The sequence below is a fragment of the Sarcophilus harrisii genome, chromosome 3 (genome assembly GCF_902635505.1).
Source record: "Sarcophilus harrisii chromosome 3, mSarHar1.11, whole genome shotgun sequence".
In the NCBI taxonomy this organism is placed as follows: domain Eukaryota; kingdom Metazoa; phylum Chordata; class Mammalia; order Dasyuromorphia; family Dasyuridae; genus Sarcophilus; species Sarcophilus harrisii.
In genome coordinates this window covers 597,885,105-597,944,398 of record NC_045428.1, presented here as the reverse complement: position 1 = coordinate 597,944,398, position 59,294 = coordinate 597,885,105, and the positions used below count along the sequence as shown (strand labels likewise).

The window sequence follows — 59,294 nt, the reverse complement described above, 5'->3', positions numbered from 1 at the left end:
CAAACAGGGCCTTTCACATGCAGGTTCCATGGAGAAAATTCCCAAGGCTGATAACTAATATTTTGTCTTCTTATTTTAGCTTGAGAAATATGAAATCTGTCCACTAAATAATGACTTAGTGCTATTAGAATGGGCATGGGATCTGACATGATCTAAAAATAGATGATGAAATAGCATTATTTATTTGTTTAGCTGTTTGGAAATACTACTGCCACTATTTAGTCCTGGGTACATTAAATGAGTTCCAACAACCATCAACTGAATTCTTAAACCAGATGCCAATGCTGCAAATATCAAACAACAATTCTTCCTAGGGAATTCAATAGAAGAATCATTAATGGTGGTATGTTTAAAGGTCCTTTTCTTACAGAATAATCTATAATACAATGAGTAGAAATATTTAGTCTAGAGCCTAACAGGTGGTTAGAAATAGTAATCTTATCTTTAAGAAAAACATAAATGGCTTAAAGCAGAACCACCTTATGTAAGGAGAAGTAGATGAGTAATTTATAAAAGGATGTTATCATTGGTTATTGGGTATAGGAACCAATTAGGGAGAAGTAGTAGTTATGTTATATTCTAAGCAATTGAAAGCCGTACAGAAGTTATAGTTTTACCCCAATACACTCTTTTTTTTTTTTTTTTTTTTGCTGAGGCAAAAGAGACTTACCCAGGGTCACACAGTTAGGAAATGTTAACCAGATTCGAACTCAGGTCCTCCTGACTTCAGGGCTGGTGGCCCAGTCCACTCTTAAAAAAGTATTTTATTTTTACCAATTATATGTTATGGCTGAAGAAGGGGTAAGGAAGCAAGTGATTATCAAGAAATCATGAAATAATTTCTCTGATTGAAAGATGGATTGAATGTGGGAAAAGAGACAGAACTATGAGAGAGAACATCATCAAATCCAAGAAGTTGAGGACCTAATGAAAATGATGTCCCATCAGGTTTTGAAACAGTGTAGAAAAAAACAAGAATCTTTTGTTTAGTGAATGTACAGTTCATATGGGATTTACTGAGACACTTGGAATCAATATTTTTTTTTGTGTAATTATTTAAAAATCTTATAAGATCAGTGGAAGTCATGTGGAACATATCAGAATGAGTCCTCACTCAAGATTTGACATTATTCTTTAAAGTTTTCCTGGTGTTCTTGTGAGGCTGCAGAAGGATCACATAGCATTTGGGGATAAAGATGCAGGCCAGCAAGCCAGTACTGGAGCTTAAGATGGAGAAGATCTCCACGGCCGCCATCATCTTCCCCTTGGTGCTCTGGTAGGTGGGGAGGAAGGAGACCCAGACACTGCAGAACACCAGCATGCTGAAGGTGATGAACTTGGCTTCATTGAATGTGTCAGGGAGATTTCTGGCTAGAAAAGCCATAGTGAAGCTCGCCAGGGCCAAGATTCCCATATAACCAAGGACAAAATAAAAGCCAATGAGGGAGCCCTCATTGCACCCCAGGATGATGTGCTCATGGTCAGAGTGTGTGTCTGCTTCTGGGAATGGGTGAGAGAGCAGCAGCCAGATTGTACAGAGCATGACTTGTATCAGGGTGCAGAAGAGAACAACAGAAATGGGGGCTCTGCTTCCCACCCATTTCCTGCTCCTGCTGCCTGGTCTGGTGGCTCTGAAGGCCAGAACCACAGTGATTGTTTTGGCCAAGACAGAAGAGACAGCCGCTGTGAACATGACTCCAAAGGTTGTTTGTCGGAAAAGGCAATTGGCAGCACTTGGGCAACCGATGAAGAGCAGAGAGCAGAGGAAGCAGAAGAAAAGGGAGATGAGGAGGATGTAGCTGAGATCCCGGTTATTGGCTCTGACTATGGGGGTGTTTTTGTACTTCACAAAGACCCAGAGAACCAGAGCTGTGAGGAAAGACAAGCAAACAGCTATAGAAGCCAAAGCCATCCCCAAGGGCTCTTCATAGGCCAGGAAGGTCACCATTTTGGGGAGGCACTGATTCCTCTCCTGATTGGGATATTGATCTTCAGGGCATTGCACACACTGGTCTGTGTCTGAAGAGAACAATCAGAGTCTCAATATTTCAGCCTCAGCAAACCTTCCCTATCAGAAGGCCAATTATATTTGTGAAAATTTCTCTAGCTGGTTCCATGGGGATCAGAATTTGGTGGCTCTGAATAGAACACAAGACTTGGAAGAGATGAATTTGAATTCTGCTTCAGAAACTCTGTGACTTTGTGATGCTGGGTTAATCCATTACCTTCTTTCTACTTCACTACCATCATCTATAAAATGGGGATAATCATTGTGCCTACCTCACATAAATGCAAAGGGTTTGGAAAATCTGAAAGTATAATAGAAAGTTCAGGAATTTTGAATTGCATCTGACTTTTTGTGACTGCCTTTGAGGTTTTGCTTGATAAAGAAACTGATTTTTTTTTTTAGCATTCTTCTTTTAGCCTAATTTTTTTTATGGTGAGGAAGCTGAAGTTAACAAAGTAATGTGACTTCCCCTTTTGGGCTTTACCAGGAAAACACTTGAGTTCTTTTTAAAAGGCATCAACTTTGAATCATATAATGATAAAACCAAAGAAGCTCATCACATTTAAACAGGAAAAAGAAAAAGCTTCTGAAGGGTCATGACAGCTTTTGTGATGCATAGAAAGCTATTGTACCTGGAAGAAGGACTGCATGAGCTCTGTTGCTCAGCAAGAATACAAATCCCAAAGCATGCCTGGAACTGAAGAGAGACAATTTGGTTTCCATGTCAGGGAAAGCTCTTCAATATTGAACATGACTTGGAAATTCCCTGGGCTCCATTGAAGGAAGGGATATGATCTCATTGGGTATCTATAAGCAGTCACTTTTGAGGTGTGCGACTAGGGATCTTAATGATTATTAGAGTCCATTATCTTATAAGTGTTCAGCCACACTTGCCTTCATGGAAATGCCACATTCTAATGAGACTTTTTTTTCTAAAGGTACAATGGAGGAAGCACAGGGTATCTTCTAATTCTAGATTGAAAATGTTCTTCCTTCTGTGTCATGAGCTGGTTCCTGATCTATTCCTTCTATACTCAGTAAGACAAAAAGGTCAAGTATAGCTTTGAGACATGTTCAGCAGATACTTCTTCTGAGTTACCATTTTTAGTGATCTCCTGCTGAGGAGTGACCAACCTCCCAAATATTTTGCTTTACTGATCAAGGTTTATTGCAAAAACTTCTTTCACACTTGTTATGATGGAGGCACTGCTCTAGGTCAGATTATTTCAACATTATGCATTATTTTCCTTTTCCCTGTATCAGCAGCAATTCCCTAAATTTCTGCCTATGCATGTAATTTTGTCTCCTTAAAGTACCTTCAAAAATTATTTGCATTTCCCCCAAAATCATACTTTTACATTGAGCAATTAAAAGCCTGGGTTTAAAATAAGTCATTGTCTAGCAGAAAGGAAGGTGATTTTCTGAGTGACAAAAGGGTTTGTTCGGTAGCTAGATTGATCCCATCTTGGCAAGCATTGTGCACGGATATGAGTAAGCATCCAGGAAAAAAAATTGAGATGGACTGGAAAATGCAATGAATTGCAACTGGCAAAAGCTCCTAACTGGAGTCCTAGCTCTCTTTATTATTAATGATCACTTCATCTTTCTCTTTCCTAAAATTAGTATGAAAGTATATATTATTGTTTCATTGCTGTCTTGCCAGAATATACTTGCTGAGAACTCTTATGTCCTATGTAAATGTAGGAGATCTTTGAACATAAGTGCTCTTTCCATAATCTATCTCTGAACAATTGAACTAAAGAGAAACTGTGCAAGAAACTCCTAATCTGGTAGACCTCAAACCCACAAATTCTCCCTAATATTGATCACTATGGGCTTTCAATATCTTTGATCATTTTAACCATTTTTCTAGACTTTCCTTGGTCTCTGGATGCCATATTGCATAGGTAACAAGTTTCCATTGCCTCATTATAACATGGAAAAGTCAGTCAACTTGGTTTGGTCACCGTGGGTTCATGTTTGCTGAAGGAGAACAAAAGTATCTTCACAGACCTACCTGAATGGCTGGAAATGAGTCCCTCTAGGCAGGGGACACAGTCAAAACAGCACAAAGGCTTTCCCTCCTGAGCTTTCTTCTGGAATCCAGGACCACAGACTGTACTACATCTGGATTGAGGAGGCTACACAGAGAAATATCCAAAGGCTTTTGAGGCAGCAGTATTCATGACAGTACAGTTTGTAACTATTTTATGTGTATCAATATACAATCTGACTATTCTGCAGAACTTACCAATGCTATTTTCACATTGGTGTGATCATCATTCTGACAAAGTTTGTATCAGTTTCCTTTCAAAAGGGGCCCATATTGGAAATACCCTAGAAACTGTATTTCTTCCCACCTACAAAAGAGAGGATGCTGTTGGGGTAAGAACTAACTTGATGAGGTTATCATAAAGAAGGAATTTTTAAAAATAGAAACAAAGGAATAGAGTGGGAAAGAAAAGATTTCTTCAAGAAAATTAAAGCTAATCTATTTGTTTAGGTCCATACCAATCAAAGTCCCAAGAAATTATTTTACAGATCTCGAAAAAATAATAACAAAGTTCATCTGGAAAAACAAAAGGTCAAGAATTTCAAGGGAATTAATGAAAAAAATGCCAATGAAGGTGGCCTAGAGGGGCCAGACCTAAACTATATTATAAAGCAGCGGTCATTAAGACCTATAAGCTAAGAAATAGACCAGTCAATCAATAAAATAGGTTAGATTCACAGGACAAAATAGTCAATGACTATAGTAATCTAGAGTTTGACAAACCCTCAAACCCCAGATTTTTGGATAAAAACTCATTATTTGACAAAAACTGCTAGAAAAATTGGAAACTAGTATGGCAGAAACTAGGCATTGACCCACTTCTCACACAATATACCAAGATAAAATTGAAATGGGTTCATGATTTAGACATAAAGAATGATATATAAGCAAATGAGAAAAACATAGGATAGTTTATCTCTCAGATCTGTGGAGGAGGAAGGAATTTGTGACCAAAGAATTGGAGTTCATTATTAAACAAAAAAAAAAGAGATAATTTTGATTACATTAAGTTAAAAGATTCTTGTAAAAACAAAACTAGTGCAAACAAAATTAGAAAGGAAGAAATAACTGGGAAAACGTTTTTACATTCAAGTGTTCTGATAAAGGCCACGTTTCCAAAACATGTAGAGAATTCAAGCCAATTTCCAATTGACAAATGGTCAAAGGATATGAACAGACAATTTTCACATGAAGAAATTGAAACTATTCCTAGTCATAGGAAAAGGTGCTCTAAATCACTATTGATCAGAGAAATGCAAATTAAGACAACTTTGAGATATCACTACATACCTCTCAGATTGGCTAAAATGACAGGAAAAGATAATGAGAAATATTGGAGGGGATGTGGGAAAAATTGCTCTGGAGAGCAATTTGGAACTATGCTTAAAAAGCTATCAAACTGTGCATATCCTTTGATCTAACAGGGTTTCTACTGGGCTTATATCCCAAAGAGATCTTAAAGGAGAGAGAGGGATTCATGTGTGCAAAAATGTTTGTGGCAGCCCTTTTTGTAGTTGTAAGATACTGTAACTGAGTGTGGATCACAACTTAGCATTTTCACTTCTTTTGTTGTTGTTTGCCTGAATTTTATTTTCTTTCTCATTTTTTCCTTTTTGATCTGATTTTTCTCATGCAATAAGATAATTGCATAACTATGTATGCCTATATTGGATTTGCATATATTTTTACCATGTTTAACATATATTGGATTACTTGCCATCTGGGAAGGTGGTAGAGGGAAGAGAGGGGAAAATTGGAACACAAAGTTTTGCATGGATCAATGTTGAAAAATTATCCTTGCATATATTTTGAAAATAAAAAGCTTCAATTAAAAAAAAATCCAAATAGGGTCACACACAAAAAAAGAAAAAAGAAACAAAATTAAAGCTACCAAGTAAAAGCTTCCTGCAAATATGGAGATGAGAAAAGACAAAATGTTAAGGATTCTAACATTCTATCTAGGGATACAAAAACCTTTTAACTTAATGTAATCAAAATTATCTATTTTTTGTTCAATAAAAGCTCCAATTCTTTGGCCACAAATTCCTTCCTTCTTCAAAGATCTGAGATAAACTATCCTATATTCTTCTAATTTGCTTATAATATCACTCTTTCTAAATCTTGAAGCTATTTTGATCTTATCTTAGGGACAGAAGCAGAACATAATTTGAAGAGTTGGAAAGAAGACACAATAGAAGTATACAAATAAGGTCTAAATGTCACCAATAACCACAATGCTGTGTTAATTCTCTAGAACTAGATATTCTGGAGAATAAAATCAAATGTGTCTGAGGAAGCATTGAGAATAATAAAGCTAATAGAAGTAATAGAATTATAGCTAAGCTATTTAAAGCCTAAAAAGATGCTATGAATATGCTGCACAAAATATGCCAGCCAATTTAAAAAATGCAACAGTGGCCATAGCATTGGAAATATCGGTTTACAAGCCAGTTCTAAAGAATACCAAGGAATATTTAAATTACTGAGTAACTGCACTCATTTCTGCTGTCAGCATGGTTATATTTAAGATTTTCCAAGCAAAATTTCAACAGTAACTGTATCAAGAATTACCAGAAGCTCAGGCTGGTTTTGAAAGAAGCAAAGGTGTAAGAGATTAAATTGCTGACATTAGTGGAATTGCAGAGATTAAGGAAATTGAAGAATTCAGTACACATTGACCATATGACTCAAAAAAATGTGGCAAGTCTTCAAAGACATGGGAATACTAGATCATCCTGCTTGCCTCCCAAGAAACATGGATGTGGGCCAAGAGATAAAAGATCAAGCACAATATAAAACAACTGGCTCTTTTAAGATTAGAAAACAAGTAAACCGGGCTGTGTTTTGTCTCCTTATTTATTTAAATGATATGTAGAGTAAGTCATGAGAAATGGCTGACTGAATGAAACAGAAGCAAGAACTAAGTTTTGTGGGAGAAATATCAAAAATCTCAGATATGCAGACAATACTTTTTTGATGACAGAAAAAAAATGAAGAAGTCCTTTCATTAGAGTGAAAAGATGGTCTTAAAGTTTAAAAGAATAATAAACTAAAAAGAAAGGGTCTTCGTGACTAAACCCATTACTTCCTTGCAAATGGGGGAGCAAAAATTGAAGCAGTGAGATGTTTTATATTCTTTGACTCAAAGGTCATTGGAAATGGTGACTGCCACCATGACATTAAAAGATCCTTCCTTGGAAGGAAAAATATGGCAAATCTAGACAATATACTAAAAAGCAAGGATAACCTTATTAGCAAAAGTTAGTAGAGATAAAGTTGGGCTTTTTTCCCAGGAACAATGTGTGACTCTAAGAGTTATTAAAAAAAAAAAAGCTGAGCATGACAGAAAAGAATTGTGCTGCTAGAGAAGATTATTGAGAGTCTATGGAATAGCAAAAAGCTCAAATTGTTCAATACTTACAAAAAGTAATGGAGACTGTTGACTTGGAAGGTCAAATAATAAAGATGAAGCTACAAACTAAGAAATTCATTAGAAAAATCCTCGATATTATGAAAGATTAAATCAAAAGGAGGAAGGTATTACAGAGAATGGGATGGATAAAGAATGTCATGAAAAAAATAGTCCTACATGTATACTTATTTTGTATTTAATTTATACTCTAATATATTTAACATGTATTGGTCATCCTGCCATCTAGGGGAGGGGTGAGGATGAGGGGAAAAATGGGAGCAAAAGGTTTGGCAATCGTCAATGCTGTAAAATTACCCATGCATATCACTTGTAAATAAAAAGCTATTAAAAAAAAAAAGAAAGAAAAAACAGTCCTAGAATTGGTATAACTTTAAGAGATAGTGGAAGTTAGAAGGGCTCCCCATTCCATGGAATTACAAATATTTATATAATCCTGAGTGACTGAACAATGACAACAAAGTTTGGAGTTGTAGTTTTTTTTTTTTTTTTCACTATAAGATTTAACAATCGTCTGGGAAGAGAAAAGTGTTAGTTATCACAATTAATTATCAACAGATTTTTTTCTAAGACTATAGTAAACTGAATTTGAGAAGTATTAAAAAAAAAAGGATGATAATGACATTTCTTAATTCACTAAAGAATCTATCTGTGTTTTGAGACTATAGATTTTGCTGAATACACTCCAGTGAATTTCCTCAGGACAATAAATATAAATAGTCCTTCTGTGTGTATTTGTGTGCATGGAGAATGCAAAGGAAGTGCTTCATTGATTATTCCTTCCACTTAAAAGTGGTCATTTTAATTAAGAACATTATGCAATTGATTATGTCAGACCCAAGTATGAACAGTATTAATCCATTTCCTTGAATGATTTAAATCCATTATTTGAGCTACTTAGTAATCACCAAAGAAATTTAATTAAAACACAGTAGCTTCTTCAGAAATAAAGATTCTGAGGGTCACAGTGGTTCTCAAACTTTTGTTCTCAGTATCTTCATGTTGTTTAAAAAAAACTATAGAGGATCTGTTCAAAGTTTTTGTTCACATGGGTTATATTTATAGCTATTTACTATATTAGAAATAAAAAATAATTTTGAATTTGTAGACCCTCTGAGAGGGTTTCAAAGACCCCAACAATTCTTTGGACTATACTTTGAGGACCACTGGACTAGAAGGAAAGAGAGTGGAGCTGAAATTTCTGCATACATCTTAGGAGCAAAGTCAAGAATGAGCTATAGCAGAGAAAGGAGAAGCTAAGAAGATCATTGGTTCTATACACATTTTGGAGGAAAAGCCTACAGTAAGGGAAGTCCTGGCTCCAAGTTACCCTACCTTCCTGTGTAATAACAAAGAATATAAATGCTCTGGTTATCCAAATGTTTGTAGAAACCTGAATTTTGCTTCAACCCTGCAAAGGAAAGTTGATGGGGGCCCCAATGTAGTCTAAACTTGAAAGTTTCCTAATCATACATTCAGAGCAATTATATTTGAGCTCATAACTGTTTGCCTAAGGCTAAGAAAAAGGAATCAAATAAGAAGGATTTGGGGGGTCTCTTTGTATGTTCCAAAATATTCAAGCCAATCCTTAATAAATTCTTTTTGAATGGATACAAAAATAAGCAAATGACAGAAAAAGAGATTATGCTTTATAAAAAAATTAGTCTCTTCCCCCACCCCAACATATTTTCTAATTTTAGCAAATGTTATATTCCCTGAATTGTTTAACCTCTTTACAAGAAAACCTATAATTTACTAAACTGTTTATATTAACTTGATTGGGTATTTTGGTCTATTTCATGAAACTAAAATTTAGATTTGTCAAATTTCCTTTGTTGACTGTATATTTTGTCTTTTAATTGTATCATTGCTTGTCATAGGAAAGGAATTCAATTAGCAGAGGAAATTAATATATTTGTAAATGTATGATATGGTATTATTATGTTAAAAACTGGAATATATTTTTTCTTAATGGAGTCTAAAGCTAGAAATTAAATAATCTAGAATTTTGTTCCAGAGCTCCCAAGTCTTTAGAGCCCGGATGTTAATCTGCCGCTGCTGTTTCATAGATACTGGGTTTAAGAGCAAATGACTAAGAATCATTTATCCAATCTAATATAATTAATTAATTAATTAATTTAATAGGAAGTTTTAGAATGTTTCTGCTTCCTTCTCTCTTGGATGCCATGGAACAAGTGATTGTACTATTGTCCCAGCTATGCAATTGGGAAATCTCAAAATTTTATGGACTCTTCACCCAAAGGGGCATTTATCCTGGGATCTTTTTCTTTCCCACAGTTTAAACGAATTTATCACACACAAAAATCTGATTTGCACAAGCTGTTTCCTTCAAGAAGATTCTATGGCATTTGCCTCAGGTTTGAAAATACTTATGAGTTTCCTGGTTGGCTATATTATGTTTATATCTGTCACAAAATCAGCATTTTAATCATTGTTCACCTTTCCTTTCCCTGTGTGCCACACTATGGCCTTCTCTTGGATGGTGAAATCTTGGCCCAGTGGATTCTGAGCAATAAACTCTCCCACTTTCACCAGGACTTCGGTATCGTTACCAAAGGTCACATAGTTGAGAATATCATAGTTTGCCACAGACTTCCTCTTTGTATCCAAGACCACCTGGTCCCCAGCACTATTGTTAAAGTGGACTTTCTTCAGAAAGGAATGGAGCTAAAAGAGAAAAAAATGAGTTGAAAGTTCCCCAGAAGAATATCTCAGCGATGTTTGTTAGACTCTCTGCTTTTTAGCATTTTTCTCAATGCTTTGGAATAAGTAGGGACAGCACAATCCTAAGATTTTTTCAAGTGTCACAGAATTTGGGATGGATTGCTAATAAATTGGATAACAGATAACACCAGGTTAGAAGATTGGGCCAAATCTCAAACTGGCAGTAAGAATTTTTCAACCTGCAGGAAAAGTCTATAAAGGTTTTTTCTCTCTTTGAGGAGTGGAATTTAGAATGAAGGAACAGAAAGAACATTTTTAGAACTGGCATAGAATGAGTGGGAAGCTAGAGAGCTCACCTTGTTAGTTAATGTGGCTGCTTCCAATGCAATAATATGCAATAATAAATAAACTTCCAATATAGTAATCCTTTATAACAATTTATTAAGGGCCCACTATTTCCAAGACACTAAGGCATAAAATGAAAATAATAGGTACTTGCCCTCGGGGGCTTTATATTCTTTTGAAGGATACATCATTGAATCAGAAGAATACTGAATGATTCCATGAGGAAGAAAATGTGATCCAATTGGAAGGGAAAGAATAAGTATTTATATTTCATGTATTATGTGTAACACATTGTGCTATATGCTTTAGATCAATATTACCTGATTTGATAAGATAATTGAGAAAGGATTTTTTTTATGTGACAGCATAGAATCTGAACATATAGGCAAGTTAGAGATTCTAGAAATCATATGTGAGGAAGTAATATATTTTAGGCTTAAATACTTATACAAAAGAATGAAATTGAATAATGTGACCTTAATTCAAAGTAATCCAGTAAGGTATTTCTGCTGAAATATATACTATATTAAGAGATATAGTATGAAATTATCTTGGAAAGCTGGAGTCACAAAGTGCAAGATTTTTAATTACAATCTGAATTTTTTTTCTCTTAGAGTTTATAGGGAGATGTTTATGATTCTCCAAAGAGGTTATCATCATATTAGGTCAGGAGAAATATATATTTAGATATTCTTCAGAAAGAGTGTTTAGTTGATATTTGTCTTCTTCCCTAGTGATCTTATATATGATTTAATGATCTCAAATATAAATTTACTGGTCTTTAAAATTTTATTATATATTTTGTATTTATTTTGTACACATACATAAATACTTTGTACCTATATCATATATTAACCCTTTATATTTATTTTGTAAATATATTCACAATTTGCACTTATATAATTATATAGAGAATTATATAAATTCTATAGAGGAATATATATATGTATATACCCACATACATTTATGTTGCCTCTTCCATTGTTAAGTTCTTGAGAGCAAGGATTACTTTTTTCATCTTTGTGTTTTTATCTCCATTGCCTATCGTATTACTATTCACTTAGCAGAACCATTCTAAATGTCTATTTGTTGATTGACTGGCAGCTCCATCAATGATGAATTGAAGGTAGGGGAAATAAGAATCTAAGAGGACAGTCAAGATGCTTTTCATACAAGAAGAGCCTATTATGTACCTCCCAAGTACTCTGGGCGTGACACTAGTGCTGGAGACTAAATGCAAAATAAGAGCAATCCCTGATCTGAGGGAGCATATATTATAGAAAAGCCAATATAGAAATCCCTGTTTTGAGGCTTAACATCCCATGTTAAAATTTACATTGAAAGGATCAACTAGGTGGTTCAGTGACTAGAGTACTGACCCGGGAGTCTGGAATACCTGAATTTAAATTGGCCTCAGAAATTTGACACTTATTAATTGTGTGATCCTGAGCAAGTCACTTAACTCTGATTGCCTTGCAAAAAAAGGGCGGAACGTTTAAAGTTAGAAGGAACCTTAGAGGCTATTTTATTCAACTTTATTTAGAGATGAAGCCTAGGAAAATCAAGTAATTTGTTCATCAGCACCTAGGGAATAAGCTTCAAAGGTAGGATTTGAACTCAGCTTGTCTGACTAGAACAAGAGCTCTCTCCATTGTACTGTGCTGCAAAGGAGTAAGTAAGGTTGCCAGGCTAAGGAGAGATGCTCAGTTCTGACATCCTCAGCCCCGGTGGAGGCATAGCATCTGTAGTGTTGATACTCCTACTCTTCCCTGACATCCTTTTTGTCAAAGACCCTGAAGAACCAGTTAATCTGGATTCTCACTCTTGTCATAATTTTCTGCAAATGGTTCTAATTCTGAAATGACTAGAAATAAGGTATACAATCCTATGTCTTCTGTGTAGGAGTTACTCACTGAAAAGAGGGGTGAGTTGAGTTACTAATCCCTTATCTCTTTTCTAAATACGGCAGTTCCTGAATCAGAGATTTGGGTACCAATGCTTAGGAAGGGAAGAACTTTACCTTCCAGGGGTGAACAATCCTCTTGTCTCCATCTATGTTGGATTCCATTTCTGATTTCACCAAGAACATTTCATGAAGGGCCCAGGCCACAGCATATACAGCAGTGTAGACAGTGTAACTCTGCTCAGACATAGTCATGTCTAAATAGCTCAAACTTAGTGTGTCTAAAGAGGCATTCGGAGAACAGACTGTTTCATGAAGTGCTCCATGGTGAGATGTACATCCAAAAGCAGAGTTCCAAAAGTTCTTAAGGAAAATATTTTCTGGGTATCTAGCAGGGTTAATGGTTTTCAGATAATGTTTGAACCCAGGAATCTTACTTGTCTGATCTGAAAATATCAGAGCCCCATAGAAATTATTAAAATAGATGTAACTGGGCTTTTTGGCAAGATCCCAGTGACTGCTAGTGATCCACACTCTTGTTACTATGACATGAGGATTCTTCATAAACATCATGCTCAGAAGTGAATTTGTATCTCCATAAAGGACAATCACCTTTGCTGCAGAAATGAATATGTCCTGTACAAAAACACGATATATTTTCTTTGTGAATGACTGACCAGGGATGATCTTTTTAAAAAAATTCACACAAATATCATTTCTGGCCATTTCTTTTTGAAGGTCCCTGAAGAATTTCTCACCTCTTGAATCATCTGAGACAACAAGACCCACCCAGGTCCATTTGAAATGCAGCATTAATCTGACCATGGCAAGGGGAAGAGAGGTGTCACTGGGGGCCATCTGATAAACAGAAGGAAACTGAAGTGGATCACTGAGGAGTGGATCAAAGTGACCATAGCTGATCTGAATAGGAAGCAAACATGAGCCTTTTTTCAGCTTAATGAGTTCATTACAGCAAAAAATTCCCCCATCCCATTATTCCATATCTGAATCTACTCTCTCCATACCCATCTGCTTAGGTCTCATTCCTCATATCTCCTTGGTAAAATACTTCTGTTCATTCAGGCTCGGGGTGGGGGACATCCCTTTCATCAAACCTTCCCAAGCTGAAGCAAATGTACTTTCTGTCTTTTTACTTCATTGTATCCTTAACATTAAATACAAGGACTTGAAAGTATTAAATGCTTAATAAATATTTTCAAGATTCGGTTTCATAATTTCAAGTCAAAATATGCTGCTTCCTCTAAGACATGATGAAGCAAATAAGTCTGATCTCAAACTCTGTATTTTCTTTTACTTTTCTGAGAGCCATGTGAAAGGTAAATTAAATACAAGAATTCCCAAAAGGTATTTGGAGTTTTTCTTTCAAGTGGCAAACTCTCAAAAGCTTGCCTCTGCCCTCCAAACATATAAGTTAATTGAGCCTTTAATTTCCTACCTGTGGGAAATTATAGAGCCCCAGTAGGGTTGCTGTGAAAAAGATCAGTTCAGAAGTGGCTCCTCCAATGACCACTACAGACTTGTCCCGCTTCTCACAGCTGTAATTTGGAATGGTCTGTCCCTGGCCTGACAGCCACATGAGGGAACTCTCCAAGGTCCTTTGATTACTGTGATAGACATTGTAGATGTGGAATCCCAGAGAAATATTGGGTAACAGATTGGGGTTCCTGTTGATCTCTTCTACAGCAAACATAAAGGCCAGTACTTGATAATCATGTTTGAGCAGCCACCTGCAGTAGAAGGGAGATTATCAGGGACAAGGAGTATGTATGATTCTACCTAACCCTGAAAAGGAATTGGAAATTTCAGGAGGATTTTCTCAGCCATACAAAGATCCAATTTTAGGTCAATAATGTGTAGCCAAAGTTACCTTTTTATTCTTTTGTAGCTACATTTGTTATCTTCTGAATATTTTACTCTTTTACTAGGAATGATCCAGTCACCAAGACATCAGTTTTCCTGTATCTGGCCTGAGGGCATTAGGGGCTGTACCAAAGTTTATCCAACATTTCAAATCAAATTTGTCCCCACATTTAAAACATCACAATAATTGTCTACCAGTTACCAGTTCATTTCTGAACATCACAAGCAGTTGTTTTAAGAACTACAAATTCCTTTAGAAAAATTAGGCAAAATTAAATAAACTTTTAAAAAGTGAGTAATAAAAAAAGAACAAAGAAGACAAAGGATATTGGAAAAACTGAACATCAATTTAGTAGGATATAAGTCCTTCACCTGAAAATCTCTTAATATCCAAATAGATATCAAATTAAGATAGCAAAAGAAACATCATAAAAAGTTGAGACCTAAGGAAGAAATTACCTTTGAGCATTATGAATTGGAGAAGACTTCATGACCAAAAACACATATAGAAATAGAAATTAATAATGAAATATTTGGTTACCTAAAATTTATAATAAATCTTCTTTTCCCCTCACACAAATGCACTGCAACTAAGATTAGAAACAAAACAGGTATGTGGAAAAATATTTCTTATTACATTTCTTTTTTTTTAAAACATCTATTTCCAAGATATGGAAGGAATTATTTCATATCTGTAAAAAGAAATCCCATTTATCATTTGATGCATTCCCCAATATTTAAATAGAAAGTTATCAAAGTAAGAAATCAAAACTCCCCTTAGAACTATGAAAAAATGCCCAAATGTCTAATAATAATTGTAATGAAAAAAATTCTCTACCTCACATCTATCAGATTGTCATAATTAATCAGAAAAGAGAGAAATTGATGGAAGGTAACAGTCACCTTATTGTACTGTTGATGGAACTATTAATTGTTTTTGCATTATGGAAAGCAATTTTTATCTGTGGCCACAAAGTTACTGAACTGCAGATACATTTTGACCAAGCAATTTCTGAAAGAGTAAAAAAAAGTAAAAAGGATTTATATGTAAATGAAAAAAAATGAAGCATTTCTTTTGATAGTGACAAAAAATCTGAGGATTTGCCTTTCATTAGGGCATAGCTGAACAAATTATGGTATACAAAGCTAATTTAATACTATTGTGCTGCTGAAAATAAAGCGACATGATTTTATAGAAATATCAGAAGGCTTGTAGAGAGCCATGTACTATGATGATAGAAAAACAAGGCAAGAAATTATAATTTAATAACAACATTGTAAAAAAAAAAAGAGCACTTACGAACTCTGATCAATGTAACAATCCACAATGTTTGCAAAGGATTGATTATGTATAAGGGACTGATATCATTATAGAAAGCTGATGGACTGATGTGCAAAATAAGACACTCATTTTTAATTTGGCCACTATGAGAATTTGTTTTATTTGATTATGCTTAATTGTTACATGCAATTTTCTTTTATCTTCCAATAAGATATTGAAGGGAATACAGAAAGATCCTAGATAACTGGAAAAATTATTTAAAAATAAAATAGAACAAATACTTACTGATAGTTTTTACTATTGTATTGAAGGCGAAACCAAAACATTTTCCAATATTTAAAAGTGCTTATTTTATCTGTGAGTAAAGGAAAAAATCCTCCAACAACAAGATCCCCATCTCTAAAGTATGTGGGACTGAAAGTATTTTCTAAATGGCATGGAGTCCCTTGCTTCTTGCTCACAGAAAATGGCAGATGCAGGAAAAGGAAGAAAAAAAACAGGGAGAACATCAAGGAGAGTGCTGTCCAGCTTCTACCCAAGGTCCACCTGTCTTCTAGTCAAGTTTGTGGTATGCTATGGAGGAAGCAGGGCAAAAACAACTGTAGCAGCTTCAGGGGTCTTGGAAAGGGAAAACTCTCCTGCAGGTGAAGAGTATCTTTCTTGAGCAACTGTTCAAGCTTTACTCAGGCTCTCACACTTCTGAAGACAGAATGTAATGACTCATGCCCAAGAAAAAGGCTCTCTTACTGGCTATGCCAGAGTGTATTTATGAGGATTTTCTTTGGGTGAAAGATCACTGAAGTGTCCTTGTTAATCTATATGGATAGATATAGGAGAGACCTTAGTCCAAGAAGGACTCTTGGGACCGTTGCTGCTTGCGGCTCTGCACCTGTTGCCCTGTATCTGAGTGAAAAACTTGTTTTTCTCAGTCCTCCTCATCATCTCTGCTCTCAGCACAGCCATTTGGTATCAAGTGAATAGGAACCCCAGTGACCTTTCAAGAGGCAGGGGAGTTTCATTACATGTGAGAACCTGCTAAGAACCTGGGTAACTGGTTCATGGCAGGTGACAAGGTCAGAAAGTGGTAGTGACTGAGTGGCCAAGTCTTAGATGATCTCAACCTCCTATCTCCCAAATCCTTAAATCAGGAAGTCCTGCAGGCTGGGGTTATTCTCAAAATAATGTTCTCTGACGTATCTCATATTGACAATATGGCATATTGTCATACAAGTATCTTTTCCCTAGTTCTTCTAGCAACATACAGAAATTTTTTTTGGCATTTATTGCCTCACAATGCCCTTGACCTGGTAACTGGAGGGTGATTTTTAACAAATTCTGCTACAGAAGAACTCATCTTTTATTCCAGTAGTCCCTTAATATTCAGCCCCTTACGTCAATGCCTGCCCAATTTTGAATCATCATAACATTTCTCAATTCTGTCCCTAAAACAAAAGCCCATATAATATCACTCAAGTGGTATAATAGCCATAAAATTATATACTCTGAAGAGCAATGATACAATGAAATGACTCTTTTAAAATTTTGGCAATTCAAAAAAATAAACATTCATTAACAATTTACTACTGCAATGACAGATGGAGTTTTTGCAATGAAGAGGACTTAATACAATGATATTATTGGTTTACTCTCTAATTCTAAATTGTATATACTAGGGAGGATCCAACAACTAAATTCCCAATAGAACCTGACCAAAAGAAGTTTTCATTCTATTCTGAACAAAATGTAAGAAGAAGCAGACGCTTGTCTGCTTGGATCTATGTTGATACTTGAACTTTGATGCCAATGTGGTAACAAGGCCATATTGAATTGTTTTATAGCTTTCCCCATCGCACTCCATTGGTCATTCTCTTCTATCAAAGTTGTGGTTGTGCTCATAATATATAGACTAGGGAATCATACCTCAGCAAATTTTGATGAAAAATCATGTGCTCCTCATAGCCAAAAATAAATGGCTTTTACAATGTCAGATGGGATAACTAGAATCAAGATCAATATGATGGTAAGAGAATAACCTATGCAAAGTGAAAAAATGGAGAAGCAAGGGGAAGAAAAAAGGAAAGAAATTTAAGTAGAGAGAAAAAGAGATGGAAGAGAAGAAAAACACAAAAAAAGCATAGGATAATGATGATTTTGATGATGACAATAATGTGGAATTTAATAAAGATGTAGGAGAAAGGGATAAAGGAGGAGCTTAACGAGGAAAAGGAAGAAAAAACTTTTAAGATGAAATGATGTACATTTCCACATGTTGGGATTATTTAATAACAATCCTGTAATTTATCTTGGGTATCATTACTCTCATTTTAAAGACAAAAGAAACTAAGGCACAGAAGGAAGGAAAAAAAACCTGTCCATCTTCCCATAGTAATTATTTTAGGATAGAATACAAATTTGTGTGTGCTCATTACAAGTAGAAGTACTTCTTCCATCATACCTCAATGCCTATCAATCAGATTTTTCATTTCATTAGAGTATTCTAAAAAGAGTTTAGCTTCGATCAATTTAAAGACTAAGCATGATTTCCCAATGCTTGGTTTTAATTAACATCTTTAGGATACTCACAAGAGACACTTTTGAGACAAGTCACTTTAGCTATCATTCTGTGGGGAACTATATGTCATTCCATGTGAAAGTTAAACTTAATTAAGTGTGATTTAATTGAGAACTTTCTGAGGAATATTCCTGAGGTAAATGAAGACTTTAATTTCTATCTTGAGAGAACTGAATTGTTGGGCTGTTATTCCATTGTTTTGGAAAGATCAACTGTGGACATTTTTAATGGGAGAATTTTAGTTGTTAACATGTTCATTTCTTACTTTTGAAAAGGATAGGATAGCTCTTTTTTATGAACAATGTCTTGTTGAAAAATTTATGTCTTTGTGTCGTTCTTTGACTGGATTCTGATGCTTAAATATCCTATTATTGACTTTCTCCAATTTATCAAATCTAATCTCAGTTGTGGCATTAAGAATGAACAGAATGCTACTAAATTTATTTATTATAGCATAATATGAGACTATCACCTTATTCCTCAGTAACACACCTGTTACTATGACCCAGAAAATGACATGGCTTGCCTTATCACCACCTTGACTCATTGACTATAGTCCTTTGGAATACTTAAAACTTTCATCCAGATGGCTGATCTGTTTCTTCCCAGTAGAAACGAGAGAACAAAACTTTTGTATCACATCTGTGTAGTGAAGCAAAACAAAGCAAAACTCTCTATATGTCATTTCCAAACATAATGTGTCTGTGTTTTGACTTGTGTTTCACACCTCCCTATCAGGAAGATGTGAAACATGTTTCATCACAAGGTTTTTGGAGTAATCTCTTGCTTTTTTTAGATATTCAAAACTAATTTTCTAATTATTCATTCCAGAATTTACCCCCAAAATATGAGCACATTTCACTGATTTCTATGTCCTGATCCAATGTTATATTTGTGATACTTCATTTTTGAACTTGTATGAAAGTTTATACAAGAATTGCCAACATTTTGTAGAAAATCAATAAATAAAATTTCAAAAAGTGGAGCAATTTAATACAATGATTCAAATATAAAAAGACAAATACTGTTTTGAAAACTGGCCATCAGAGGTGTGACTGGCCATATTTAAGAGCTAACCCACTGCTTTCCCCTGCCCAAAGATGGGGAGGAGCTGAGAATTCTTGGCCTACTTCCTCATTAAAAAGTCCATCAGTCACTATTACCAAGATATTGTCAGTTCAATCAGAAGGAAAGCATACTTGCAGAAAGGAAAGACTCTGCCAACTTTCACTCAGCATCTTTGGCATAAATGGAGGCAGGTCACTGACCAGTATTTTATTAATAGATCACATGCCTCAATTAATTAAGAGAAATGGTCACATATTATTTATTGCTTAAATTTTTATTATAAAACTAACATATCCTATAATGGAGGAAGAAATAATTTTCCAATATGCAGGAATTCTTGTTTTTTTAATTTTCTAATTTTAAAGCTTTTTATTTTCTAAACATATGAATAGGTTATTTTTAACATTCACCCTTACAAATCTTTGTATTTCAGATTTTTTTGTCCCTCCCTTTCCCCCCTCCCTTAGACAGCCATTAATCCAATATATTAAGCATGTGCAATTCTTCTATACATATTTCCACATTTATCATGCTGCACAAGAAAAATCAAATCAAAAAGAAAAAAATGAGAACGAAAACAAAAAGCAAGCAAACAACAAAAAAAGATAAAAATACTTGTTAAGGACCATGCCTAAGTATGAAGGAGTGGGTCAGTTCTCCGGAAAGCCCTCATAGCTATGAATCATAACACACTTGAAGGAGTTACAAATCAGCATTTACTGATGCAGATGTTGCTTATGAATTGAGAATGATATAAATTGGAGACAAGAGGGAAGAGGAGAGAAGTCAGAGAATACAACTGCCTCTCAGTCTCCTTGTATCATTATCCTCTCACATGAAAGGATCTATTCTGCTGGTCAGAACTAGATCCCTAGATCCCCACCAGCCATTAGCAAGTGGTTCCTGTAACACCTAGCAGCTACTAGTAGGTTGCTCCAATTACAAATACTATGTTGTGGTTCACACTTAGTCCCCATAGTTCTCTCTCTAGGTGTAGATGGCTCTCTCCATCACAAATCCATTGGAACTGGCCTGAATCAACTCACTGCTGAAAAGAGCCATGTCCCACAGAATTGATCATTGCATAATCTGGTTGTTGCTGTATACAATATTCTCTTAGTTCTACTCACTTCATTTAGCATCAGTTCACATAAGTCTCTCCAGATCTCTCTGAAATCATCCTGGTAATCATTTCTTATAGAACAGTAATATTCCGTAATATTTATAAATCAAAACTTATTCAGCCATTCTCCAGTTAATGGACATCTATTCAGTTTCCAATTTTTTGCCACTACAAAAAGGGCTGCCACAAACATTTTTTATATGTGAATTCTTTTCCCTTTGTGTGATCTTTGGTATACAAACTCAGTATAGGCACTTCTGGATCAAAGAGTATGCTCAGTTTTATAACCCTTTGGGTTTGGTTCCATTGCTCTCCAGAATGGTTGAATCAGTTCACAACTCCACCAACAATGTATTAGTGTCCCAGTCTTCCCAATTTGAGAGGTGTGTAGTAGTACCTCAGAGTTGTCTTAATTTGTATTTCTCTGATCAATAGGGATTTAGAGCATTTTTTCATATGACTAGAAATGCTTTTAGTTTCTCCATTTGAAAAGTGTCTGTTCTAATCCTTTGACCATTTATCAGTTGGAGAATGACTTTCATTCTTATAAATTTGAGTCAATTCTCTATATATTTTAGAAATGAGGTCTTTATCAGAACCCTTGTATGTAAAATTTTTTCCCAGTTGAGTGCTTCCCTTATAATCTTGTCTGAATTGGATTTGTTTGTATAAAATCTTTTAACTTGATATAACTAAAATTATCCATTTGGCTTTCCATAATTTATTCTAGTTCTTCTTTGACCACAAATTCTTTCCTTCTCTACAGATCTCAGAGGTAAAACTATCCTTTTTCTTCTAATTTATTTTTACTGTCGCTCTTTATGTCTAAATCATGAACCCATTTCAATCTTATCTTGGTATGGGGTGTTAGGTGTGAGTCAATGTCTAGTTTCAATATACAGGAATTCTAACAAAGATCTTCATTATTAATTTAATGATATAGGGATGTGCTGGTAAGTGTTTTTAACTCTGAAAAAATATATGCATGACATACTATTAAGCTCAATCTGTTGTAATGTGTGCCTATGAGCTAGGTTGTGTAGTAGATAAAGTGCTGAGCCTGTAGTCAGGAAGATTTAACTTCCCAAGATCAAATCTTCCCTCAGACACTTGCTAGCTATGTGACCCTGAGGAAATAATTTCAGTTTGCCTTAGTTTCCTCATCTTTACAATGAGTTGGAGAAGGAAATGGCAAATCACTTCAATATCTTTTTCAAAGTTATCAAACTGTGCATACCTTTTGATCCAACAGTGTTACTACTGGGCTTATATCCCAAAGAGATTATAAAGAAGGGAAAGGGACCTGTATGTGCACGAATGTTTGTGGCAGCCCTTTTTGTAGTGGCTAGAAAACTGGAAACTGAATGGATGCCCATCAGTTGGAGAATGGCTGAATAAATTGTGGTATATGAATATTATGGAATATTATTGTTCTATAAGAAATGACCAACAGGATGATTTCAGAAAGGCCTGGAGAGACTTACACGAACTGATGCTGAGTGAAATGAGCAGGACCAGGAGATCATTATATACTTCAACAACAATACTATATGATGACCAGTTCTGATGGACCTGGCCATCCTCAGCAACGAGATCAACCAAATCATTTCCAATGGAGCAGTAATGAACTGAACCAGCTATGCCCAGAGAAAGAACTCTGGGTGATGACTAAAAACCATTACATTAAATTCCCAGTCCCTCTATTTATGCCCACCTGCATTTTTTATTTCCTTCACAAGCTAATTGTACAATATTTCAGAGTCTGATTCTTTTTGTACAGCAAAATAATGGTTTGGTCATGTATATTTATTGCGTATCTAATTTATATTTTAATATATTTAACATCTACTGGTCATCCTGCCATCTGGGGGAGGGGGTGGAGGGTAAGAGGTGAAAAATTGGAACAAGAGGTTTGGCAATTGTTAATGCTGTAAAGTTACCCATGCACATAACCTGTAAATAAAAGGCTATTATATATATATATATATATATATATATCTTTCAAAAAAAAACCAAACCCAAATTGTGATGACAGAGTATTTTAAAATCAGCCTGAGTGAGGAATTCAGGTTAAGGGAAAATCTTCAATCTTTATTCTTTTTGAGGTGAAAGTGGAGTAGCAATGTAAGCAACTGAGACAAGACAGCCAGCAATTTCTTTCCACTTCTCTCTCCGCCTCTCTGCCTCCACCCACCAAAATCGTCATTTCCTATACAACACATCAGGACTCACACAGAGAATGGGTGGGGGCCATTCTTTCTCCAAGCATATATATTAATAGAGTATGGTCCAATTACTATTTAGCTTCACGTACTTGGGACCTCAGTGCATCAACTCAAGCTTCAGACCATTACACCAAATGGGATCACAATAAATTGAACACATACACAAAAAAATGAATGTCTTTGAGAAGTAGATTATAATAAAAGCTGAGTGCCACAAAATTTACAGTTTCAAATTGTAATGCTGGAGAAGACTTTTGAGAGTCCCTTGAATAGCAAGTAAATCAAATCAGCCAATACTTAAAGAAATTCATTCAGACAATCCCTTGAAGAACAAACAATGAAGCTGAAATTTAAATAATTTGACTACTGGAAAACCCCTGATTTTGGGAAAGTTTGAAAGCAAAAGGAGGAGTGGCAGAGGATGCAACATATAGTGTCATGAAAACAATGAACATGAGCTTGGCCAGATTTTGGAAGAGAGTGGAAAAAAGAAGAGCGCGGGATGCTATGGTCCATGAGGTCATAAACAGTGGACATGATTAAACAACACTAAAAATTAGCATTTTCCCCACCACTTCCAAAGGCTAAACCAACAATGACACATTAAGAAGAGGCCCATCTCTTGAGAAGTTCACATTCTATGGTGGAGGTAATGTAAATAACTATGTACATAGAAGATATATACAGAGTAGATAAAAATATTCTGACAGGACATTAGCAGGTGGGAGACGGAGGAAAAGTCCTCCTGAAGGAGGGATGATTGGGCTGACTTCTGAAGGAAACTAAGAAAGCTGGGAGATGAAAGTGATGAGAGAAAGGATTCCATCAGGATAGCCAATGCAAAGGGCATGGAGACAAGTAAATGGTGGTGCACCCTGTTCGATGCATAGCAAACAGATCAGGTAGTTGTTTTATAGATTGTGTGTAAGGGAGGAGCGTGTAAAGAGACTAAAACATAGGAAGGTGCCAGTCTGTAAAGGGTTTTAGATGCCAAACAGAGAAGTTCATATTTGTACTGGTTGTATATGGTAACTCATTGTACATGGTCAGTCCTGTGTTTTAAAAATCATCTTTGCAGCTGAGGAAAGGATGGACTGGATTGAGTAGAGGCTGCAGGCAGGGCAACCAGTTAGAGGGCTATTGCATGTAGAGTAGGCAAGAAGTAGTGAATGCCTACATAAATGGGGTGCTTGTGTGAGTGGAGAAGAAATCCAAGTCCCTGTACCCATTTTTCAAATACTCAAATGGGTCTCATTGGTGTGGATAATCCAGTGCAATGATACCTGCCCATCTTGTTCCATTCTTACCAATATAATCCCAGAAGTTTACTACAAAACGTTACTGAGTAGGACACAATGACTCCTCATTTTCCCCATGTAACCAGTCCATCTTTTTTTCATTTATACATTTCTCTAATGTCTTTTACCCAGATTCTTTTTCTAACACAAAGGCAGCTGGATGGTGCAGTGGATAATAGCACTACTCTTGGAGTCAGGAAAATCTGAGTTCCAATCTTGCTTCAGACACTTACTGTCTATGTAATCCTGGGTGAGTCATTTCACCTCTGCTTGCCTCAGTTTTCTCTCTGTAGAATGATGATAAAAGAGCATCTAAGATATAAACCTAGATTTTCTTATTGTTTGATCTTATCATCTATTTTGTTCCCCTATCCCATTATTTTTTTCAAGACCAAATGGAAACGACTCAATACTATTGGTAAATGGCATGATGAAATAGACATTATATGTGTGTGTATAAATAAAAGACATATAACTTGAAATTGAATTATCACTTGAAATTGAAATTATAGACATTACATCACTTGAGAATTATTGGGTCTCCTGTGTTTTGGATAGTCGTCATTTATAATGAGGAGGGGGGTTAGTTCATGAAACTTTTTTATACTTCAAAAAGTGCTAATAATGCATAAACATTCATTCATAGATATGTTTGTACATTCATAGATATGTATGAAGATACACTTCATTCTTAAACATACTTCATATTTGTTATGGGATTTTACCAAATAATTTGGGGAGAATAATCAATTGTGGCAATTAAAAAGGGTTGAGAGACATAGTTTCTAGGTAATTTAGTCAATTTATTAATAACGTGTTATTAATAAAAGGGTTATCAGCTGTTTGTATCTCTTAAGCCAAAGACAGTCATGATGGTGGGCTCAGATGACACAATAGAAAGTGCTTATATTAAAATGAGAGACCAAGAGTGACATCATGCCATCCTTGGATAAGGAAACTATATCTGTACTCAGACCATTCCCAGTCTTGGGCTTTCTAGATGGAAAGATCTGTCTCCATCCAAGCCTAGACGGAAAGAGAGAGAAAGCCTGACTACATGGAGTTCACCTGGGACTAGAGCATCCTTGTAGGGTTGGGTCAGATAGAGAAGTCAGTCCAATCTCATATCAGAAATGTGCTTCCAAGACATTAAACTTTTAAAATCAGGGCTTTAGAAAAGGGAGAGGAGGGCTCTGGATCCCCCAATTCACTGATTATTAATAGTCATTTCTCTCATAATTGCATAAGCACATCTGTAAATGAGTCTACTAACTACTTCTACTTGTTTCAGCTACCCAATTATTCAGGTAATTGGGAAGAGCTAGATGAGGACAGGCTATATTAATTAAAGCACAGAGTGGTTTGACATACCAATAATCCTTTGTAATGATCAAGAGCAAACTTTGATATACAGAAACAAGCAACTCTGAAGCCAGTTAATGTTGGAATCCTTACAAAGTGTTGTCATTAGAGTTGATAGAGAAATAATTATCTAATTTAGCATGGTTCAGTATGACTGATCTGATCTTACAAAGAGATATTATGGGCCAGAAGAAACAAGATACTAAGTGGAACTAATAGAAACAATGCTTGTGTTCACACCTTTAGAGAGCCCATATAAGCAAGAAGCTCTTAGGGCCAGAGAGCACTCTGGGAGGAAACCCATAATCCCACTCTCAGATCCCATAATCCCACTCTATCAGAGGATGAATTAACCTTTGGGAGATCATATATAAGAAGCAGACAAAGGCTCAGTCAGAAGTTCAGCTGAAAAGATTGAGAAGGGAGCGTCAGTTCAGTTGAGGAGACGCCTTCTCTTGGAGGCTCAACCAGATTCAGCACTCTGGGAGATTGAGAGTCAAAGCCCTCTCTTGAAGGAAAGAGAGATTTCATTCCAACTTTCACCTTGGTGCTGGCTGGAGACTGAAAAAGCAGAGGCAAAGGACAACTGCAAGAGCTCTTGGAACCAAGCAGAAAGATAGGCCTCTGAAAAAAACTAACCAGGCTATTTTGGAAGGAGAAAATAAACGTTTGAACTTTTATCACCTGGCTGCATTTGGGGTGATTATTACTTTTAACTGAAACTAAGGCTGCCTCCAGAAAACCTCCCCTGAGAAACCTGCTCCAAGAGAGAACCATTATATTTTAAAGAAGGAGAACACGACAAGTTAAGCTCATCAACTTAAAAAGGGAGAATGGAAACTGTGGCAGGCTTCCACACCTCTCTCCCCATTTAAATATTCAACTCCCTTAACGTCATTGGGCCTCTTCGAAAACAAAGGAAAAGAACATACTCCAACACTGGCTAAAAGTACTGGGGAAACACAAAACAAAAAAAACCCCTAACTCCCAACCCCACCCCAAAACTTCAAAAACAAAAAGAAATAACTACTGGAGATAATAATTCATAATTAGAAGGGCAGGCACTGAATAAAGCGGGTTGAAAACTCCTTAATTCCTCGCCCCAAATCTCCCCTCCACCAACTCTTAATTTAACACCTCCCAACTCCCCCATATCCAGGGCAGGGCAAACCTCAAAACCCCCCCTACTCAAAGGGGTAACAGTCCTCCTCCCTGTTAGGTTCCCTCCTCCTCCTCTCTCCCCCTCCCCCCCCCCAGAGGGGCCTTCCCAAAGCCCGCAGAACCCCCTGTGTGGGGTAAACGCTGGCGGCCTGGGCCTTGGCCGGGGACCCGGAGGAAAAAGGGCCCAGGTGGTGAAGTAGGCTGGGGCTGTGAAAAGTCCCAGGAAGGGGCAAAATTCTTCAGTCCCTTCTCCCCAAGGCCTGGCTCGCACACCTTTCCACCCCGGTGGCTCACCCGGCCGGGAAAACTGGGGGTGGCAAACCCTTTCCACCACTGGTCAAATCCGGAAAACCCACTCCCGGGCTCCCCCCGGGGCCTACCCCCGGGACTGGGGACTGACCCCCCCCCTGGGAAACCCTACTGAATTGGCCTGGCCTCTCCCTCCCTTCCTTGGGCGGAGGGGCGGGGCTTTGAGCTCCCAAAGGGGCGGGACCCTTCCCCTCCCCCAATGCCCCGGCCTGTGCCCGGGGACTGACTCCCAGACATCCAAACCCCTCCCCCTAAACAGGGGCCCAAACGGAGCCGGCGGGGTCCCAGGAGGACTGAAGGGAGCCCAAATCCCCAAGAACTACATTTAAATTTTTCCCCAAGCAATCATCCCTTTTTAACCCTTTCTCCCATTATAAAACTCATTCCGCCTATTAAACATTTACCACCTCCATCTTCCTCCCATCCCTTGGTCATTTGGAATTAACACACTTCTCACCCTTCCTTCTTTTATCGCTCTTTGAAATCCCCTTTTTTGGTATTTTTTCCCCAAAACTATTTTCCAATACATTAAAATCTTTCAACATTCATTTTATAAAATTTCATTTTCTCCTCCCTTTCCCCCCCCCAAACCAAACAATCCAGTATAAATAAAACCTTTTAATCTTTTAAACTTATTTTCATAATTGTCATATTTGTACAAAAAAATTAACCAGAAGGAAAAAAAAAAAAGGCAAAAATACTATCTTCAATCCATTCCATCTCCTAATTTCTGTCTCTAATTGGATGGCATTTTCCATCTAATCGTAAAATTCCTTGAATTATTGCATTATTTAAAATACCAAGGTCCCACAAATCCATCATTACATATTCTCTTGCCATTCCCTTGGTTCTTTCACTTCTTACCACCTTTAAATTCTCAGGCTTTTCAAAATTACCTATTCATCTTAATTACAGAACAAAATATTCTAACATTCATTTACCATAAAACAACCATTCCCACTTTTGGCATCCCTCAATTTCATTCCTTCCCGAAAGAAACTACTACAAACATTTTGCAAAAATCCTTTCCCTTATTCATCTCTTTGGGATACAGACCCAATGACTCTGAATCAAAAATTTACAATTTGATGGCATTTGGCATGGTTTAATTCTCTCCAGTGGATCATTTCACAACTCAAACAATGTTTGGTTATTCTCTTAACATTTCATTTCTTTTTCTTCTTAGCCAATCTGAGAAGGTATATGTTCCTCAATTGTATTAATTTTTCTCAATGTATTTAACATTTTCAAATGACTAGAAATAGCTTTAATTTCTTCTTCAGAAAATTGTCTGCTCATATATTCTAACCATGAAATCCCCCCCCCCCTTTTTTTTGAGATGACTCGAGAGCCACATTGTCATGAAGCTTTCCTTAATTCCCCAGTTTGTTCCTTCATCCTTCCTGCCTTTACTGGGAGTGATCTCTCCCTCCTCAAATTTCTGGATACTTTTCACTTGGTGGACATTTAATAGATGTTTCTTGAATTTTATTATCATTCCACTGGACTTCGGCCAAGAGGCAGCCGTTTTTAGGATTTTATTAGTTGTGTCTGAGGCTGGGTGACCCTATCTGAAGTTTTCTTGAAAAATGTTCTGGAAAGGTTTGCCATTTCCTTCTCCAGATTATTTTACAGATGACTAACTGAAGCAGACAGAGTTAAGTGGTTTGCCCAGAGTCACACAGCTAGTAAATTTCTGAAGCTGCGTTTGAATTCATGAAGATGAATCTTCCTGGTTCATGCACCAGATCTGAGATCAGTTCCCAGAAACTAGCTGTGTGACCCTGGGCAAATTACTTAATACCTATTGCCTTCCCAAAAAAGTGGGAGGAAAAGAAAGTTAATGGTCTTTAATTCATTAAGAAAATCATTGCTAATAAGCTGGCTCCATCTGGAAGCCATTGCTGATTCATATATTGCTATTTTTGATGTGCTTTTTGATAAACGTTTAATTCTCTCTGTCTTGAGTTTTACCTGAAAAATCAGGATGAAAGCCTGAAGGATTTTCTTTTCAACAGTTCTTTGCCCAGAATGTTCTCATTTGGAACTATCTCAGAAGTTGCAAGCTTAGTTTCCAAGACTTCCTATCTCTTGGGGTTTCTTTGGGGTTAGGGGGTTGCTGATTGGTTTTGCTGATTAGAGTTCTCAGATCCATGGAGACTTAAGTGTCCAGAAGCCACCAAGACACAAGTCAAGCAGCAGATGTGAATGAACAGCATATAGTATCTGTGGCACCAGAAGCTGTAGCATGTGCAGCTGCCACATCTCAGTGACCCACCTCAGCAGAGGGGCTAAAGCAGTTGAGGGTAACCAATGGGCTTCAAATCTGTTGATGAGTTGGGCAGTGCCCATCCCAAGCATGTGCATGAGAACGTTTCTGTTCCAACTACCTAAAGGCAGCCCAAGCAGGTGCTGTGAAGTGCTTCAGGCTTTTTCATATATTGAAGACACCAAAGTCCGCCACTGCATCCCAGGCCATCACGTCACCTTAACTTTTATCTTACCTCTGGACTTTGATAACTCTGAAGACTTTCCTTTTGGGACTTATCTCTGCAGTCCATGGTGCTTCTCTCTCCAGAAGGAAGATCTTGTTTGGCAACTTTAGCCCCAGGGAGATAAGGTCCCCAGATCACATCCCTGAAAGAGTTCTTCTGAGCAGGCTCCAGTGGATTCTACTCTCAGGTGAATTTCATGACCATATCCTTGAAGGTCATTGCTGAACTTAATTGTGAGGATGGCTGGAAACATACCCTTCAGAAGGATAGGCTGAGCCCCTCCACTAGTGTACCTTCCCTCTCAGTTCACCTACACTTTATTCCCCACTGCACTTTTCAGTCTGGCGACATTGGTCTTCATCCTGTTGATTTCAGAAGCCCTGGAGGTAGGTATTCATATTAGTAGTTTTGTTAATATTCTATTAAAGAAGTATTAACAACTATGTTGAAAATGTATTTGAAAAGTTACTGACAACCCTTTTCAACAGTGAGGTGATTCAGACCAATTCCAGTAGACTTATGGAGAAAGCCATCTACATCCGGAGAGAGGATTATGGAAACTGAATGTGAATCCTACATAGTATTTTCACCTTTTGTTGGTGTTTGCTTGCTTTTTTTTTTCTTTCTCAAGATTTTGCAAGGGTAAATGTTTAAAATTATCTTTGCATATATTTTGAAAATAAAAAGTTATTATTTAAAAAAAAAAAAGTTTCTGATCTTGAATCATCAGTGAAAACAACTGAAGTTTAAATCCTTATTTAATCCTTTTATTGTTCTTTGTTATACTGCAGATACAAATAAGGGAGGTACATAAATAAATAACAATATGGGCTAAGTATAAAGGACAAAACATCCAAAGTTCTCAGGAGAATTGGAAAGAACCTGCTTCCTTTAATGTTCTTATTCTTAGCCCTTGAAATTCTAAACTGGAGATTAAGACCTGGACTTGCATCAATGCAGACCAAGATTACCAAAAGTAACTTTCATCCTTTTTTATTTAAAATTTTCCTTGATAAAGTGTATGATATAGAAATGAATCAACAAAATTAGAGCCCACTTCCTAAACTCTGGAAAGTTGTTGTAAAAAATTTTAAAGTTCAGTATTGTGTAACTTGTTTCCATAGGAATTAAAGTATTTTTGACTTCAGCCACAACTCATTGAGAGCAATACATTCTTATAAGATAATTAAAAAAGTAAAAATATAGTTCTCTTTGGAGGCAGATCCAGGTAGGGACAATAACAAATTTATGACTGAAAGCAAATGTCATTTGTCTTCTTAGGAGTTCATTTTCTTCCTCTGTGAAATGAGGGTGGGCCTACCTGATCCTGAAGAGCTCTTTTCAGCACATTATTGTATTATCAAGATGACCTGTTGGGAGTCTTGGCCATGGTTGCTTTGTGATGGTCTTTTTTTTTTTCCCCAACTCAGCAAATATGTAGAGCTCCTACTGTGTTCAGGGACATTGTAGTAGTCTTTGGGTAAGATGTAAATAAATCCTGACATTAAGAGCACTTGTATACTAGTTGGAGCAAATAGGTGGTTCAGTGAAAAAAGTGCTGGCCTGGAGGCAGGAAAACTTAACTCAACTTTGAGTTCAAATTTGGCCTCTGACTTGCCAGCTGTGTGACCTTGAGTAGTAAATCACTTAATCCTTCTTGCCTTAGTTTCCTCATCTGGAAAATGAACTGGAGAAGGAGATGCCAATCCAGTATCTCTGCCAAGAAAACCAACCTCAAATGGAGTCAAAGAGATGGACTCTACAATCCTTGAAAATCATTTGTCATAAAATTTTTTGCAGATTCTTTTCAACCTTCCATGTATGAAGTTAGATCCTTATTATAATAGCTTTATTCTGCAGACATTTTACTCATCTCATCCATTATAACAATGCCCTAAGGTAGGAAAATTAGTTTTATACCCATTTTACAGATGAGGAAACTGAGACCCACTGAAGTTAAGTGCCTTGCCCAAACTCACCTAGGTTATATATCTGAAGTAGAATTAATACAATAATGTGCTGAAGAGAGCTCTTCAGGATCAGGTAGGCCCACCCTCATTTCACAGAGGAAGAAAATGAACTCCTAAGAAGACAAATGACTTTTGCTTTCAGTCATAAATTTGTTATTGTCCCTACCTGAATCTGTCTCCAAAGAGAACTATATTTTTACTTTTTCAATTATCTTATAAGAATATATTGCTCTCAATGAGTTGTGGCTGAAGTCAAAAATACTTTAATTCCTATGGAAACAAGTTAAATGATATGAGATTGGGAAATCCACTTAACTTTTTAAAGCCACTTTTACTCATCTATAAAATGGGGATAATACTTGTACCATCTATCTCACAAGATCACTGGGAAAATCAAACAAAGGCCAAGGCAGTTAGATGGCACAGTTGATAGAGCACCTTCCCTGGAGTCAAGGAGATCTAGTAAGCTAGATACTTAACTAGCTATATAACTGAGCAAATCACTTAACTCCAATTGCCTTGCAAAGAAAAAATAATCAAATGAAGGAACAGATGAAAAGTATTTTGTAAGCCACTAAGACATTTTGTATTTTTAAAAAAATCATTGATGGAGACTTTAAAAAGAGTATCATAGTTATAGCTATCAATCATAATGATGGCTGGAGTTAAGTGCCAAAATTTGAGATATTAAATGACTATTGGGATCCTATTCAGAATTTTCCTTGTAACTCAAAATTGCTAACTTGGTTGCATGTGGCTGAAGACCAAAATTCACTTGTATCCCTGTAGCATTTTCCCATGATATTGAGTAAACAGCGTGCTATAAAAATATTTAAAGAAAATTCTCTCTCTTCTCCAATTCAGACTTGTGTTCTAGTGCAGAAACATACTGGCTATGTGATCAAAGCCAAATCATCTGGCAAGTCAGTGTTATTAAAGCATAATTCTTCCATTCTATTGTGGTCTTTCTCAGAGAATACTCAAAAGATTCATTTACAATATTGCTGTTACTATGAACAATGTTCTCCTGTTCACTTTGCATCAATTCATATATCTTTCCAGAGTCTTCTGATACCATCCTCGTTATTTTTAACATCACATTAATATTCTAGCATAATCGTGTACCAAAATTTTTCAGCCATTCCCCAATCGGTGGACATTTTCTAAGTGTCCAATTTTTCACAACCACAGGAAGCTGCCTATTTTTTGTATTTATGGGTCTGTTTCCTTTTTTGTTGATATCTTTGAGTTACAGTAATGCTGGACCAAAGGGTATGCAATTTTATTGCCTTTTGGACATTGTTACAAATCCATCCTCCAAAATGGTTAGACCATTTCATAGCTTCACCATTCCTAATCTTGACTATCAAATAAAGGAAATTAAAAACGAGAGACTGTTAAGACATCTTTGAGTCTAAGATACATGGAAGATAAAGTGGGGTGAGAAATGGAGATCATACCACTTCAAGTATAGATTATTAGTGTTTCTGTCTCATTCCCTTTCCTCTATATCTTTTTCTAGTGATACAGGAGGTACAAAAAAAAAAGGTTATTAAAGAAGATAATTATCCAAAATAAATGTTGATGAGATGGTTTCACCTTTCAAAGAAAGGAAGTAGCAGAATGCATTAGAAAGTCTTAGACCTTAAAACTACTCTGTAAAAGAAACACCCTTGAAATAAAGATTCATATAGCATTTAAATGAAGGGATGTTGTTTAGTAATGCAACTTGGAACTCTGCTTCCAAAGACACCCAATTGTGTGTCTTAGTAATAAATTGCTAGTAGACTTACAAATTAAAGAAATCAAAAGGGGAAAAAGACCCATACAACACAAACTTATAGCTGCTGGGGTTTTTTTTGTTGTTGTTGTTTTTGAAGTAACTGGAAACCAGGATTGTACCTATGTATTGGGGAAATGACTGAACATATGATAGTCTAAGAATATGCTACAACATTAATTGTGCCAGAAGAAATGAAGAAAGGCAGACAGAAAAATCTAGGAAGAAATGTCTGAACTGATGTAGAGAGAAATGAGCAGAAGTAAGAATAGTTTATATTGTCACAACACCAATCAATGCAATGAATAATCGTGGCTCCAGAAATGTTTTCAAATTTTTTTATTCTTAAAACTGCTTTCAAAACCACCAACAAAAAGTGAATCTTCCTGGTCATATTATCTACTCTTTTAAATTAATATTTACTATTCTTAATTGATGTGTAAAGTGCTTATATTAGTGACCTGTATAATTTATCCTCCTAAAGCTTCAAATTAATACTTTTGTTACACTGTATAATTATAAAATAGAAAAGTTAATTCTACCTTTAATTAGGGAAAATTAAATATGAAATTACAAGACCTTAAGTATGAAATAATTATGAAAATTTAATATAGGGCTTTTTCTGAGAATTAAAAAAAATCCAAGATCTCATGTTTAGTTACTATTACTTGCAATATTTCAATTAAAATTTATTTATTTTACAAATTTTGTTAAGTATAACAGTTTTTTTAGTCAACTGAACTTTAACTTGGAAGGTATGGAAAATAACCTAAAATATGAAGCTCATTTCAGAGTTGGACATTTTTCTTTGAACAAAAATTTGGAATATTTTGTTCAGCGGCTGGCATACCTAGTCTTTAATTTGGTTCTCCATCAAGTTGATTTAAAAATAATGACAGTGATATGAATAATGAGTATTGATACAGTACCTGGGCTATGTACTTTAGAGATTTTATCTCATTTGATCCTTACTACAATGCTGCGAAGTAGGTGTTGTGATTATCTATGGTTTACAATGGAAGAAACGGGCAAGATGAGATTAAGTGGGATGTCTAGGGTCACAGCATTAGAAAATATGTGAAGTAGTATTTGAACTCAAGTCTTCTTGACTGTAGGACCAATGTGTATTTTGCTCTATAAACTGAATACAGAAGAAAATACACATATATGAAGAGGATAATGGCAAGAGAATTTTACAAGTTTTCTTGATGAGAAATGGAAATTCATTTTTTCTTAGCCCATAAATTAGTCAACAAAATTAATTGCTAGCTACTATATAAATGATTTATTTTTCTATTAGAGTAGTAGAGACAGGTAAGTCTTATACTAGATGGAATTCTGGATCTGAAATCAGTAAAACTTATCTTCCTAAGTTTACATATGGCTTCAGATGCTCACTTTACCCTGTTTGCCTCAATTCCTAAATTTAAAATGAGCTGGAGAAGGAAATATTAAACTGTTCCAGTATCTTTGCCAGGAAAATTTCAAATGGGGTCATAGTCATACTTGACTGAAACAAGTGAACAACAGTATTATATTGTGGTAAATGTACTTGAAGTTCAGTTGTATATTTTGCCTTATTTTTTTTAAACCAATGTTTATTGTTCAAAATAATAAAGAAAAAAATCTTTTCATACATCGCTTTCTTTTTTTTCTACTTCTGGGATACAGACTAGATTCCCATAGAAATTTTACTAATAATGATTCACCCAGGTAATGAACTTGAAAATCCATAAGGAAGAATAGTAACATTAGTAGAATATGAGTTAAGAAAAGAGCTTTCAACAAAGTGAAAGGCCATATAAGGTCTGTTTTTAGAACATTTGTGATGGTCCATGATGTTTTTAAGGTGGCTTTCAGTGGAATGCCAAACTTTCATAGTTTTGAAAGAGCCTTCCATTTGTGCTGCCAGAGTGCAAACATTTCCAAACATCTTGATCTGAGGATTACAGTTTGGGGATTACATTTGATCTTCACAAAAATCCTGTGAGTTTGGTACTTATATTATCCCATTTTACAGAAGTTGTGACTTGTCCAGGGACATACATGTGTCTGGATTTGAACTCATATTGAAGCAGAAAAGCACTCCAGATGGGACCATGAGAAACAGAATCTTGAAATTCTGTAGTTAGAAGTTTGTTACTAACTCTTCATGCTCTAATGTAGGTGGTATTTTTGCACCCCCAGATGTGATGCCCTAAAAACCTAAGACCTTGACAACTTGATAAACATAAAGAAATACTGTCTTCTTGCCATCTGGGAATGGCACCCTTAGTGTGATACCCTTTGCTTCTGTCTAGAATAGAAATTACTTTTATTATGACAAATGTATCAAGAAACATTTTGATGTCTCTCCTTTCTTTCTATAAATAAGTAGCCCTGAGACCAATCATTTGCTGACTCCCCTGTTCTGGTGGGATTCATTTGTTAGCTAGCAATAAACGCTCTTAAATTTTTATTATTTTGGCTGTCCTGCATTTTCTCTCGCGTGGGCACTTCAATATCTTCTGGTTCCAGGCCCAGAGCTCTCATCACCATGTTAATAGTAATAATAATAAAAGCTATGGAATATGCTTATCCTGTGAAGGAGGCAAAGACAGAATTCCAAATTGGCAATGTACAAGTGGGGTTGCATAACTGAATGTGGGGGTTGCAAAATTATGGTTTATCACTAAATGTTTGATTTGTATAGTTATTTTATATATCTGTATGCCCAGGGTTGTGTAAAAATTTCTTGGGTGAAAAGGAGTCACAAGTAGAAAGTCTAAAGAAGCCTGCCACATGATCTACTCCCTACCCTAAGTTCCCAGTAGCAAATACTGTGTCAGCCATTGCTGAGGAGCCCTGGGAACTCTGTTGTGGTTTTTTATTTCAAGTCTCTTTGCCTAAAGAGGAGTAAATTATATTCCTTCCTTATCCCTCTATTCCCCATCCCAGTTCCCAGCGAAGATTTGATCCCATGGATATTAGAGTAAAAAGGGCCATGGAAACCCTGTTTAGGTGAATTAAATGAAAGCAGGTGAATGAGGGGTCTTTATCATGTAAGTATGCAAGCATTGTCGAGCAAGGAGTATTAAATTTTGAGGCAAGATCAGCTAAACTGTAATTCTTTTTTAGACTTCAACAATGTGATCCTGAACAAGTCGTTGAACCATGAAGCCTCAGTTTTCATGTCTCTGAAATGAGGGAGTTAGACTCCATGATCTTTCACTTCCCTTTTTGTGATAAATTTGTGATCCAGTAAGAAGTCATTGTTTAGAACTTTGGAACATGAAACTCTTGAAAGCATTCCCAAAGGATTTCTACTGTTCCATGGGATTTTTCTTAGACATTCTTTGAGACAACAATCATTAAAGGCACCTATCAGATGCACTAAGTTCCAAGATAACAAAGAAAGATGGGGGACATTCCCTACTCAAGAGAGTTAGTTCACAGTCTAGTGGGGAGGACAATAACAATATGCTAACAACTATTTGGAACGCCATATGCAGATGAATTAGAGCTAATCAGAAGAGGTCAGATTAGGGGGTTTGGGAAAAGCTTATTGTTCTTTTTTTTAAGCAAAAACTTAAAAATATATACATATGTTGACACCGTAATAAATATTTTGCTCAAGCATCAAGTATTCTTAGCATCTGTATCCAAATGTCTTCCATTCCTACTCCTTTCCCCTCAGTGTTTCTCAGAAGAATTAGCTTTTATTCCCAATTAACATCTAAGTCTCCTGAACACAGTGGGAGAAGGATAATAGCAGCATTACCCCATGATAGGGTGCCAAGCTTGCTTGTGCTAACCTCAGTCAAAGCTTCAGTTTGAGCTCTGCTGTCTTCTGGAACTCAAGTCACTTTGATCAGCCTCCATAACCCCCCCCACAACAAATGCTTTTTCTCCCTTGTGTCCTCTCTATGTCAGTTTCCCTCATAAGAATCCCTAGATTGTTAAATGGTGTGTGCAGGAAGTGTACCTTTATATCACATTCCCTACAAGATGTCTAATGAACTTTAAGAAGACATTCCGAGATCATTATATACTTCAACAATACTATATGATGATCAATTCTGATGGACGTGGCCCTCTTCAGCAAAGAGATGAACTAAATCAGTTCCAATAAAGCAATAATGAATTGAACCAGCTATATCCAGGGAAAGAACTCTGGGAGATGATTCTGAATCATTACATAGAATTCCCAATCCCTATATTTTTGTCTTCCTGCATTTTTGATTTCCTTCACAGGCTAATTGTACACTATTTCAAAGTCTGATTATTTTGGTAAAGCAAAATAACTATTTGGACATGTATATTTATATTTTATTTAATTTATACTTTAACATATTTAACATATATTGGTCAACCTGCCATCTGGGTGGGGTTGGGAAGGAGGGGAAAAATGGGAACAAAAGGTTTGGCAATTGTCAATGCTATAAAATTACCCATGCATATAACTTGTAAATAAAAAGCTATTAAAAAAAAAAAAAAAAAAAAAAAAAAAGGAAGACATTACGAGGAGACGAGACCTTTTTAAAAAAAAAAAAAAGTCCTTTTGTGAGCATTATAAATTCACATTGATTTAGACTCTGGACTAAAGAAATCATAAATCTAGTGCTGGAAGAGCCCTCCAATAACCTCAATTTACAACTGAAGAGATATAGGCACAAGAGAATTCAGATGACTTAAGCAGGTCATATTGGCAGTGAATGGAAGAGATGGAATTGGAATCCTGTTCAATTTTCTTTTCAAGGATCCATGAGGCTTCTTGAAAAGCTCCTTTTTATACTTCTTTTGAGTCATATTTGAATTCAAATTTTCTAGTAATGCTTGAAAATCTTTTTTGAGCATATTTGGTAAGACAAACCCAGGAACTACACGAACGCTATTGTAAAACATTTGTAGTACAAATTCACATTTAAATTGTAAAGTCTAAGCTAGCTCCCTGGAGGACTCAGGATCAGCCAGAGTCAGGATAAGCAAAACTCCTTGGTCTTTAAGGGGAGAAATGAAGGTGATGGACAGAACTGGGAGAAGTTTTGCCAAGGATCCCTCCTTGATTCTAGAATGTAGAATCTCCACACTTTTCTCCTCCTTGTCCTCCTGCCAGGTTCTCTTATCTCTCTCACTACACGCCCTAATCCTTACCTACAATTCTCTTAACCTCAAACATTGAGCCAGCATTAACTGAGAGATTATTTCCAAACATATGCTAATAGAGTCATTGTCCAATAGGTAATTAGCTTTAAGTGCTTGGTTGTCTGATTCCAGCACACCTTTTAAGAGTTTCAGCCCTTTACAAAAAGGTAGTTTTCCAATAAAAATTAAACTGATTTAGTTATATAAAAATTCTTTAAACCATACTTTTTTAGCAAAATGCAAATTAAAGCCATCTTGAGATATCATTTATATCTATCAGATTGACTAAACTGATAAAAGGAGAAAGCCTTAGGAGGCAGCCTTAGTTTCGGTTCAAAGTAATAAGCACCTCAAAATGCAGCCAGCTGATAAAATCCAAACGTTTATTTTCTCTTTCCAAAATAGCCTGGTTAGTTTTCTTAGAGGCCTATCTCTCTGCTTGGTTCCAAGAGCTCTTGCTGCTAATCTTTTGCCTCTGTCAGCTTTGGCTTCTCTTCTTCCAAATATCTCCAGTCAGCACCAAGGTGAAAGTTGGAATGAATCTGACTACACCTCCAAGAGAGGGCTTGTGGGCTTAGAACAGAGTGCCTCTGTGTCTGTCCCAGAGTGCCTCTTGGCCCTGGGAGCTTCTTGCTTATATGTGCTCTCTAAAGGTGTGAACACAAGCATTGTTTCCATCAGTTCCACTTAGTACCTTGTTTCAAGTTCTGGCTTATAACATCTCCTTGTAAGATCAGATCAATCACACTGAACCATGCTAAATTAGATAATTATTGTCTCTATCAATTCTAATGACTTAACAGCTGGTAAGGATTCTAACATCTCCCACTTTCTTTTGTTTTAGAACATAAGGTGGTCATGACCTCCCTGACTTCTCAAGGAGGTGAGAACCCCAAAAAAGAAGGTGATCATGCATTCCCTGACTGCTCAAAAAAGAAGTGAAAACACCATAAAAAGAAGGTGGTCACACCTTCCCTGACATCTCAGGAAAGGAGATGAAAACACCAAAGAAATAGGAAATCAAATCAGATTAGCGGGTTTCTGAAGGGGCTCACTTGAAACAGGTATGCATAAATCCATCAGTATGGGAGACATTACACATAATTACATAGATTACATAAGGACATAGGAAAATAACACAGGCTAGTAGTAATGTAACAAATAACATGAATCAACATGAGAATTTACACATGTCCATAAGTCCTAGAAATAATCCCAAAGGAATCCATTATCCATTGGTTCATGTGCCAGGAATCCAATAATTCCTGTAAGCTCTGAAAGTACTACAATAGTCTCATCAACAATTTTTCATCTCAAGGAATCCAATGCTTCCTGCTGGTTTTTAAGAACTGAAAGCTAAAGATTTTAAAGTTCTTTTAACAGTCTCATTGTCAGCCATGCTCTTTCAATGTCAGATGTTTCTTAAATCTTCGCCTTTATTTTAAAGTTTTTCTGCTTTTCTGTTTCTCTCTGATGGACAAGGCAAATATGGCTCATTGGCATCCATCTGATTCCTTCTCCACCTGTAGAGATACAAGCAAACCCTCTCCCCCAAGCAGTTAACCTATCTAATTCCCTTCTATTTACCACTTTTGGGATTTCTCCTCATCATCTGGCAATTTACATTGGAGCTGTTTGCACTGGACACTGCCATGTTGGGTTAAAAGGCCTGTATTCTTCCCAACTGTAATTTCTTCCTGCCATGTGATTATTTTTAGGCTGATTGATCACATCAGAGTCCTGAACTTCTAAAGACTCTTTGGGTGTTACCTCAGCTGCCATCATGCTTCACCTGTCTTTTCATTGATACTTGGAGTTAGGTTCTGCCCTCATTTCTCTGGGTCACTCTACATTCAGAGGCCCAGTGAAAACCTCGGTTGCATTTTGGACATGGGGTTTTGGGTTTTCTCTCACCCTGTCTTCTCATTCTATCTCCATATCTACAGTGAGCTCTCAAATGTCCAACTTTTTCACACTGAAAACATCAACGAGTTTCTCTAGTTTCCCCCCCTTGCCAAGAGGGACCCTGTCTTCCCATGTTCATCATAATTTGGGTTTAATAAGCATTATTACTCCATACTGACCTTCACCAGCTAGTTGGTCAAAAGTGATTTGTGCAGTAGCTCCTGTTTACCTATTGCATTGGGTTTGAATCTTACATAATTCATGAAACTCCGAAAGCCACAACAAATTTTGTCCTGGTTCTAAACATGTCTTTGCTATAGATTTCCAAAAATTCGGGGTTAAGATTTCATAAGACAAATTACCTAGTAACAGCTTAACATAAGAGGATGTAGCCCCATAAAGAGTGCAACCCTTTTTCAAATCTTTAATTTTTTCCAAATTAAAGGGAGTGTATTTTCTCCCTTTTTGACCTGAAGAATCACTCTCTTCAATAACAGGATATGCATTTATAAAATCAGATATATCTTCTTCATTTTTTGCCTTAATTAATACCTTTTCTAATCTTGTCATATTCTCCTTCACAGGAGAAGCTGATTGTGTTTTTGCCTCTCTCCCTCCCCTTTCTTCCTCCACCCATGAAGGGTCAATTGAGGGGGGAGGGTCATGAGATGTGAAATGATCGAATTTCTCTTGCTGTGAATTATCACACTCAGAATTGTATTAACTCCATTCTTGTCTGATTCTAACTCCTTTTCACCTAGTTTAGTTGGCACCTCCCCTTCCTGCTCTTTCTTCTTTTTCTTCATTTTAACACTTATAAAATTTCCTAAAGCTAGTTGTATTAAATTATATGTATTAAATATGTCTTTGAAAATTGCATTTTTATTGCAGAATTGACAAAGATCCTCTCCTTTTAATTTCCACTCCATTGAGTTTGGATTAGATCTGTAGTATTCACCCAGTTGCTCTCCTATTAATTTCCACTTGTCTAGATCCAATTCTTTTTCCATAGAGAACCAAGGACATATGTGCTTTACAGATTCTAAAAGTTCAGTGATCTGCTCCAAAATTATAATCAAACCTTGACTTTCCATAACCTTGACAATGCTCTCTAAACATTTTCCTTGAACAGAAACAGAAGGCTGTTTTCTAAATATCTGTCCCATCTTAGCTGAAATTCTACTTTAACTCTTTTAACAAAATTTCTTTGTTGTATTCACCCTAATTTCTGGGTTGAGTCTTTTCCACTGGGATCAGGATCCTGTTAGTCCCACGCTGGGTGCCAAAATGTGGTGTTCTTTTTCTTTTTTATAATATAATGGTTCTCTCTGGGGGCAGGTTTCTTGGGGAGGTTTTCAGGAGGCAGCCTTAGTTTTGGTTCAAAGTAATAATCACCTCAAAATGCAGCCAGCTGATAAAATCCAAACATTTATTTTCTCCTTCCAAAATAGCCCGGTTAGTTTTCTTAGAGGCCTATCTCTCTGCTTGGTTCCAAGAGCTCTTGCTGCTAATCTTTTGTCTCTGCCAGCTTTAGCTTTTCTTCCAAATATCTCTAGCCAGCACCAAGGTGAAAGTTGGAATGAATCTGACTCCACCTCTGAGAGGGCTTGTGGGTTTCCTCCCAGAGTGCTCTATGTCTGTCCCAGAGTGCCTCTGTGTCTGTCCCAGAGTACCTCTTGGCCCTGGGAGCTTCTTGCTTATATGTGCTCTCTAAAGGTGTGAACACAACCATTGTTTCTATCAGTTCCACTTAGTACCTTGTTTCAAGTTCTGGCCCATAACATCTCCTTATAAGATCAGATCAATCATGCTGAACCATGCTAAATTAGATAATTATTGTCTCTATCAATTCTAATGACTTAACAGCTGGTAAGGATTCTAACAGTTTTCTTACTTTCAATTTGATTAATCTCTCCTTTGGTTTTCAGAATTGCCAGGTTGGTGTTTAATTGGGAATTTGTAGTTTGTTTTTTGTTTCTTATTTTTTAGTTGCATGCCCATTTCATCAATCAATCTGTTCTTTTTCTATATTATTAATATAAGTGTTTAGAAACGTAAATTTCCTCCTAAGTCTCCTTTGGCTTCATCCCATACATTTTAGTATATTGTCTCATTGTTGTCACTCTCTTTAATCAGTATTGATTGTTTCTGTGATTTATTTTTTGACTCATCCATTCTTTAGGATTACTTGGTTTCTTATGAATTTTTAGCCTGTCTTTATGGCCCTTTATTGAATGTAATTTTTATTGACTTGTGATCTGGAAAGTATTTGTTTAATATTTCTTCTTTTCTTTATTTGGTTGTGAGGTTTTTGTTAAGGTTTCATGTACCATTGAAAAAGGGTATATTCTTTTCTGTTCCCACTCAGTGTTTTCTAGAGATCTGTCATATCTAATTTTTCAAAAATTCTATTCATCTTCTTCTTTCTTGATTACCTTTGGTTAGATTTATTTAGTTTAGAGATGGGAAAGTTCAGGTCCCCTACTCTAGTCCTATTATTCATTTAATTTTTCTCTTAAGAAATAGATGCTATATCATTTGGTACATATAAGTGTAGCATTGATATTACTTCATTGTCTATGATATCTCTTAGCAAAATGTAGTTCCTGCCTCCTCCCCTCTTTTAATTAGAAAAATTTTTGCTTTATCTGAAAGCATGATTGCTATCTCTGCTTTTTTTTTTTTAAGCATAATTAGATTCTTTACCAGCCCCTTACCGTTACTTGTGTCTCTCTGCTTTATATGTTTCTTATAAGCAATATGTTGTTGGATTCTTGTTTTTAATCCATTCAGCTATGTCTTTCTGTTTTAGGGGTGAGCTCATCCCGTTCATATCTATGTTTATGATAACTGAGTATTTTCCTCCCATGGGGAAAGGACTGGAGCAGAGTTCTTCTAAGAGGCCATCCTGAGAGCCTCTGACTCCTAGATGGCTTGCCAAAAACTGTTCTCAGTGAATTATAATAACTGACAAGACAGAGTAGGAGAATATGATTTAGCTTCAAAGCATTCATAATAAATTGAGTCCAGGGCCCTTCAGCAGGATTTTGTACAGATTTTTATACATGAAAAGAATAAGTGGGATACCAAACAGGATGTAGGATTAAATAATCTGATGTTTTTATTGGAAGAGAGATTTGAAACTCTTCAAGTTGGCAGAGGGAAGGAAGGAGGATGGAATTTCCTGAAATCAAGTGATTTATAGGAATGTCTCAGAATGAAAATTATTCACAAAATGGGAGTCATTTTGGTTGTCAAACCAGAGCAGATTAGCTGAAAGCCCTAGCCCTCGAAGCTAAATTCACCATTTTCTGTTGAAGCTCATCAGATCATTCTTCCTCCTGGGAGCCAGTTGTGTATCTGAAAAGCCTGAGTAGATATGAGCTACATTCCGTCCCTGTGTCTGCTGGACGCCTCATCTTCCCACTCTGATGTCCTTCCCAAGCCGAGCTTCTGGCCAGCTCCCAATCCCTATTTCTGATCCAGGCTCTCCAGGATAACCCTCAAGAGCTCAGGCACCAGCCTCTGTTTTACAATAGGTCCCAGTTGCCTTACCTCAGAGCCTCAGTGTCAGGGAGATCGCCGATTCAGGAGCCATTGAAACTCCCATTAGCTTCTTTCCATTGGAATTCCAAACCCCTTCCTGCCTCTTGGCTCTCGTTTTAGGAGGATGACTGAGGGCACTGGGACAAAAGAGAAATGAGAAAGAAAAAGACTTTGAGGTTAGATCCTTTTTATTTACTAATCTTGTTCTGCCTGTTGCCTCCATCTCTGATTGTAGTCTCTCCTCCAGGGAGGGCAGTGCCAGGAGCTTTGAAACTCCTTTTGGGAACTCACCCTCTGTCAATTTGGCCCCTGTCTAGGAGGGAAAGGGGAAGGTCTTCTTGCCCTACTGCTCAGCTTGAAGAGGACCAAGACAAGAAGAAAGCCTGGAACCCGAGGGAATGGTTCCTGGAACCCAAAGATGCCCATGGCAGGTGAGTGAATCAGTACAACCATCAGTGTGACTAACATCAGATGTGCCTCCATAGATCTAGTAGATTCTTTAGGAAGCTGCTTATCTTTCTTAACTGACAATTCTTTCTTTAAAAAAATACATATCAAATGTGGTGACAACACTGCCCTGCCCTTTTCTGTGCTGTAAACAGTTTTATCTAGCAATGGTTTTTCACTCAATTTGCTGCACTTCTCTTCTTGATTTTTATGTTCTCAACATGAGCGTTGTTCCTAAATATTAGAACCTCTGAAAAAGTGGATCCTAATCTGAATGGATATAGCTGATAACGAAACCAGAGTGCATCAAATAACAATGCGTTGGCCAAATATGTATTGTACATGTTACTGGTTGGAAAAACAGATGGCCGTTACCAAGTATCAAGGCATATTCACATCTGGTCAATCTCTTCTGTTTCTGTTTCAATTATTCTGTTTCATCAGTCTGTCTCTTAACTTATTATCCTGACTCTTGCTCTTCTTTGTCCTAGAAGTTTAGGCTCATGTTTAGATAAATTATTTCTCATAAACTAGTAGTATCTTTTTTTTTTTTTTCCTTTGAGGCAAGTGGGGTTAAGTGGCTTCCCAGGGTCACACAACTAGGAATGTTAAATGTCTGAGGCTGGATTTGAACTCAGGTCCTCCTGACATAAAGTATTATGTTTATAATAAATGAAGGAATACTTCTTTCCCCAACATAATTACTTTTATACTTTTATATAATGAAATATTAAAATTAATGGTACCAAAATTAAATATGCCACTAAAGTGGCAGAAAAGAAAAATCTTAAAACAAAACCATAAGATGTGATAAATCTTATCTATTGTCACCCCAAGCCCTCAATATAAACATGAATAACTCTTCTTCACTTGGCTGATAGCAGTTACATACTGCTCAGTATGGTCCAGAGTGCTGTTGCTATCTCTTAACAATCCCCTTCATTTTCATGTAAAGGCATTGTTTTAGGATTTTAGGAAATTAAGTAGATTTCCTTTTTCTTTGCATTCTCTTTATTGATCACATGTGGCATCTCTTCCCCAAAATACATAATATTTGCTAACTTTTCATGAATTCTTCAAAGAATTTTTCTTAATGTGTAACTCTGAGAGCTCTGATGAAGGAGAAATTTCACAACATCTTCTCTCTTTTTTTCCTGTGGATCCTCATACCATACATCTAGAACACATACTTTGTTTCTGATTCTATAGGGAAAAACATTTCATAGTAAGGTATTCATCAACTTTATTCCAATTCCAAATATAAAATTATTTTCTGTATTCAAATGGGCTCTTAATGACTATGTGTCTGGACCTACTCACTGGAGGATTTTGGTACGGGCCCAAATCCTGATCATTGGTGAGAAGTGAAGGGGCAGAACTCTCAAAGATGGTCAAAACAGGAGTTCGTTTATTCAAAATTCCCTCAGCCTTATATACCCTAATACTCTTACATAACTATAGCACACTGCACATGTGCTAACTATATACTGCACATGCAACTTGCTATTGTGTGCAGATGTTTCCTTGCCCCTCAGTATGACTCTCATAGGTTGTCACGCCCCCTGACTTCTGAGGAAGGTTGAGACACTCTTAGCAGGGACAAGGAGCCAAAACAAACATGTCAGCAGGTTCTCTCCTTGGGCTGGAGGGTCTTATACCTCACCCAGAGTTCCCCCACTATCCGTGACCCTCTACAACTATGGATTTAAGTATTGGCTCTGACACTAAGATATGACTATTAGGAAGTCCCTTTTGCACATGGATCAGGATTAAGCTAGATGAATTCTTAAGCCTCTTTCAGCTCTAAGTCTTGTGATATTTGATGATTTAGGAGTCACTGACATTCAGGGATGTGGCCGTGGACTTTACCCAGGAGGAGTGGTTCCTCTTGGACCATTCTCAGAAAAAGCTCTATAAAGAAGTCATGTTGGAAAATTCCCAGAACCTGCTCTTTGTAGGTAAGTACAGTTCCCCTTAGTAACTCCAAATCTGTCATCAAAGAAATGTTCATCTCGAGCGTGTTCCTTCTTCCTGATTTTCCTGATAAAATGTGATTGTGTTTTGTGATATAGGAAGCTGCAGGACTTTTCTTTGTTGCTCCTGAAGCTCTTTTCTATTTTAAGTAATTTCAGATTGCAAAACAAACAAGGGTTATAAAATCTTAAACTTGGAACCATTCTCAGATGTTACCTAGCCCATCCTCTGCCTGGACATGAATTTTGTCTGCAAAATCTCTAAAAACTGTGGGTGAAGCTTTTTCTTGAAGGAGAGTACTGAAGAAAACTCCCTTCCCAATAAGGAAAACCGTTTTTCCTTGGGATGGATCTAGTCTTTAAAAAGCTCTATTTGTTGACAAATAAGCTCATTATTTCCTTTCATGTAACAAGTTTATCTTTGTTCTTTAATTTTTTCCTGAAATTCCAACACAGGTGGTGGGAAAGAAAGAGATAGGATAAGTATTTATATAAACTTACTAGACCCTGTGCTAAGTATTTTATAATTTTTATCTCATCTGACCCTTACAGTCAGCTGTGAGTTTATGCTAATATTAGCCCCATCTCATACTTGAGGAAACTAAGGCAAACAGAAATTAAGTACAGGGTCACACAGTTACTAAGTGTTTGAGGCTAGGCTTGAATTCAAGTTTTCCCAATTCTGGGCTCAGGGCATTCTGAATAACTAACTGGCTGTTATTTCTAGATAATGGAATTTATGCAAGGTGTCCATCCTTCTTTGAGATGAAGGCAGAATTTTCTAATTCTCCCTGCCCCCATTATCCCAGCAATAAACACCATGTAAGTCATACTTGAGGAGTCCTAGTAACAATCCTGTGCTCCTTGCTTACATGTCCCCTTTCCCTAAAGAAAGTAAAGTGTATGTTTCTCTCTATTCTCATCCCTTCCTTATTCCCATACTAAGGAATTCCAGTTCACAGAGAAAATTTGATCTCCCATTTTGAGGAAAGGGAACCATCCTGGATCCTGGGTGAAAAGGGCTCAAAGAATTTCTGTCCAGGTGAGTCAGATTAAAACAAGACTTTGAGGACTGTTATCATCCAAAGCATCTGTGTTCTAGGGAAGGGAATGCTAGTCTTGGTCATAAGGAGACCTGAGGTGGAATTCTTTTTTAGATACGGGGAAAGTTACTGAACCTGTAAGCTTCAGTTTCCCTATCTGTGAAATTAGGATGTTGAACATTATGAACTTTTTCACTTCCCTCAGGGATAAATATGTGATCTTATAAGACATCATCATTTAGAACTTTGGAGCACAGGAATCTTAGGAAAACATTAAGGCCTGAAGTGTTCCCGTTTGAGTTCTTTTCTGGGCCTTCAAGAGCTAAGAATAAAAGGAGAGCTTTTGGCATATGGTTAATGTTTCACTGAAAGATGAAGCCAATTTTCAGGGAATGTGGAAAGAAGCAAAAGGAGTACTGAGTAGGGAAAAGCCGCCATGGTGAGTGGAATAAGGAATTAGATAAGAAAATGTAGAAGGATTACATTGCCACAATGAAGACTCAGTTGAATGTGTATAGCTTGAATTTTTAATGGACTAGTTTACCAACCAAATTGGTTTTATTTCTCCATTCAGCAGCATCTGAGGAGAAATGGTCACTGCCTTGCTTAGAAGTTGTTATCCATGGCTGAAATTTGCATTATTATCAACCTAAATCCCTTTCCTGCTCTCTATGGCTCACTCTTGGTCTCCATTTGTAGAAAAACCTTGGCAGTGTTCATTGAGGTGATCACTACCCTGAACTTAGGAAGATGAGAAGCATTCCACAGTCCAAAGCCTCAGGAACCTAGAAAGTCTTTGTGATCTCGTGTATTTAGTAGGGTCAGGTTGCATCCAATTTGGAGCCACACAGGTCCCATCCAATTTGGAGCCAGTTAGATTTTTATAGTTTATAAGATGGCAAAAACAGAACTAAGGCCAGAACCAGCACCCAAGAACCAAGAAGGAGACCAGAATTTAGGGAACAAGGGAGAAGCTGGGTCCTGATAATAGTTATGGGATCAGTCAGTCAGTAAACACTGAGTGAGCATCTGCTGTGGGCTAAGGACTGTACCAAACTCTGGGGATACAAGGAAAGGCAAAAGACAATCCCTGTTTTCAAAGAGCTCACCTTCCAGCATACAGATAGTGAAGTGGTTTGAGAAGAAGTCACGGAGCTGGAACCTCGCTCTTAGCTGACCTCGGCAAGGACGCTGCATGGGGATCAAATAACCAAAATTCACCAGGGAAATCAGTGACTTGAAGTTGAGAGGACAAGTGCAGTTTGAGGATAGCAGAGTTGGTGAGGAAATAATTAAAATCAAAAGACCAATGATAAAAAGTAACACTGGTGCACTAATCATTAGGCACCAAATGATTTACAGACATGACATGTAATAATCATAACAATTCTGGGACAACCTAGATGTCGTGCATTCCTCATCTGTCACACTCAACATCCATTTCAACATTTTTGGAAAGCCCTGCCATAACTGAGGCAAACAGAGGTACTGTGACTTACTCAGTACACCCCGCTACTGAGTCTGTCAATCTGTACTTAAATTCCTGTCTTCTTGACTCCAGGCCCATGCTCTATCCCCTGTGCTACCCTGCTGCCTAATGGTGGAAAACAAGTTCCCCCTCTGTAGCGTGCTTCAGATAGGGGAAAGATTTCTATGATGGTTTTAGGACTGGAATAGGATAATCAGGTGGGATCAAGATCATGTCATTTCCATTACAGATGACTGGTGCTGGTTTTATTCCTGTTGCCATATTTTTTTTATTTCTACACAGTGAGGAGGTGCAATGAGCAAAGAGAGATAAGAAGACAATTAATTGCCTTAACAAAATGTTCTTAAGATGAATAATGGAGAAGAGTAGCAGAATTATTAAGAACCTATACCCAAAACATTAAAAACATCCTTGAGATAAAGATTTACCCAGCATTAAAATAAAAGGATGTCACATATTCTATAATATTCTATAATAGAGTTTGGACTCTGCTCCTACTCTCACAAACCTGGATGTCCTCTGACCTATGATAACCACTACTAGATCTATTAATTAAAGGGATAAAGAAAGAGGGAAAAACCTCCAACATCAACTATAGTTGCTATTTTTTTTTTTTTTTTTGCAAAAAACTGAAAACAAAGATGGTACCCATATATCAGGAAATGACCAAATAAATAATAATCTAAGAATATAATTATTGAACCTTAAGAAATGATAAAAGGTATAGTTTCAGAGAAACCTGGGAAAGAGTTGTTTGAATAAAGAGATAAGTGAACAGAACCAGTAGAATAATTTATGCTGCAGCTCCACTGATCAATTCAATGAACAGTCATGACTCCCCAAAGCTTTTGTTCTTAGAACATCTTTCAACAACATTAAGTGTGTTGTGCAATTACTCAGTCATTTAAGTTATTATACTATTCATAATAATGAATGCATTTAATTCCTCCCGTAAAGACCTGGACAGCGTCTTATTACGAAATGTAAATATTTATTCTACTTAAATTATGAAAACAAAATATGAATACTAAGTATTAAGTCATCATGAAAATTAATGTGGAACTTCCTACAAGAATAATTTTTGAAAATATAATAAATCTTTCTGCTTATTAACTGTAAAACTTTAAGTTTACTTTAAACATTTTGTTGAATATAAAAAGTATTTTTTCATCAAATTAGTTATAACTTGGAAGTTATAAAACATAGTATGAACAAAGTTTTACAATATTTTTACAATATTTACTTCAATGTGGTTCTGTATCTAGTTGATTTAATCATAACAAAAATGAAAATAATAAATAGCATTTCTATAGTGTCTGTGATGTGCCAGATGCTGAATGAGGTAGAAAATGGTAGGAGAATTTTATAAACTCTTGCTAAGGGTTGGAAATTCATTTTTTACTTTTAGCCCACAAATCAGTGACCAAACACAAGTACTAATTGATATTAAATTTTTTTTTTTTTCTATTTGCTGATTACAAGTAGTATATAGAAAAAAAATTTTCCCTTAGGTTCATTTGCCTATAATGCTTTTCTTTTTTGTTTTTTTTTTTGAATGATGCTTTTCTATAAAGCAGTCTTTGTAAAGAAAGAAATCTTCAGATAAAAGGTTCTTCTTTGTATCACCAGCACACTGTCTACATCCTCATAGAAACTGTACAGATTGATTCACCTATGTTGCTACCAAATCCTTTGAAAACCTGCCCAATAGAAGAATTGTAACATAAGAAGAAGATAAGTTTAAAGAAAGAAAATGCCCTTAACATTGCAATGAGAAGCAATGTAAGGTCTTTTTTTGTAGGACTGTTTTAATGATTCCTGATGATTTTGATATGTCTTGTAATGTCCATGCCTAGTGAACATTTTTTTTAAAGAACCTGTCATCTATATTGTAAGAATAGATCTTGATCTAATGATGACATCACTGATGAGATGCAAATTAGAAGATTATCCAGGAATGAGGGAACTATTTTGGTGCAATATATTATAGAAAGCAAATGTGGATTTATGTACCCGTTGACCATCTATGGGGAGAACTGATTTTCAGGTCAAACTGACTTGAATGCCAAGTCTTTTGGGCAGTTTGGAAAACATTTAATGAAGGATAGAGGAACAGAATCTTTTTTATTTGTTCAGGACTAAATTGCTGTAATCACTGCAGGAACACCAAAATCATTGTATATATGATTATGATTATTTAGAATCTGCATAAAGAAACATATACTTCCAACATGCATATACTTATTATCCTAGAAAAAATTTAATGGTAACAAAAGCATGCAGTTAATTACTGCTTAATATTTTTAGTTCAAATCTCTTAGATCATGGTCACAAATCCCTAATGTGTTAATGAACAAATAAATGGAAACTACTGCTAAAGGATTAATAGTGAATCATACTCTCTACTTCCTGAAAGAGGAATGGTGGTCTAAAGATACAGAATGAAATATATTTTTGAATGTGGGAAATATGTGGATTTCTTTTTATGTTTATTACAGGGACTTAATTTTTTTTTTTTTATTTAGGGTACATAGGATTCAAATAAAAATTTTTAAATAAATGAATAATAGCTATCTTTTAAAAATCATGAGGCATAATAAAATCTGTTCTCACAAATAAATATAAATATTTTTATAATAAATAAATATAGGTTATATATAGTGCATATATAATATATAATAAATAAAAATAGGTTAGCAGTTATGATGTGATTTTGTACATACAACTGAAAAAATAAGATTAAAATTGATTATCAATAGAATTAATTTATGCTCAGATATATAATAAATAATGAAATAATATTGGTTCTTAATAGGTGTGCAGCAATAGCCCAAAATTTAAGGATCAGAATAGAAGATATGAAAAGTTGAAAATAAAGCACTGAAAAGTAATATATGACAGATGAAGGGTGTAAATCTATTTCTCAGCTCAGTACAGGAAATTTACAAAGGATGATAGTGATAGTGCATCAAAAAAAGTCAATGTAGAAAAGCAGAAAGCTTAGCAAAGCACAACAAAATAAAAACAACAATCAATAAAGGTGTTTGAATGAAGAATTGGAAGTAAAATAGAGAAAGTTCATTTGGGACATGGGAAAGAACACGTTTGGTTGTAGGGTTTGGTCTCTAATCTCACCTTCACAGATATCAGTCTTATAAAGGCTGTTTTGAGTTCTTGGTTTGAGTTGTAGAGTGTAATGAGAATCCCATCCTGCTTGTGTCACAGATTTGTTGTGCATAACCAGTGTTGTTGTTTGTGAAGCTTTTTATAAGTTTAATCATCCTCCACATATGAGCTGATTCATTCTTAATGGATTTGTTCTGCCCATTAAGTTTCAAAATTCTTCTTTTTGTTTGGGGAGATAGACTGTAAGTCAATTTCCTTTCTTCCAGTAGAGAGAAGAGGATTTGTCTCTATGTATGTTTCTTTGTTTCTTTCAGGTGCAAAGACAAGGTTTGAAGTGACTAAGAGTACTACAAACCTGAGGATTTCTGTGGAAGAGTCTCACCAGCAAAGATTCATGAGTGATGGTCCCTATGACTTCAATTTGAGAGAACACTACAATTCAGATATCAAGATAGAGAAAAATCACAATAATCACTCTGCATACGATAAAGATGGAAAGAGTTTTAGACAACACTCAGTCCTAATTCAGTTTAAGAAAATGACCTCAGGAAATGATTGTTTTCAATCTGATGAAAATAAGGAATGCTTTACTGGAAAGGTTCGACTTATTCAGTCTTATGAGGAACCTCCTGAAGTGCAAACATATCAACGTAATCAAGGGGAAATGGCCAGCAGTTTAAGTTCAGATCTCAACAGACAACAGACATGTCACCCTGAAAAAGTGCTTTATTTTTGTAATGTTTGTGGGAAGGCCTTTAGCCAGAATCGAAAGCTCACTGACCATCATAGAATTCACACTACAGGAAAACCTTATGAATGTAATCATTGTGGAAAAGCATTCAGGCAGAATGTCAGACTAGCTCAACATCAGAAAATCCACACTGGAGAGAACCCTCATCAATGTCATGCCAGTGCAAAGACTTTCAGAAAGAGAATCAATCTTGGTGAACATCAGAAAAATCATAGTGGAGAGAAGCATTATGATTATAATCAATGTGGAAAGGCTTTCCAACATAGTTCGTGTCTTGCCATAAATCAGAAAAACCACACTAATGATAAATCTTCTGAATGTTGTAAATGTGGCAAAGCTTTTGGTGAACACTCTTCCCTTATTTCACATCAGAGAATCCACACTGGAGAGAAACCTTATGAATGTAATCAGTGTGGAAAGACTTTCACACAGAATTCCCATCTTTCTAAACATCAGAGAATACACACTGGAAAGAAACCTTATGAATGTAATCAGTGTGGAAAAACTTTCCGACGGAACTCCAGTCTTGCTGTGCACCAGAGAATTCACACTGGAGAGAAACCTTATGAATGTGATCAATGTGGGAAATCTTTCAAAGAGAACTCCAAACTTGCTGTACATCAGAGAATCCACACTGGAGAGGAAACTTATGAGTGTAATCAGTGTGGAAAGACTTTCCAGTGCAGCTCTAGTCTTGCTGTACATCAGAAAAGCCACACTGGAGAGAAACCTCATGAGTGTCATGAATGTGGTAAAGCTTTTGGTGTAACCTCTTCCCTTATTGCACATCAGAGAATCCACACTGGAGAGAAACCTTATGAATGTCATCAGTGTGGAAAAGCTTTCACTCAGAATGCCAATCTTCTGAAACATCAGAGAATCCATACTGGAGAGAAACCTTATGAATGTCATCAGTGTGGAAAAGCTTTCACAGAGAACTCCAGTCTTGCTGTACATCAGAGAATCCACACTGGAGAGAAACCTTATGAGTGTAATCAATGTGGAAAGGCCTTCACACGGAATTCGAGTCTCGTTGTACATCAAAGAATTCATACAGGAGAGAAACCTTATGATTGTAATCAGTGTGGAAAGGCTTTTACAGAGAACTCCAAACTTGCCCTACATCAGAGAATCCACACTGGAGAGAAACCTTACAAATGTAATCAGTGTGTAAAGGCTTTCCCCTATAGGGCTCTTCTTGCTTACCATCTGAAAATCCACACTGGAGAAAAACCTTATCAATGTAATCAGTGTGGAAAGGCTTTTACACAAAACTCTATGCTTGCTGTACATCAGAGAATCCACACTGGAGAGAAACCTTATCAATGTAATCAGTGTGGAAAGTCTTTTACACAGATCTCTATGCTTGCTGTACATCAGAGAATCCACACTGGAGAGAAACCTTATGAATGTAATCAGTGTGGAAAAACTTTCCGACAGAACTCCAGTCTTGTTGTACACCAGAGAATTCACACTGGAGAGAAACCTTATGAATGTAATCAATGTGGGAAGGCTTTCAAAGAGAACTCCAAACTTGCTGTACATCAGAGAATCCACACTGGAGAGAAACCTTACGAGTGTAATCAGTGTGGAAAGACTTTCCGGTGCAGCTCTAGTCTTGCTGTACATCAGAAAAGCCACACTGGCGAGAAACCTCATGAGTGTCATGAATGTGGCAAAGCTTTTGGTGAAAACTCTTCCCTTATTGCACATCAGAGAATCCACACTGGAGAGAAACCTTATGAATGTAATCAGTGTGGAAAGGCTTTCACACAGAATTCCCGTCTTTCTAAACATCAGAGAATCCATACTGGAGCAAAACCTTATGAATGTCATCAGTGTGGAAAAGCTTTCACAGAGAACTCCAGTCTTGCTGTACATCAGAGAATCCACACTGGAGAGAAACCTTATGAGTGTAATCAGTGTGGAAAGGCTTTCACACGGAATTCGAGTCTCATTGTACATCAAAGAATTCATACAGGAGAGAAACCTTATGAATGTAATCAGTGTGGAAAGGCTTTTACAGAGAACTCCAAACTTGCCCTACATCAGAGAATCCATACTGGTGAGAAACCTTATGAATGTAATCAGTGTGGAAAAGCTTTCAAAAGAACTCCAGTCTTGTTATACATCAGAGAATCCACACTGGAGAGAAACCTTACAAGTGTAATCAGTGTGGAAAAGCTTTCCCCTATAGGGCTCTTCTTACTTACCATCTGAAAATCCACACTGGAGAGAAACCATATGTATGTAATCAGTGTGGAAAGACTTTCACAAGTAAGTCCAGTCTTGTTAGACATGAGAGAATCCATACTGGAGAGAAACCATATGAATGTAATCACTGTGGAAAGACTTTCACAAATAGATCGAGTCTTCCTATACATCAGAGAATCCACACTAGGGAGAAACTTTATGAATGTCATCAGTGTGGAAAGGCTTTCAAAGAGAACTCCAGTCTTGCTTACCATCTGAAAATCCATACTAAGAAAACCATATAGAATTAATCAGTGGAAAAGACTTTCCAATAAGTCCAGTCTTGTTATACATGAGAAATCATACTGGAGAAACCATATGAATTATCACTGTGGAAAACTTTCACAAACAGATCAGTCTTACTATACATAAGAAAATCCACACTGAAGAAAACCTTATGAATGTCTCATTGAAAAAGCTTCACTTCAAACTCCCATCTGTCCAAACATCAGAAAATTACATACTAGTGATAGGTAAATCTGAATTAACTGAGGGAACAAAGGACTGAATCATCTGAGCATTATTTATTGAAATAATACATCCAATTGCTTAACAAATCAAGACCAAGCATCCTTTCAAGATTGAGAGAAGGAGCAAGTTTATGAATTGAAAGGGTCTGGTAGAGCAAAAGCAAGTGAATTTTTTCTGATGTGAAACAGGATGTCATATAAGCCCTTTTCTTAGAAGCTTAGTAAATTATTTAAGAAAAGGAATTTTAGACTCAATATAGTTTTATGAGAATCAGTTTAGGTTCACTATAATTCTCAAAAATTTCACTTGAGAAAACTATGGAATTTATCATATCGTAGAAAGGTTATTTATTGAATTAAAATCCCATGCTATTCATCAGGGATACCACACTGGAGAGAAATTTATGATGTTAACCAATGTGTAAAGACTTTCCCATGATAGAGATCTATCTTGCTTACTCTTTAGAAATCTACTCTGGAAGAAACTTTATGGATCTTATAATAAATTTGGAAAAACTTTCTCATGGAATTTTATCTTGCTGTACCTCAGAAGCCACTACAGAGAAAATTTATATTATAATCAATGTGTAAAGGCTTTTCCATTATAGAACCATTTTGCTTACTATGTAACAATTCATACTGGAGAAATTTTATGAATGTGATCAATGGCATTTAAAATCAGACACAACTCTAGTTTTCCTCTTTATTAGAGAACCCATACTGAAAAAAAAAAACTTTATAAATATGAAATCCCTTCAATAAAATTCATGCATTATTTTCCACCAGGAATTCCATATTAGATAGAAATTTTCTGCTATAATGAATGAGAAAGGCATTTTAAATGGAGTAAAGAGCTTTTCAGTGTTAGAAATTTTATTTTGAAAGGTGTTTATATGAATTTGGGGAGAAAACCTTCAACTTCAGAAACATCTCTACTTTGCATCAAAGGATTATAATAGAGAAATTGTTCAATGGAAAGATGATTTTTCTGGAAGAAGGTCAACAGAAAGCAGAATATTCATACAGGAAAGGAGGCTTATAAAAGCAATGTCTTTTATCAATGTCAGGGGCCTATACATGGAGTCTATCTGATTTTACAAGAAATCCTGTTACAGCTAAACTTTTCAGATGTAAGCAATGAGGAAAGGCCTCTTCCTGCAGCTTAGATTTGTTATACCTCAAATTTTATACTGTTCATAAGTCCTATAAAATATAACTTCTCTCTTTGAAGATTCTAGTTTTCATTACTCTCAGTAATATTCTATACATGTTCTATCAGTAATTTCTTTCAATTCGAATTGATGGGTAATGGCTTTCAGATAGTTCAGGATTTTAACCATCTCTCCTGGATCTATTTTCCCACATTTAGTTTCATTTTCAATGAATTAACTAGATATTTTCTTCATTTTTACTTTTTAAATTTTGTTTAATGATTTTGACATCACATTGAAAGATCAATTCACTTCTATTTATAAAATCTAATTTTATTTCTTTTCTGTCAATTAACTTGTTTTAACTTTCTAGTTTCCATTAGCTCTGAGGCTACTTTTAGAACATTGTTTCATTTCAGTGGTATTTTTCTATTGTTACCAATTCATTTTTAAGGAGTTGTTTTCTTCAATCAGATTTCTGATGGTAATTTTTTCATAGATTTTCCTAGCATTGTCCTCATTAATTTTTTCAATTTCATTCTCTCTCTCTCTCGTCTCTCAATTCTCTCTACTGTCTCTCTCTCTCTCTCCTCTGCTTACATGATTTTGAAATCCTTCTTGAGCTCTTCAAGAGAACATTTTGAGCTTTCTAGACCAATTTCTATTCTCCTTTAAGACTTCACAGGTAGATTTTTCCATTGAAATCCTTCCAGATATCTTTTACCTAGAAATAGTTTCTACTCAAATTTTTGTGGTTCTGTTCCACAGTCGATTTAGAGGATAGATTTAGTGTTGCTTAAAGAAGGAATAATGGGTGAGAGCTGGGACAATTTCTCTTGACTTTTCTCATACCATCTTGAATTTGTCTCTAAGATTTTGTAAATAGATGTATAATTATCAAAGTCTCAATTTTCGACCTCATCTGGTTCCCCTAACTATCAGACTGTAGAATCTGGTCTTTTCCTTTTCCTGATCTTAGGGTGAAGCCATCCCAGAGATGGGACTTTAAAAATAAATCTTATAATTTTAAAGTATATTGCAAAATGGGAGTTTTCTAACTATTCCATGCCTTAGGGAAACCTATATGTTCAAATAGTTTTTCCATTTCCTTTCCAGACCATTCCATGCCCTAGGACAGATAAATAATTCGATATATATGGTTGCAAACATATGGGTTCTTAATTTATATTTCCCTTATTATCATGCTGCCAAGAAAATTCAGATCAAAAAGAAAAAATGGGAAAGAAAATAAATGGCAATCAAATAACAAAAGGATGAAAACTATTATGCTTGATCCATATTCAGTCTGCCAGTCTTCTTCTGGAAAGCAGATGGTCTCTCCATCAAATCTATTGGAATTTATCACTGAATGTCCTTTCCCGTTGAAAAATCAAGTCAGGATGGGATCTTTAAGATATAATAAAAGAGAAAGTTGTCTTGATAACAGTCTAATTGTCTATGCTCAGGTTTATGGGCCTACTTTATAAACAGGATCTCATTTAACAGTGTTATCATTGGAGAAGTGTAATAGTGATATAAGGACCTCTAAGGTCTCTCAAATTTAGAATTGATTGTATGACATGGAGACATGATATAGGACAACACTATGTAGGCATGCCTCATTATATCTCCATTTATGAGTTATCATCTAGGTATATTTCATGTTCTTTTCTCACCAAAGTGCTTAAAATATTTTAGAATATATGATAGTGTTTTCTTTCCTAATCATCTTTGGAAATTTGACTTAATAGTGGAAATTTCACATCAAATTACTCCCTAGAATAGTTGATCTATTCAATTTCTATACAATGTAAATGTTTATTGCCATATTTTTTTTCATATCCTGCTTCCAAATGTGTTAATACGACATTTGTGTAAGATCAGGTCAGAAACAAATTGAGACAGTCAAGGTCTCTCAGGATTGATTGGGTTAGTACAATTGGGACTTCCTTCGTGAGTGGGACTCTCCAAACATGTTGAGGAATTCCTAAAATTACTCTGAGATCTTGATCAAATTCGTGGATGTAATTTCATAAAGATTGGCTTGTGCCTGTGACCTTCATAGACCCTATATTAAGCTCGGAAGAGGAACTCATGCCCTTTTCCCTTATCCATTTTAAAGGAGGAATTGGCCAATGGGAGAGATACTAAGGTCGTGGTAGGAGGTCATAAGTAAAGTGTGTAAACCACGTGAATAAAGTCCTAATGCTTTGTTTCTGCCATAAACTCAAGGTGCTTTGTTATTGCTCTACAACTGTGTTCATATATGCACAGTCAGTGTGAAAAGTCTCTAGGACCTCAAATAAAGGTAAGATTTGATATTATTTTACAAGAGACCTTTCAAGTTAGCCTAGGAATAAAAGTCATGATTTAGAAGTTATTAAGTAGTGATCTCATCATAACATAGCGTATTCAAAAAATCTGTACTTTTGTTCCATCATTTTGCCAATTTATAGGTTGTAAAATGACATCACAGAGTTATTTGAATTGTGCTGTCTTATTTAATCTATAATGATTTAAAAGCATTTTTATTTGACTTAATTTTTTGCATTTCTATCACTGGAAAATTGCCTGATTTATATTTTTGATGATTTATCAATCTAGGTAATGATTACATTTTATAGATTATGACAAAATTATTTATTATTGATATAAGACTTTTCAGAAAGTATTTATAAATTTTCCTCAATTTTCTACTCTCCTTCAGATCTTGGGGTATATTTTTAAATTTTTATAAAGCTTTTAATTTAATTAATATAATAAATGTATCTATTATATTATCTTTCACGTTCTTATTTATTCTTAAATTGCTTCTACTATCAAAGTTGTAAACAATATTATGATGTTTTAATTTCAATATAAATTTCAATTTCATATCTAGGTCGATGTATATTTTGATCTTTCACTTATAAATTGTGTAAAAGATTGGAATCATCCTAATTTCTTATGTAGCTTTACAATTTTGCCTTCAATGTTTTACTTAGATGAAGTGTTCTCCACCATGATCTTTAAATTACTATGAACATGTAATAATAGAGATAAGATATGCTCATATAAATTTATTCT

At 36.0% G+C, this 59,294-nt stretch overlaps 2 protein-coding genes across 2 annotated transcripts; one reads left to right on the top strand and one right to left on the bottom strand.

Annotated features, from left to right (window-relative positions):
- Window positions 1–1,114: 1,114 nt before the first annotated feature.
- Window positions 1,115–16,096, bottom strand: LOC100915580 (vomeronasal type-2 receptor 26-like). Its single transcript, XM_023498832.1, has 6 exons — window positions 15,873–16,096; window positions 13,881–14,172; window positions 12,542–13,345; window positions 9,952–10,179; window positions 4,026–4,149; window positions 1,115–2,019 (listed from the first exon to the last, which is right to left on the bottom strand). The coding sequence occupies exons 1-6, from the start codon at window positions 16,094–16,096 to the stop codon at window positions 1,115–1,117; spliced, it is 2,577 nt and encodes an 858-aa protein (XP_023354600.1).
- Window positions 16,097–28,373: 12,277 nt separating this feature from the next.
- Window positions 28,374–54,661, top strand: LOC100919328 (zinc finger protein 420). The gene is made up of 5 exons (XM_031963315.1): window positions 28,374–29,586; window positions 43,843–43,956; window positions 45,804–45,930; window positions 46,892–46,987; window positions 51,918–54,661. Exons 2-5 carry the CDS (start codon window positions 43,924–43,926, stop codon window positions 54,572–54,574), a joined length of 2,913 nt encoding a protein of 970 aa, XP_031819175.1. The 5' UTR covers window positions 28,374–29,586; window positions 43,843–43,923; the 3' UTR covers window positions 54,575–54,661.
- The last annotated feature ends 4,633 nt before the right edge of the window (window positions 54,662–59,294 follow it).

Excerpts from the sequence above, each read along its gene's own strand:
- LOC100915580 (XM_023498832.1), bottom strand. The coding sequence starts at position 16,096 with ATGTTCTCCCTGTTTTTTTTCTTCCTTTTCCTGCATCTGCCATTTTCT. Across the intron at positions 13,346-13,880 it reads GGCTCTATAATTTCCCACAG|ATCAGCTATGGTCACTTTGA; the intron begins GTAGGAAATTAA and ends CTTCCTATTCAG. Across the intron at positions 10,180-12,541 it reads GGATTGTTCACCCCTGGAAG|CTCCATTCCTTTCTGAAGAA; the intron begins GTAAAGTTCTTC and ends TTTCTCTTTTAG.
- LOC100919328 (XM_031963315.1), top strand. The coding sequence starts at position 43,924 with ATGGTTCCTGGAACCCAAAGATGCCCATGGCAG. Across the intron at positions 43,957-45,803 it reads CCCAAAGATGCCCATGGCAG|GAGTCACTGACATTCAGGGA; the intron begins GTGAGTGAATCA and ends TTGATGATTTAG. Across the intron at positions 45,931-46,891 it reads CCAGAACCTGCTCTTTGTAG|GAATTCCAGTTCACAGAGAA; the intron begins GTAAGTACAGTT and ends TCCCATACTAAG.